Raw genomic sequence first — 72,089 nt, forward strand, 5'->3', positions numbered from 1 at the left:
CTTAACCCTAATATAAATATTAGAAACACTAAAATAAACATGGTTTATTTTCATGGTGAGACAATTCTTGTCACAATGCGACATTCAAACATGGTTGACCATAGTTGGCTATGATTGACAATGGTTGACCATGATTTATATGATAAACCTAAGGGAATAGTAAACCCAAGGGATTGATATTATAAACCCAAAGGATTAATACTAAAACTCGAAGGGATTATGAACCCAAGGGAATAATATTAAACCCAAGGGACTAATACTATAAACCCAACATATATAAACCCTAAGATAAATATTATAAAAACTAAAATAAACATGATTGACCATCATTGATTTTCATATTGAGACAATCCTTATCACAATTCCATGTTGGACCATGGTTGACCGCAAAATAATAAACCCAAGCGATTGATATTATAAACCCAAAGGAACAATAAACCCAAGGGATTAATACTAAAATCCCAAGGGATTATGAACCTAAGGGAATAATATTAAACCCTAGGGAATAATATTATAAACCCAAGGTATATAAGCCCTAAGTGGAGACAATTTTTTTCATAATGTGAGATCGGACCATGATTGACCAGAATTGACCATGGTTGGTTATGGTTGACCATGATTGGTATTATAAACCCAAGTTAATAATAAAGTTAAGGAATTGATATTATGAACCCAAGGGAAACATAAACCCAAGGGAATAATATTAAACCCAAGTGGCTAGTATTAAAAATCCAACATTGGTAAACCCAAATATAAATATTACAAACACTAAAATAAATATGGTTTATTTTCATAGTGAGACAATGTTTGTCACAATGGGACAGTGAACAATGGTTGACCATGGTTGGCCATGATTGACAATGGTTGACCATCATTTATATTATAAACCTAAGGGAATAATAAAAACCTAAAGGGAAAATAAAACCAAGGGATTAATACTAAACCCCGAAGGGATTATGAACCCAAGGGAATAATATAAAACCCAAGGAACTAATATTATAAACCCAAAATTGGTAAACTAAAATATAAATACTACAAACACTAAAATAAACATGGTTTATTTTCATGTTGAGTCAATCCTTGTCACAATGAGACATTCAAACATGGTTGAGCATGGTTGGCTACAATTGACAATGGTTTACCATGATTGATATTATAAACCTAAAGGAATAATAAACCCAAGGGATTGATATTATAAAACCAAAGGAATAATAATCCCAAGGGATAAATAATAAAACCCCAAGGGAATAATATTAAACCCAAGGGACTAATATTATAAGCCCAACATTAGTAAACCAAAATATAAGTATTACAAACACTAAAATAAACATGGTTTATTTTCATGGTGAGACAATCCTTGTCATAATGCAACATTTAACCATGTTTGACAATTGTTGGCTATGATTGACAATGGTTTACCATGGTTGATACTATAAACCTAAGGGATTAATAAACCCAAAGGATTGATATCAGAAACCTAAAGGAATCATAAACCCAAAAGATTAATACTAAAACCCCAAGGGATTATGAACCCAAGGGAATAATATTAAACCTAAGGGACTAGTATTATAAACCCAACATATATACACCCTAAGTCGAATATTATAAACGCTAAAATAAACATGATTGACCATCATTGATTTTCATATTGAGACAATCCTTATCATAATTCCATGTTGGAGCATGGTTGACATCATAATAAGCCATGGTTGACTCGAGAATAATAAACCCAAGCAATTGATATTATAAACCCAAAGTACAATAAAACCTAAGGGATTAATACTAAAAAACCAAGGGATTATGAACCTAAGGGTATAATATTAAACAAAAGAGACTAATATTATAAACCCAAGGTATACAAACCCTAGGAGAAATTTTAAGAATTATAAAATAAACATGGTTAAATTAATAAACCCTAATAATTAATAGTTCAAACTCAAGGGATTAATAAACCAAAGGGATTATCAATATTATAAACCCAAGGAACAATAAAGCCAAGGGATTAATAATATAACCCCAAGGGATTATGAACCTAAGGGAATAATATTAAAGCCAAGTGACTAATATTATAAACCCTAAGTGGAGACAATTGTTTTGATAATGAGAGATCTGATCATGCTTGACCACAGTTGACCATGGTTGGTTACCCTTGACCATGATTGATATTATAAGCCCGAGTTAATAATAAACAAAGGGATTGATATTATGAACAGAAGGGAAACATAAAACCGAGGGAATAATACTAAAACCGAAGGGACTATGAACCCTAGGGAATAATATTAAACCCAAGGGACTAATATTAAAAACCAAACATTGGTAAACCCAAATATAAATATTACAAACACTATAATAAACATGGTTTATTTTCATGGTGAGACATTCCTTGTCACAATGCAACATTCAACCATGGTTGATCATGGTAGGCTATGATTGACAATGGTTGACCACCATTGATATTATAAACCCAAGGTAATAATAAATCCAAGGGATTGATATTATAAACCCAAAGGAATAATAAATCCAAGGGATTAATACTAAAATTCTAAGGGATTATGAACCCAAGTGAATAATATTAAACCCAATGGCCTAATATTATAAACCCAACATTGGTAAACCAAAATATAAATACTACAAACACTAAAATAAACATGGTTTATTTTCATGGTGAGACAATCCTTGTCACAATGCAACATTCAACCGTGGTTGACCATGGTTGGCTATGATTGACAATGGTTGACCATCATTGATATTATAAACCTGAGGGAATAATAAACCCAAGGGATTGATATTATAAACCCAAAGGAATAATAAACCCAAGGGATTAATATTAAAACCCCAAGGGATTATGAACCCAAGGGAATAATATTAAACCCAAGGGACTAATATTATAAACATAATATTGGTAAACCCAAATATAAATATTACAAACACTAAAATAAACATGGTTTATTCTCATGGTGAGACAATCCTTGTCACAATGCGACATTCAACCATGGTTGACCATGGTAGCTTTTGATTTACAATGGTTGACCATCATTGATATTATAAACCTAAGGGAATAATAAACCCAAGGGATTGATATTATAAACCCAAAGGAATAATAAATCCAATGGATTAATACTAAAACGTTAAGGGATTATGAACCCAAGTGAATAATATTAAACCCAAGGGCCTAATATTATAAACCCAACATTGGTAAACCAAAATATAAGTACTACAGAGACTAAAATAATAACCCAAGGGCCTAATATTATGAACCCAAGTGAATAATATTAAACCCAAGGGCCTAATATTATAAACCCAACATTGGTCAACCAAAATATAAATACTACAAACACTAAAATAAACATGGTTTATTTTCATGGTGAGACAATCCTTGTCACAATGCGACATTCAACTGTGGTTGACCATGGTTGGCTATGATTGACAATGGATAATAAAGCCAAGGGATTGATATTATAAACCCAAATGAATAATAAATCCAAGGGATTAATATTAAAACCCCAAGGGATTATGAACCCAAGGGACTAATATTATAAACATAAGATTGGTAAACCCAAATATAAATATAACAAACACTAAAATAAACATGGTTTATTTTCATGGTTAGACAATCCTTGTCACAATGCGACATCCAACCATGGTTGACCATGGTTGGATATGATTGACAATGGTTGACCATAATTGATATAAACCTAAGGGAATAATAAACCCAAGGGATTGATATCAGAAACCCAAAGATATAATAAACCCAATAGAGTAATACTAAAACCTTAAGGGATTATGAACCGAAGGGAATAATATTAAACCCAAGGGAATAATATGATAAACCAAACATATATAAACCCTAAGATAAATATTATAAACACTAAAATAAACATGATTGGCCATTATTTATTTTCATATTGAGACATTCCTTATCACAATTCCATGCTCGACCATGGTTGACTCGGGAATAATAAACCCAAGTGATTGATATTATAAAGACAAAGAAACAATAAACCCAAGGGATTAATACTAAAAACCCAAGGGATTATGAACCTAAGGGAATAATATTAAATGGAAGGGACTAATATTATAAACCCAAGGTATACAAACCCTAAGATAAATATTAAAATTACTAAAATAAACATGCTTGAATTAATAAACCCTAAGAACTAATATTTTAAACTCAAGGGATTAATAAAACAAAGGGATTATTAATATTATAAACCCAAGGAACTAATAAACCCAACTGTTTAATATTAAAAACCCAACAAATTAGTGAAACCAAGGGATAAATATTAAAAACCTAAGGGATTAAGAAGCACAAGTGATCAATATTATACAAACACAAGAGATTAATAAAGCTGACCATGATTGATATTATAAACCCAACCTAATAATAAACCCAAGGGATTAATACTAAAACCCCAAGGGATTATGAACCCAAGGGAATAATATTAAACCCAAGAGACTAATATTATAAACCCAACATTGGTAAACCCTAATATAGATATTACAAACACTAAAATAAACATGGTTTATTTTCATGGTGAGATAATCCTTGTCACAATGCGACATTCAACCATGGTTGGCTATGATTGATAATGGTTGACCATGATTGATATTGTAAACCTAAGGGAATAATAAACCTAAGGAATTGATATTATAAACCCAAAAGGAATAATAAACCCAAGGGATTAACACTAAAATCCCAAGGGATTATGAACCAAACAGAATAATATTAAACCCAAGGGACTAATATTATAAACCCAATGTATATAAACCTTAAGACACATATTATTAACACTAAAATAAAAATTATTTAACATCATTATTTTTCATATTGAGACAATCCTTATCACAATTACATGTTGGACCATGCTTGACCATGGTTTTCATCATAATAAACCATCGTTAACCGGGGAATAATAAACCCAAGCGATTTATATTATAAACCCAAAGGAACAATAAACCAAAGGGATTAATATTAAAACCCTAAGGGGTTATGAATGTAAGGGAATAATATTAAGCCCAAGGGACTAATATTAAACCCAAGAGACTAATATTATAAACCCAAGCTATATAAACCCTAAGTGGAGACAATTTTTTTCATAATGTGAGATCAGACCATGATTGACCACACTTCACCATGGTTGGTAATGGTTGATCATGGTTGACCATGATTGATAGAATAAACCCAAGGGATTGATATTATGAACCTAATGAATTAGCGAACCCAAAGGATAAATATTAAAAGCCTAAGGGATCAAGAAGTGCAACAGATCAATATTACAAACACAAGAGATTAATAAAGCCTAAAAATTAATATTCTAAAAACAAAGGCTTGATAAAATTGCATGATTATTAATATTATAAACCCAATTGATCAATAATGTTTAGAGAATGTTAGTATTATAAAATCAATGAATAAATAAATTAAAGGGATAAACATTATAAACCTAACGGATTAAACCCTTAATATTGGGGTTTAATAAACCGAAGGGATTATTATTATTATTATAAATCCAAGGGATTATTAATATTATAAATACAAGGGATGAATAAACCCAATGCATTATTAATATTATAAACCAAAGCTTATGGTTGACCATGGTTGAACACGATTGATAGTATAACCCCAGGTTAATAATAAACCCAAGGGATTGATATTATGAAGACAAGGAATTAGTGAACCCAGAGGATAAATATTAAAAACCTAAGGGATCAAGAAGTGAAAGGGATCACTATTACAAACACAAGATATTAATAAATCCTAGTAATTAATATTCTAAAAACAAAGGTTTGATAAAATTGCATGATTAGTATTATAAACCCAAGCAAGTGATAATCCTTAGAGATTGTTAGTATTATAAACTCAAAGAATAAATAAACCAAAGGGCTAAACATTATACACCTAATGGATTAAACCCTTAATATTGCGATTTACTAAACCAAAGGGATTATTATTATTATAAATCTAAGGGATTATTAACATTATAAATGCAAGGGATGAATAAATCCAATGCATTATTAGTACTATAAACCCAAGGCTTTAATATTATAAAAGAAAATGATTAGTTAACCCAAGCAATCAATCAACCCACCGAATAAATAAACCCAACAAACTAATATTAAAAACCTAAACGATTAATAAAACCTAGCAATTAATATTTTGAAGTCAAGAGATTAATAAACCCAAGGGATAAAATGATAAACAAAAGGAATTATTAATATTGGAAACTCAAAGAGCAAATAAACCCAAGTGTTTAATATTATAAACCCAAGATAAAAATATTATAAACCTAAGGGATTAAAAAATACAAGCGATTAATATTAATAATGGAAAGGATTGATATTTTAACCCCAATGGATTAATATTATAAACCCAAGTTGTTTAAACCCCAAGATAAATATTATAAATTGAAAAATAAACAATGTGATGTTGGACAATCTTTGTTACAATGCAACGTTGGACCATGGTTGACCATCATTCACCATGGTTGATTATGGTTTTCATGTGAAGACAATCTTCGTTAAAAAGTAGTGTTCGACAAGGCTCACAATGATTGGTTTTGAATATGAGATAATATATCTCATATTAAATATTATAGACTTGTTAAGCCCTAAACAGTGGCATCAATATTATAAATGTAGACAATGCTACAATACAAAACAATAATAATAAACATAAACCACAATCAATATAAGAACCACATTGTAAACCATTAAGACATCAATACAAAAAATTAATATGAATACATTAATAATAATACACTATAAATCATTAAAACATGATAAATCATCAACACATTAATAATAACACATTTATATCACTACATTATAAATAAATAATAAATTGTAAAGCATAAATACATTAATATCAATACATGAATATACTAATAGCATAAATCTAAAGAATATTGATATAAATAGCAAGAAGACGAAGGCGCAACAATAATATTATAAACCTTAATAATAATTTAATTTAAGAAAGACATGAATAAAGAGAAGGGACCCATACAAAAGACAAAAAAAAATACTAATGCTAGAGAAAAAAATTGTAACACCGCCATTGGAGGTAAGGAACATAAATGCAAAAAACACATCTAAATTGTACACATTGGATTTAAAGAAGAACGACATGGTAAGACATTTTAAGACCAACGATATATGATTTTCTACATAACAAAAAGAACGAGAAAAAAATTCAATTTCACCAACATTGCAACCACAGAAAGAACATTGAAATTAACATATATTTTTTTTCTTTACATCAAATAATTCTACTACAAAACTGAACTTGAAACACTCCATCAAAATTCATCTATGGAATAGCCTCTTCCAAAACACAACTAGATCGATGACAAAAGCAACAACAATTCAAATCAAGAGGATAATTATCACGATACTTAACACTTTCCAACCAATTCCTTCTTGTTCTCCTCTCAGACTCCCTTTGGTGCACATGTAAGAAGTATTTTATAGTTGTTTTCATTTCATCTAGCACACAATGATGCTCATAATTAAAAGTAGGATGTAACACATTTTTTCTATCAAACTTGTTCCGAAGATACGAAAGAAAATTTATCACTCAAATAATATTGCACACTGTTCTGCCACAATAGATGACGTCATTATTGTCCATATCTTCATTTTAAATACAAAAAATAAAAAGAAAAATTAATATACACACACAAAAAAAACATACACATATATAGATATATATACATAAAACATAACACCCCATATTTATTTATGTAAAATACTTAATCTTATACACCTCATGCTATAAAATAATCTAATTTTCCATGAACCATATGATATAACAAATTGTACAAATATAAACCTCATTTCAAAATAAAATGGATAAAATCATGGAAATAGAATAAAACCGTGGCTAATATTCAAAAAATGAATATTGGCCACAGTGATGGCCAATATTCAAAACCTCCATTTTGCATTTCATGATGCAATATGGATCCACAATATTAATTGAATGAAATATGGACAATATTATTGTCTATATCTTCATTTGAAAGACAAAACAATAAAAGAAAAATTAGTACACACACGCACACATAAATAAACATATACATATACATATACATATATATATATATATATATATATATATATATATATATATATATATATATATATATATATATATATATATAGATATATACATAAAACATAACATCCCATTTTTATTTATGTTAAAAAACTTAATCTTATAAACCTCATGCTATAAAATAATATAATGTTACATGAACCAAATGATATAAACAATTCTACAAATATAAACCTCATTTCACAATAGAATGGATAAAACCGTGGCCAATGTTCAAAAAATGAATATTGGCCACAGTGATGGCCAATTTTTAAAAACTCCATTTTGCATTTCATAATGTAATATGAATCCATTTAAAAAAAAAGAAAAGTAAATATAACAAGATGAAAAATGATTGAAACAACTTTCTCAAATATTACTATGAATATGAGGAATGTATCAATCTCATAAAATATATGAAAATGATTATTATATTAAAAGTAAATTAAGAGGACAATAAAAAAAATTTAAAAAAAATCTATAAAAAGGTCATGATGTTATTAGTTGATGTCATAATGATATGGAATTCAATCACTCCTCTTATTTCTTCCTAATTGTAACATACACACTATATTTCATCTTGTCTTAGCACTAAAAAGAGAAAGGCAGTGCAATGCATAAACCATCTATTGATTTCACTCTTGATATGGCTGTGAAGGTTAGGCCTTGTTTCTCTTTATTCTCGATATCAACTGATGCCCATTCTAAAGTCAATCCCTATGACTTGTGGATTGTAAACTCCCATGCCATCTTCAAAGGAATTTGTTTTCAATTTCCTATTATCACTAGTGTAATAGGCGCAATGTTTGGATTGCTTACATCAAATGGAACACCAACATACTTATCAAAAGCAATAGTTGTAAACATTTGAAGCTAAGGTGGCTTAGAGGTAGGCGTAAAAAATATATCCTTAACATAACAAAGAGCACCATTCACCAAGCCAGCTTCAACCCATAAATTACATGTCAACATAACACGTTTACTATGACCCAACAAAACTTCACGGTCCAATTGATCATCATCAGGACCAATGATTTTTGTACACCTTGAATTCTCAACAATACATCGTGCAATTGGAGAATCTAATTATTTTAACATATGCTTGTTATGGAAGGATACCAAATTGTTTGTCGAAAACAGGTGAACTGATGCATTAAATAAATCCCTTTCTGTAGGATGAAACTTGATATCAGCCTGTGTCATAAGAAAATCCCAATCTTCAAGAACAAGTTCTGCATTTCTTAGGTTATTGAGGACCCTACGATGTTTTTCTTGTTTCTCATTATTCCCTTGCTGGCGAAAGATTGTGTGAAGAGTGACAACAATGTTGAATTTGTTCCACAAGAATTTCCTTTATGTATTACTTGCATACAAAGGATTATCTCTCATAGGAGGTAGCTGACCAAGGTCGCCCACAAGGATGATTGATCTGCCATCAAAAGGAAAATTATTTTTCTTTGTAAATTCTTCTCGTAATCGAGCATCTATTTGCATAAAGAAACTTGACCCTAGAAATTTCATTTCATCAATCAATATATATCTAATATGTCTCATTTATTCTTGGAATACTACTAGTGATTTCCCTTGTAATGGTTTCATATATTTAATTGGAATTTTTAGAGATGAGTCTATTGTTTTTGCATGTATATTAAAAGAAACTATTCCTATTGGGGCAAGAAGAAGCAAAGGGATTCTTCCAGTGCTTAACAAATTAGAAAGAGCTTAAAAAATACAATGGGTAAAGAAAGACTTCCCAGTGCCTGCAGTGCCCTGAAGAATCATAAGAAGAGCTTCACGAATATCATATTCAACAAAGTGTGTTAAAGCAATTTCAAAAGCAAGACATTGTTTCTCCGACAATGAATCTGGAGATGAAAATGTTTTATTTGAAAGGTCAAAAATATCACCCTTTGATTTTACATTCCTTATAAAATTAATAGCTTCTTCGACAACATCATAAAAAATAGTTGTACTTTCCTAGTTAAAGGATATATCAAAGTCCCTTCAACTAAGGGTGTGAAGATTAGAAACATTAGCATGATTTGGTGGAACCATGTGAGAGAAAATCTACCATTCTTGAAAATCATCTTCAAGATTCATTTCCTAGTTATCAAAATCACCATATTCTTCATCTTCAATATTGTTGACAATTGATGGATTTCGATGAACATTCCATGCTCGATAAAAAAAATTCCTCCAATTTTAAATAATAATTTTAACTAAAAGGCCAATTTCTATAGGAATGTCACAAAATGGTCTGTCCAAGAGAAATTTTGTCTAGCAAAAGGTTTCAAATTCATCTGAAGCCTCACTAGGAATATAATATAGCTGTGGCCAAACACTAACAATAGCATGACCATATCTAGGCTTCCACCGATCTTGTTTATGTTTTCTATCAAATGTCAAAGATATTGTGGTTTCTATCAAAGATAGATGTTCAAGGAAATAATATCTCTTCTGATAATGCTGAAAAAAAGTATTCTCAGATCAACATTGCAAGGCATCCTTTGAGATTTTCCTGAAAACCTTTCTTCCAACATTTAAGGAAACAAATTTCCGGCTACAAACAACAAGAGGTATCTTAAGCAACATATGGCATGTTTCCTGTGCTCCAATGTCATGATCAGCAATCGTTTCTGCAAGAAACCTTCTATATGCTCATAAAGCATGATCCTCAGAGTCAATAGAATTTGAAATTCTAGTTAACATATGATGATAAGTTTCAAACCTTTTTTAGATTTTGATGCATACTTTGCAATATATTTCAAGATAGCATAGCGAGAAAGAACTGGTTGACAATCAACATTTGTACGCCACATTGTTAGAAGGTCAATGTTATGTACATTGAGCTTGTCATCATTTCTTGTTGGCATCATCTATGAAGAATCTTGATTCATCACAAAGATCCCATAGAGCATTGTATTGACATGTCAGAATAGTGCCCTTTTTTTCTAAACCAGAATCTAAAGTAAAATTTGTGTGCCTTTGGACACGATTTAACAATAATTCATAATCATTATGAGGATTTTAAGAGAAAATTTGATCACTATTCAAGGCTTCATGGAACCATTATGTTGCGACGATGTATGTCATGTGGATTCATGTAATTACATATTTGTCAAAGAATCTCTTTGGAAGTTTTACATAAGAACCATTTTCAAACCATTCAATTCTTTCCATGTTAGGAACGCCTTCCAACCACATGAAACCATGAATATGTGCTGAACCTCTTTGCTACCACTCATATCTAAAGAAAATGAAGATATAGTTACTACAAACAATATAAATAGAATCATAATAAAAAATTTGACAAAGCATAGAAAATAAATTCAACCACACAAACTTGTACTAGATGTCTTTAGCTTTAAGATATTTTTAGATAACTTCCCCTCAAAAAAATATTGAATCTATGGTGCATAAATGTGGCAACAATATGAGGTTATTGGATAACATTCTGTATTTTCATATGATTCTCATTTAAAGGATGAGAATGTGAATGTATGGGCATGAGGTTATGCAACTCTGGCCACATTGTGTGAGCTACACTCAAAGTAAAAACTAAATATGGACATCCCAATTGAGTAATCATTGCAGTCAATTCAGCTTGACACTTAGTCCAGTATGCCCTTGTATGTCTCAAAGAAGAACAAAACCACATAATATGCTCAACCAACTTATTATCTGGTAAATAAGAAAGTTGGTGACGCAAATCTTCAATTTTTATAGGCGAGTTATCATGTAAATGTTTCTTTGCAAAAGCTACAGGAGGTGCTTGGCTCCAATGTCACATTATCATGTTCAATAGGTAATATCGAAAGCAAGGATGGCTTCCAAATATTGGATCATAGTACCTAAGAAGATGCAATGCATACTCATGAAGTTCAACACTACAAACATGTGGTTGCAACCAATTAGCATCACCAGTGGGAAACAATGTTGGGAATGCCATATCTAAGAACCGATATGTATTATATTCATTCACTGGAGAGGTTCCAATACTGGTCCAATCCATCTCTTAAACATGTGAAGATCCAACATTATCAAGAAATGTTGTAATTTCCTCGACTTCTCTTCGTTCATTTGGTAGGTGAGCAACAAAAGGAGGATGAGAGGGAAAACAATCAGCATACAACACTTAATTATTAGTTGCATTGATCTCAGATTCTTCAATATAACATTCAACAAATTTAAGCCTGGAGGAGACATCTGTTGATCTTTTGGGCAGAGAATTCACTGAATCATAGTCAATTACAACATCCCGATAATATTGATCATGTTGTATTTCAAAAATAAATGCAACCATCACTCGAGATCTTTTGACATAACATTCATAATATTTAGACTGAGCGGCATGTCTCCTCATAACTAGAAAGTAAATATCTTCAACATGTAGGGGAAGACTTTGAATAATTGTAGAAATATCTCAAGGGAAGCTAATTGTATGACAACTATACTTATATTTCTCACCTCAAGCATGTGTCACTTGTAAAATAGGATTAACATGTGCTATTAACATTTCTTCAACTTGAGTAAGAAATCTTAAAAAATGAGGTTTCTCACTAGGATCCATGTTATTATATCGACAAAAATGATGGGCACCTCTTTCACTCTTACATCTTTTGCAAGTAGGTCCTTCAAAATCTCTCAAAACCTTGATTCCCGGATATGATTCTTAGCGAATGTGGCACATTTGGACAACTAACAATCTATCTATATTTCCTCGAAATATTTTATGCATTGCAATTATGTGTTCATCAAAATGAATATGATCTCTATCGGCCGGACCATGTTGAGAATCATTTGGAAGAGTAAAATTTCTTCTAAACTGTACTTCATCTTCAGGAACATGAGATTCCCTTCCCAAATTTGAAGCATGTAGAATGGATTTATGACATGGACTTTCCAAATTTATGGTCTGCATTTCGTGAACTTGAGAGGATGTAAAGGTCTCTTTGTCATAAAAGATTTTAAAATTTAATTTCCAGCTAATTATAAATGAAAAAATGAAAAAGAAAAATCAAATGCATTCAAACTTTATATTTGTTTCTTGATGTGGATGAGGGTTATGAGCTGATTTCTCTTCACTTCTAACATCAATGGATGGAACATTTGCGGATTTAGTTTCTATTCCTCTATTCAAATGAGTTCTTTCCTATTTCAACAAAATAAAATACATTATAAAAATAAAGATTAAAAAATGGAAAACAAATCAAATACATGGAACATCTATATTAGTTTTACAATTTGATGTTTTGGATTCCAATTCTCCAACCTAATCAGATGAAATAATGCTTTTTCCATAAAAGGTTATAAAATACAATGTCCAACCAACTGTAAATGAAAAATGAGAAAAATATCAAATGAACCCAACATTTACTCTTGTTTGGTGATGTGGATGAATGCTATGAGATGGTTCCTCTTCACTTCTAACATTAGTAGATGGAACATCTATGAAGTTAATTTGTATGCCTCTATTAAAATGAGTTGTGTTCTATTCGAAGAAAATAAAATATGCCATAAAATTCAACATCCAACCAACCAGAAATTCAAAAAATGAAAAGAAAATAAAAAAAATTTGAAAATTTACATTAGTTTATCAATTTGATCGTTGAGGATAACACACAAGATGGTTATGACATGCTTCATCTTCATTTCTCATATTAGTAGATGGAACACTTTGGGAATTAATTTCTAGACCTCTATTAAAACGAGTTGTATCCTATTCCAAGTGAAGAAAATAATTTATAAGTTTAGTAAACAAAAGTTTGTAAATATAGGAATGTAATAAAACAACCACTGTTGTAGCAAAAATCAAAATATCATTGCGTGGGACCACTAGTTATCTTGGTGGGACCACATTACTTTGAGAAGCGAGATTGGAAGATCCAATGTTTCGAGCAACTGGTTCCAAATTATCAAACAAATTGGCAATTAAACTATCATCAAAATCATCACACACAATGTCATCACTACCTCCACCATGGATGTTTTGAAACCTTTGGCCTTGGTTGAAACATGCAATTGGACACACAGAAGGGTTAGGGTGGACATTTGCATCCATGTTATCGATATGATGTTCTTCCTGATTGCAAGACGTTTCTTGAATGTTGTGAACATTTTCAGTAGAGCATCAAACAACAAAATTATACTGATGAGGAGCATATTTTGATAATGAACTATCAACAGGAAATGTTCTTTCCATTATATCATCCATAGTACGATACTTACAAGGAATTATAAAATCATTTTCAAGAGTGGATTCACTCATTCTTCTATGATATGTAGCTCTCCTATGCTCATTTATGGCATCCTTATTTTGTTGATACCATAAATGATGACTTTCATTAGACTTGTCACGTGATGCTGGTGACAAATTTCATTTTCTTGTATGCTTTCTTGTGCCTTTAGATGACATGTCTACAATGAATAATAAAATATTCATTATGGAACCATAAACATGGAACATAGAAAATATCTAATATAAACAAACACAAAATAATGAAAAAGACACAAGTTTTTTTTTGGAAATTGTAAAAAAACATAAAAAAGTGTATATGTTATTCTTTCCAACCATATAAACTTGATTTTTCCAAATGGCTAAAAACAAAAATGAATTTTTCGAAATGGCTAAAAACAGAAATGAATTTTTCCAAATGGCTTAAACAAAAAATTCTAAATTTTCATGTATCATATTAGAATTAAAAAAAAACCAATACTATTGGGACACAATAATGTAAGATTATATGACTTGGAAATATATCTAAAAATTTTGAACTATATACTATCAAAATATAAATGCGAATATTAAAATGTACATAAAGATATAACATTGTTTGAGAATCAATGACAAAAACCAATACAAATAACATGTATAACATAACTCATAGAAATTATAATTATACAAACAAAGAAAAATGCATAGCATCGAGACACATTTACATATAATTAAGAAAACTTTAGGGGAAACGGTATGAAATATTTTACATCAAAAAGATTGATACAAGTATAATTTTAAAGTATTACGATAAAGACCCAAAGTGTGTATAGATCCGAAAATGGAAATATTTTCCACAACCATAGAGAGTTATAAAATGAAAATATTTATACGAACTCCTAAGAATACTAATATCCTAAGAATCCATATCCATATCCAATGGTGGAATTTCATCAACAAAATCCATACGGGGAGCAATTGTAAAAACATTTCCATACTCAGTCAAATAATCGTAACTAGAATTTTGTTCATTAGTTGAATTATTAATGTTTGTTGGAAAACAGATGTAAGTCATCATGTCATATAATAGGAAAGGAACTTCATTGCAATTGCACATAAGAACGACACCATGGACTATACTGAATAGAAGATAACCAAGACATTTTCTATTTATATCTATAGAAATTTCTTTCAACAACATCCATATGAAACTCCAATCATCCTCAAAATAGTCAATTCTTCAATCAACGCACAGTTGACCAAATTGGAAATGATCTTATTATTCAATTAACCATATAGAAGTGGAGCCATCATTGACATGGCATATCGACTGATCCATGTATATTTCTAATGACATACACTGTATGTCAGTGATTAGAACGAATTAAAACCCCATTCATTTTTTATTACACCAAACCAGTAGATTGTATACCCATATTGAGGATAATCTTCATAGTCCTTGTCTAGATAGAGCCAAAATAATTTACTTCTATAAAAAACTCAAACCTTAGGGGGTGAAGTGCCACCAAATGGAAGATCAACCGTTTACCATACCCTATCAATACTACTGCAAACATAAAATTTCAACTGCATTCTATCATACATATGTTTTAGAACAATCTAGTCAATTTTTTGCAGCTTACAGTTTCCATAAGAATCCCCAATCTCCAATTCGTATTGGCCCTACCTTTGTAAATTCATTCGTTACAAAATAGTCGTGTGTATGGGAGAATTCTATTCGTAAGGGTAAAACCACCAATGGTCCAACAATAGACTCTAGTCTATATCTTGAATCTATGAATCAGAAATGAAAATGAGATATGTTCCCATTCTGATTAAGGTATTCAACAACAAAATAATTGTCTTCACTATTGAGGAAAGGAACCCTAAATCCAAATTCATTCGTAGAGACATTCTTGCAACATAATAAGAAAGAAGGGTTTTGCAAAACATCCTTCCATTTCTTATAAACAATGTTAAAATTTACCCCAACCGATAAAGGGAGCCACATGAAGACAATTTCAAGAATTTCGAATGGAAGACAACTCCAAATAGTTAGATCCATGATCAAACAATGAAATCACCTAACATAAAAAAATGCATTTGATATCAATGTAGGAATTTATAGGGTAAGTTCGTTAGATAGAACACTAAAGGACACCACTCACAAACAGATCATAGATCTATACACCAGTATTCTTGACGTGGCTAAAACCCTCAAAGAAGGAAATAGTCCATGGCCTGAGCCAATGCGCCCACTTTAGGCAATTTATTAACAAAATAAAGAAAATTTACATAAGCTTCTCTCATGAACGACCACCTTAGAAATGACTCGCCATGCTCTTTAAATAGAGATCATGGACCAATCAGGTTTTAAGCTATGGATCAAGTGTCAGTAATACCGAGGAGAGAATGAAATGTCAGATCACTTCATGTCTAAAAACATATCATGACCGTCGGATTGTAAGTTATAAAAGTACATAATAAAGAAACACAATTTATCTAACTCTACACTAGACCAAGTTATACTTTACTATTTCCTACGTGTCGGAATATCCTAACGATCAACAAAACAATTTAATGTTGAATAAAATTAAAAGTAACATATACATAATTTACCACCTAGACATATAGAAAAACTTCACATATACACGTTATATAGAATCAAATGAGCAATCATAACATTATTACAACCCCGAACAAAGTTCCACAAATTTTTAAACCTAATCTCTATAATCCAAGATTATTAATGTTAGTAAACCTATAATTATGTTTATATTAAGGTTTATGTTTATTATTGATGTTATAATGTTTCTACTAATATATTTATAGTATCAATATCAATTTTTCATTTTCAATACAAATAGTAACATTAAACCATTTTATCCTTTGACGTGATCTGAAGAAGCAGAGAGCGAATGGAGGAAGATGAGCAGAGGAGCAACGTTTCGAGGCTAGCGTTAGCTGCAGACCTGCAGTGGCAGGCGGACTGCAGGGACAGTAGCCCACCCCAAGGCGGCATCGCTGCATACCACAGGTGCAGAACGTTGGCAGTAGAGAAAATGACCCCCCGCCAGGGGGCAGAAGGGGATTCCCCAGAAAATGTAAGGCAGCCCGAAAAACAGAACGACTCAGGGCAAGAATAGGGAACAAATGATAACGAAACCGAAGGAACGCCGGACAAGAAGACTGACCAGGCTCAACCAGAGGACCAGAGAGTGAGATCATCTACATGCAAGTCTGTTGCTAAGCATACGCCCACAGTAGAGTTCCCTAGTCACAGGATCAATGCAAGAATCCAATATATGAAGGATCACGCCCTCATTGGCAAATTTATAGGCATTTGGCCAAATGAGAGAGCCTTGAGGACCTGGATCAACGTCAAATGGCACCCGAAAGGACATATATCCCTGCATTTAGGCCCAAAAGGTTTCTTTACAGCAGTATTCAACTGCCTGGAGGATAGAAATAGAGTCTTTGAGAACGGACCATATTTCTATAACTCAGCGGGTCTGTTCCTTAGAGAATGGGTAGCAAAGTTTAACCCAGACAAGGAGGATCTGAGCTGGGCACCAGTATGGATAAGGTTGTACTCATTGCCATGGGAATATTGGGAAGAAGAATCGCTTAAGGAGATTGGGAAGGTGTTAGGAGACTTTGTCAAGGTCGCAGAGGAAACGAAACTGAAGAAGTATACCTCATATGCCCGGATCTGCGTCTACATGGACTTAAAGGAACCTCTGCCTGATAAGGTAAAACTTACTCATGAGGATGAAGAATGGATTCAGTTAATAGACTATGAACATGTGCCCTTTAGGTGTAGAAGATGCCATGCCTTAGGGCACCTGTTCCGAGATTGCCCGTTAAACAATAAGCCCACAGAACCAGATCAGGACAAGCAATCGACCGAGGGTTTCACCAGAGTAGCGAATCGTAGAAGAGGAAACAAGAAACAGCCGTCTCAGAACAGGCAGATCACGAAGGATCCTACAAAGCCTTCAACGAGTAATAGCTTTGTTGTTTTAGCCGAGGAAGAGCAACCAGTCCAAGATCCTCTGACATCCGAGCGTATCTCAAATCAGAACAAGACGGAGGACCCCAAAGAGTCATCAAAAGGAAAAAGCGAGGTACAGGACGGCAACATCCAAAGCAACACTATGAAAATCTGGAGCCAACCAGAGATGGAGATAGACACAACAGATTCAGGTTCAGTACAAGTACGGGAAGAAGAAGCAAGCCATCAAGAAGTCAAAAATATGGATGAGGATACAGAAACATTTGATATAGGAGAGCTGGACATTCTTGGTCTGGAGGCAGCTTGTAAAACTAAAAATTTCGACAAGATAACCGCAGCGCAAGTAGACAAATTGGCGGCGGTTTTGCATAAAGCCCAGAAGAAATATTCATTAGGAGTGCAAACAGGCAGCCAATGGGATGGGACGTTTATTTCAAAAGACAGTAAAAAGCGTGGAAGAAAATCTACTCTGGAGAGAACCATCAAGGTGGGAGAAGTCCTCGTCGATTCAGGCAAATACGCCCAGCTTACCAGGTATTTTAACATCCACCCCAAACATTCCCAATGAAATTGATATCATGGAACATTTGAGGGCTTAACGGCCAGAAGAAAGGTAGACTTCTCAAAAACATGATAATGGAGGAAAAACCTGCAATTCTTTTCCTTCAAGAAACAAAATGTAAACAAGTAGTTCTAGAAAAAGTAGCAGCTAAGGCTTGGCCGGCAGGGCAGGTCACAGCAGTGGAAGCACAGGGCGCTTCAGGAGGTCTGGCAATCCTTTGGGATGCAAGGGTGATTCAGCTGGAGAATATTCATGCAAATAGACACTTTATTCAAGCCAAGTTTCATATATTAGGCACGAATATAGATGGGCATATTACAAATGTCTACTTTCCACAAGAAACACAACAAAAAAGGGATATTTTGACTGCACTAACACAACTTAATGCAAATAGAATGCATCCGCTATGGATCGCGGGCGGAGATTATAACATGATTGCAAATCTGGAGGAAAAGAGAGGAGGTCGTTGCAGAATTAACAGAGATGGTACTCTTCTCAAAGATTTCATTCAGGACAACTGGATGATTGATTTGCCTACAGAAAATGGTATATATACCTGGGAAAACAAGAGGACGGAACCAATGCTAGTGGCTTCGCGACTGGACCGATTCCTAATCTCTGATAATGCAGTGCACATGGGCGGAGAATTCACAGCATCCATATTACCGTATTCAGGATCGGACCACTGGCCCATAGCGTTAAATTGGAGCAGACCAGGTCAGAGTTTAAGGAGGCCATTCAGATTTGAATCCTTCTGGTTAACACATCCAGGCTTCCATGAATTCATAAAGACAACCTGGGCAAACTTTAAGGCAATGGAGGGGACAAGAATGGCCTCATTTCAAAAGAAGCTGAAGTATCTCAAAGAGGAAATAAAGCGTTGGAATAAATCCACATTTGGTAATATTTTCAAATCAAAAGAATTACTACTTCAAAAAATGAAGGATACTCAACAAAGAATAATTTCTCATGGCCGATCCGAGGAATTGACACTACAAGAACAAGCAATTGAAAAACAAATTCTAGACAGAGAGATGCAGGAAGAGATATTGTGGAGGCAGAAGTCGAGGATTCGGTGGCTGAAGGAAGGTGAAAAGAACACAAAGTTCTTTCACAACACAACAGTCCAAAGGCGCATGATCAATCAAATATCCTCCGTAAATAATGAGCAAGGAATCAAGATCGAAAACCATGAAGGAATAGAGACGGAGTTCGTGAACTACTTTAAGCAGATGACTCGAGAACCAAATATCAACAGATCCGCAGCTATTGAGAACATCACCAGGCACATTCCAAGAATAATCACGGAAGATCAGAATACTCTGCTTCTTAAACCGATCAGTCTTCAAGAGGTAGAATCAGCGGTGAACCAATTAAAGGCAGGAAAAGCTCCCGGTCCAGATGGATTCACGTCGAACTTCTTTCAGCATTTCTGGGAACTAATAAAATGGGAAGTATGGCAGGTGGTGGAGGAATCAAGGACTCTTAGGTGGATGTATCCAGCCATGAATGCTACCTTTCTAGCTTTAATTCCAAAGTCTTCGGAATCAAGGACTCCAGATAAGTATCGACCCATTGCTTTATGTAATATCATTTATAAAATTGTCTCAAAGGTTATTGCCCTTAGGTTGAAGCCCTTGCTGCCCCTCATCATCTCTCCTGAACAATCCGGGTATGTTGAAGGGCGTCAAATAACTGATGGGATTATCCTTACCCATGAAGTATTGCATTCCCTCAAACAATTAAAGAAGCCGGGGATGATCCTAAAAATTGATCTTTCAAAAGCATTCGACTGTATTAGCTGGAATTACTTGCAAAAAACCCTTCTGGCTTTTGGATTCGCTCCCCCTTGGGTCAGATGGATAAGTAGTCTCATCTCTTCTTCATTCTTCTCTATCCTCATCAATGGGATTCCATCTTCCACCTTTCGTCCTTCTCGGGGCATTAGGCAGGGAGATCCCTTGTCCCCCTTTTTGTTTGTAATTCTGGCTGAAGGTTTGGGGCGAAGTATAAAAGCTGCCATTCAAGAGCATAAGCTCAAAGGAATAGCTGTCCACCATCTCCCTGCAGTCTCTCATCAACAATTTGTTGATGATAATATGTTATTCGGCCACTCCTCTGTTCAAGAAGCTCGCACCTTCAAATCCATTTTGGACTCTTTCTCAAAAGCTTCTGGAGCCCTCATAAATAATGCAAAATCCCAAGTTTTCTTCTTTAATACCCCTCCCTATACCCAACGAGCTATAGCGCGTATTCTTGGCTTCTCCAAGGCTTCTCTGCCCTCCTCTTATCTTGGCGCTCCTCTTATTGTTTCAGCCCTCAAGCATTCTTCGTGGACAATTCTCCTTGAAAAACTTGAAGCCAAATTGCTCCTCTGGACCTATAGAGCGCTTAACATGGCCAGTAGGATTGTGCTCATCAAGTCAGTTTTGCAATCTATGCCGCTGTATTTATTCTCCATTTTAGCAGCGCCAAAATGGGTTCTTAAGGCAATCAAAAAATTACAGAGGAATTTCCTATGGGGCAGTTCTGGTCCAAACAGAAAATGGGCTCTCCTTCGCTGGGAAAAGGTTTGTCTTCCTAGGCTGGCAGGAGGATTAGGACTCAGAGATCCAGAACAAAGCAACAAGACCATGGGGGCGAAAATATGGTGGCGGTGGCTTTCAAACTTCAACACCCCCTGGGCCTGTCTCTGGACAGCAAAATACTCAAGGAACTTACCCTTAGAAGAAAGGATAAGAATGTCAGAAACAAGTAAGGGATCACTAATATGGAACTCGGCTATTCAGCATAGAGATCTTATCCAAAAACATAGCTTTTGGGAGGTGAAGGATGGTCAAACTGCCAGGTTCTGGGAAGACTCCTGGCAGCAGCTACCAAATCTTAAGGACTGCATGCAAACAATTCAGGAGTGGGAGATAACCCAGCAAGAGAAAATAAACAATTGCTGGAAAGAACCGAGTAATCTAGAGCAGAGGGAGTGGAAAGAAACCAGCCTTATTCTTCCACGCAGCTCACATCAAAACCAACTCACTCTCAACACCGAGTTAAAAAAACGCAGGATATTAAAGCAAGCAGGTATGGACACATTGAGATGGGGTTATGAGGAAAAGGGTACTTTCACCACAAAGGAGGCCTACCGAATCATTATAAAAGACAGAATGGTCAAAGATCAGATATGGAGCAAAATATGGAAACCCCCAATATGGCCGAAGGTATCCACCTTCCTCTGGCTCCTTTCTTATAATAGAATTCTTACCTGGGATAATCTCAGAAGAAGGGGATTCTTTGGTCCATCCATATGCCTCATCTGTAATCAGGAAGAAGAAACCGCCCTACACCTAATGCAGACCTGCTCGCTGAGTAGAAAAATCTGGGAAAAGGTGGCATTTCGATGTCAAAAGGAAGGCAGAGTTATGGGGGATATCAAAAATACAATACGTCAATGGCCTCAGTCACCATACGAGAGTCAAATTCTAAATATCCTTTGGCAAACTATTCCGGGTTTCGTGATGTGGAATATCTAGAAGGAAAGGAACAGGAGGATCTTCAAAGGTCAAACAATGACACTGGAACAGGTATGGAAGGGAATTCATAATAATATCAGAGAAACTCTCACCACAAAGAAATGGTCCCAAGACGACTACCCAAAGCAACCTCAGGAACTGGCTATCTGGAACAACTGGCAGATAACGATACAAGATCAGATTCCTGTCAAGAATAGCTCAGCAAAACACCAAATAGATTCAGTAAAGTGGAGGCCACCTCCCATCAACGTGTTCCATCTGAATTTCGATGGAGCATCGAAAGGCAATCCGGGTCAGACTGGTTTTGGTGGCATTATCAGAGATCATAAGGGTAAATCTCATCTCATCTATTATGGAACCATTGGGTGGAACACTAATAATGCGGCGGAACTGGAGGCGCTATGGAAAGGTCTCACTCTAGCGCAGCAGGGAAATTATCTCCCACTGATTGTGGAAGGGGATTCCCAACTCCTAATAAACATGGCCTTAAAACTCCAACAGGGCTCCCAAGTTCATAAAATCAGCAGCAGCTGGCGGTTGGCGTCCAGACTGGAACAAATTCAACATTGGTTGCAAGAGAATAAAGCAGTTTCCTTCCAACATATAAAAAGGGATGGGAATAAGCCAGCTGATTTCCTTGCTAATCTGGGAGTGGAAAACGAAAAAGACCTCTCCGTTGGCTCTCTAGATGATATAATGTCGACAGATCATCTATCCACCTTCCAAGCACTGATAGAACGAGATCTGCAACTACAAGATGATACTCACCCGGATGCGGGTGGCAATTCGACTACCAGCAATGGGCAGCTGGCATGACAATGAAACTTGGCAGGACGGCCATACCAGGTGGCTCTGCCAAGAGTTAATGATATTAAAGGCCGAGGGAACGTCATGGCAGAGGGGCGATGGGTTCGCGCGAGGGAATGTAATTGTTCTGTACGCATTTTGGTTGGGTTTCGGAATGGAGGTTTCCAGAGAATGGCGCTCAGGGAATTACATTAATGTTTCTATGCTCCAGATTGGGTATATGAGCGGTATTATATTGCTCTGCTCTGAGCAAAGAGGAGAAGGTGCGAGTTCTGGAAATGTGAGAAGGGGCAGAGGCCATACCTTTGCTCAGTGGATGCTCCATCGTTTTAAGACGGAGAAATCTGCAGTGAGAATTCATTATCGGGTTCAGCCTTCCATTGGGGTGGTTCAGGGCGTTCAAGTGCGGTTTGGGCAATCTCGGCTTCATACTGTTCATAGCCCTCAAGCATCACAGCTCATGGCGCTGAGACAGCGTGGAGTCCCGCGAAGAGGAGGGGTCTGGGGTATTCGCAGAAGGGAGGAGGTCCAAGCACGGGAAGTTCAACCATTGGCTATGGTAGAGCCTCCGTCTTCTCCTTCTGAGGAATCGGACCCGCAAGATAGTCAAATGCACACTTCCAGCTTCACATTCAGATGTCGGAAAAATCGCTCTAAAGTGTCTCTGTTGATCATTGTCATTGCGATAGAGGAGGATGAGGAAGACTCTGACAGTCAGGAGGAAGATGTTGGGGAGCTGGCTCAGGCTGGGATGACACCAGAGAGGGCGGATTTTGGCAATGCTAATCCTCCTCCAGGCGTTGTCAATCCTGAGGAGCTTGCTCGTGTTCCGGGTCTGCTTCAACCGCCAGAATTCCTTCCGGGTTCCCGCCAGCCAGTGAACGAAGATGCAAATCTTCCAGATTCTGACAACAACGCATAAGGTGAGCCTTCGAAGGCTAAAACTACTGTTTTTGTTGCTGCACTATGATCAAATTTTGGAGTTTTGGAGGGGTCTCTTTCTTTCAGAGATGTCAAGTTTTGCTTTAGGGGTAGTGGAATGCCCAGATTTCGCAGGGTGTCCAGATCTCTGGAATCACCTGTCTTCCTACCCTCTAATGCCACAATGATATCAGCAGCAAGGTGCGAGAGACATGCACAGGCTCTTTGGTTTCATAATTATGCTGCGGTTGTTCTTTTTGGAGGAATTTCTCTTGTAAGTCAGAGGACTACAGGCTGCTGAGTTGTCCATGCTTATCTCTATTGTATCTATCTCTGTAATCAGGCAGCCTTATGCACCTGCAATGCTTTTCAGATGGAGGGTGTCTCTATACATCCTCAGAGGCCAGTTCCTCTATGTAAATATTTTCCTTTTTTCTTAATATATTAGCTTAGTCTTTACGTAGAAAAAAAAAAAACATTAAACCATTTTTTTAATGTTAAAAAACCTAAACCTCAAAACCTAATGTTATAAATTAACACAATGCTACATGAACCAAATGATATAAAATTATCAAATATTTTAATCCTAACATCAATGAACCTAAATAAACCTAAAGCTATTAAGTGCAATGTTTAATAAAAATATTTACATTAAAAATATTCACATCAATGTATAAATGCAAAATATATTTTTACATAGATTTCTATGTTTAACATTAATCCTATAATAATAATAATATAAATTAACATTAAAAGAGATATTGATGTTTAATATTAATATAAAATAGATATTAATATATTGATGTTTAATATATTCTAGAGATTTTATATTGAATACAATAAATTAAATTAATAAGAAATTAACATAATTTATTTTTAATACATATTTTACATGGATTCTCAATTTATTTATTTAAATCTAAATAAATAAAATTTTAATATATAAATATTTTATATCAAATCAAAGTGAACCAAATTTACTATATAAAATAGATTTTATATTGAAAACACAAAATTAAATTAATAAGAAATTTTAGATGTTTTATTATCGACACAATTTTGACATCCATTCTTAATATTTGTATTTAAATATAAATGAACTAAATTCTAAATGCTTTTCTATGCCTCTTTTTTTTTTTTTTTTTTATCTGATTTTCAGATTACATAAAATAAATCTATAGCATACATTTAACATAAATCTATGAAATAGATTTTATTATGTAAAATATATAAAAAATATTTAACATAAATCTTTAAAACAGATTTTATTATTTAAGATCTATAATTTTTTTTTACATCAATCTAGTACATATTATAGATGACACTTCTATTAAAATTTGGTGTATTGAATTCTTTAGTTAACAATAGGGTTTCATTATATGCATATTTACTCCCATCTAACCTCAAATTTGGTACCATAAATAAAATACTTCAATTTTTCACTTTAATTTGGAATCTACTTTGTGTATGTATATATATATATATATATATATATAGATATATATATATATATATATATATATAATTTATGACATATAACAATTTATAATGAAAAAGTATTGTCGTGAGTCATTAATAAAATATTTTAATCAGCATATTAAATAACATAAATTTATGTAAGTTTATATTAAAAAAACAAAACAACTTATTCATTTATTCTTTATATTTTCATTTTTTATTGTAAGAAATACATGTAATTTATTCCATCTTAGTATCAAGTTGATATATAACATTTCTGATATATTAATAATAAAAAAATGTTTAATATCGAATTTATCTATAGAGAATTTTTTTATTCCATTAATAGCTTAGATTTGTTATGTTCTTTTCTTAATATGGAGTTGATATGTAACATTTTAAATATTAATAACAATTTTTTTTATAAAAATGAAATATTGTATAAGGGGATATTCTTATTATATGAGATATATATGAGAGAATTCTTATTATATAAATATTTTTTAGGAACATTTGTAGTTGAGAGGTGCACTACAAGACCATAGATTTAAAAATAATAAAATAATGTTGATATTAAAAGCAAAAAAATATTGTTATCCATAAATAAAATATTCATTCTAGGTTTAGTGAACATGTAATATTTAAAATAAAAAACATGTTAATAAGATAAATATATGGCATCAATGAAATAAACTATTTCAATATCCATTTTAAACAATATCACAATGTTATATTTAAAAATAATAAAAAATTATTTTCAATAACGAATTAACATAAATTGTAATAACAAAAAAGTCAATGTAGATCATAAATAAAATACTTAGATTTCCATATTGATTTACAACCACTTTATATAGAGATAAGGCAATTGAAATTAAAGGGAGAAACTATTTTTTTCACTACCTTTTATGGAGTTGAAAAATACCATATAACAATAATATAATTGCTATTACATATGTAATTTATTCTATGTTTGTTTTTCATTTATTAGTTAAAATAAAAATATATTAATAACAAAAAACATTTTATTTTTAGTCATAATTAAAATATTTCAATTTCTATATTAAATAACAAAATTTTATATCAAATTTAAATAAAGAAAAGAAAAGAAATTTATTTAAAAAAAATATTTATATACCATATCGGTTTTAGTGGGTATTAGTCATTATGAGCATCATCATAGTGTAATTTATCGAATTAGAGAGAGAGCATATTAATAGTCCATTAATGGGTTCTTTAGTGATATTTGTAATTCAATCTTAGTAAACAATCAATTCTTCACTTTTGAGGTTAATTTTAAATGAACTTGATATAAAGAGATAATTTAGTTGAAAGTTAAAAGAAATAAAAAATTATTTTTTAGTATGAAGAAATATGTAATTCATTCACTACTCAAGACAGAGTTGAAGTATAACATATAAAATAGTATTAATGATTTACACAAATGTTCAATTCATTCTATGTTTAGTTTAGTTAACATGTAATATTTAAAACCAAAATATATTAATAACATAAAACTATTTTAAAAAAGCAATTAAAATATGTCAATATCCATATTAATTAACAATATTTTATATTTCAAATATGAATATCATTTATATTTCTTAAATAAAAAAATAATTCTCATCTATATAATATGATTTATAATATTTTAAATAACATTACAAAATATACACCTATTTACTAAATTAAAAATATTGCATACTTAAATATAATGAAATTATAATTAATTACTACAATATGTTTATTTATTTAATTTATTATTATAATTTTTTCCCAAACATAACTTTCATTCATAATTTAATCTTATTTGATTTAACTATAATTATTATAAAAAGTATATGTATTGATGTGTATATATATCCAATTTAACTATAGTAAATAAAAACATAGCTATTTTTATATTCTAATATATTATTATACCATATTCCAATATAGAATTTAAAATACTACCTAATTAATAGAATTAAATTGCAATTAGTTATTATAATATTTTATTTTTTTAATATTATTATCTTTCTTATAAATTTCATTTATCTTTTCATGAATTACATGTATATAATTTGGTTTATAATATACTATAATAATATGTTATATTATAAACCATATTGGGAAATAAAGACATATCCATATAAAGGGAAAAGATTCATCATTACTCCATATATTCAAACTTAATTAAAAATATTGCATACTTACATATAATGAAATTATAATTAATTACTAGAATATGTTTATTTATTTAATTTACTATTAAATTTTTTTCCCAAACATAACTTTCATTCATAATTTAATCTTATTTGATTTAACTATAGTTATTATAAAATGTATATGTATTGATGTGTATATATATCCAATTTAACTACAAGTGTAATAGTCCAATTGCTCTGAATATTTGTTTTACTACAAGTTACTTTTACTTTACAAGACTTAATAACTCATGATCTAGTGAAAGAGGCCTAGTAAAACTTTGTATCTAAAAGACAAATTTTGTTTGAAGGTAATGGTGACATGTTTATAAAGGTTAGGAATTGAACCAAAAATAAAGGTAAAATAAAAAATAAAAATATATTTTTAATCCTCAAGAAAGAAAACCCTATCTCATTTGGAAAATATCCACAAGTGGCAGATGATGGCTCGAGGATAGAGAGAAAATAAGATTTGGGATTATACCTTGCATAATGTAGTATACCTAGGGGGGATAATATGGGGTACAAAGGGAGGTACCCAAGGGAATAATGTAATAATGGGATGGGCCATACTAATGAATAAGGTGGTTAACCCGTATCATGTAAGGGACCATAAGTAGTTAGTAATAATGTAATGGGCCCATGGTATTAGATAGATGGTATTGAGGGAGCCATGGTAATGACCCATGGTATTGTATGTATGAGGCCTATATAGAGGCTAGAGAATCCCCATTGAGAGGTGTCAAGAAATATTGTATGAACAGGCATATGGCTTGTGGAGTGTTCTCCTTCCTTAAGGAGTGGATGTATGGTGTTGCCATACCTTAACGGTTTTGGATCAATAAAGAAGCATTTATCTATATTCAGATCTTGTTATTTTTGGTGATTATTTGCAGTTATTGGGTATATTGGTATTATTTTCATATATTTTCTGATCAGATATATAACAAGTTGAATCAGAGCACTTTCTTGGGCAAAGTGGAGAATTTAGGAACTTTCTGGGGTGGCGAGTTTGCAGATCAGATCTGTATGTTTTGGGGAAAAAACTACAAATCTAATTACAGATATGGATTCTTTGTGAAAAAATACCCAATATAAAAAAAAAATCGGCCAAATCGGAGTCCGGATGAAGGAGATATCGCTGATCTAAAAATCAATGGTGTTGTAGACATCTTTTGGGGCGGTGAATTTGCAGATCAGATTTGTATTATTTGGGGAAAAATATGCAAAATTTAATTTTCTATCTGGAGTCTTTGTGAAAAAATACCCAAGTTCAAAAAAAAATCGGCCAAATCGGAGTCCGAATGAAGGAGATATCGCTGATCTAAAAATCACTAGTGTTGCAAACATTTTTCGGGCGATGAATTTGCAGATCAGTTTTGTATGATTTGGGGAAAAATTTGCAAAATATAATTGCATATCTGGGTTGTTGATGAAAAAATACTCCATTTCAAAAAAAAAAATCAATCGAATCGAAGTCCGGATGAAGGAGATCTCGCTGATTTAAAAATCAGTGCTATTGTAGACATTTTTTGGGCGGTGAGTTTATGGAGTAGATTTGTATTTTCTAGTGCAAAATATGTAAAACCTAATCGCAGATCTAGATTTCCTGTGAAAAAATACCCAAATTAAAAAAAAAATCAGTTGAAATGGAGTCTAGATGAGGGAGATATCGCTGATTTAAAATCAGCTCTTTTTTTAAAATTTTTGGTGACGGCAGGAGAGTTGCAGCGCGAATAGGAAATTCTAGTGCCTAGATCGGGATTTCTACCACATGAGAAGATGCAGAATGGTTGTCACAATTCCGAAACAACTCATAATAGGGATTATAAGCAATATTGATGGAATTGTGACCATATCAATTTTTCGCCAAGTAAGTGAAATTGTTTCAAAACACTCTTCATGGAGGATCTTAATTTTACAGGGAAAGATGATAACCTTACTATTGAAGAATTCATACAGAGACAAAAGTTCACATATGGGACACTTTGGAAGAGTTCAGTGTCGCTTAGTTTCAAAGCTGAGGCTGCCAGATGGTGGTTCTCACTTGACCGCCAGTAGTTGTCCAAACTTTCAGATGAAGAATTTGAAAAAGTACTTTTAGACAAATGGTCTCATACTAGAAAACAGGAGAATGGGACATGTAAGGAGTTTTTGTCTATTGGTATTTCCTTATTGCAGGTTGATGTATTCATTCAGAAGGATAAAATCGTTGTGTCTATAAATCCTAGTTGTCAACATAATTTTATCAATGTTAATTTGGCAAAAAAATTGCAAGTTCTAGAAAAACAGATTGAAAACATACAGTTTGATAATGAGGATGTTCAAGTTTATAAAGATTTTAAGATTTCTATGGAAAAGTATGTATTGCATTCTAATTTTTATGCTTCATATATGGCTAATGAGGATGTTGTTTTAGGATACCCTTGGATGGAATCAGTGGGTAATATAAATATTAATGTGCAGAAGAAATTCCTGAAGCTCTGGTATAAAAAGAAGAAAATTACATTACAAGCTATTTCCATCATTAAACAGGTAGATTCCAAGAAAGTTGACACAGAAGATGTTCTAGCGACTGACATATCAGATGATGAGCCTTTGATGATCGAAAATCAAACACAAACATTAAACCAGGTACCAGAAAAATAGGTAGAGTCCAAGGAGGCTGAAGCAGAAAATGTTACATCGGATGAGGACTCAGTGGTTGAAGATAAGAAACAACACCAGGCACCACAACATGTACTAGATATCACTCAGGCTCCATTAGGTGGTGAATTAAAGAAAGATACATTGTTGGTTAAAACTTCAGCATATCACCACCCACATCACCCCGCAAGAAAACAACCAACAAGATGGCAACAAATTAGCCACAAGGAAAACAACCCCCACATGATAGATAGAGAGGAGAAGCTATCGACCTACTATACATCAACACAGAACAGCTACGAGGATCAACTTCCATCTCAAGTGAGCAAGACACCAACTAGATCGAGGGTTCACCTTTCTCTGGGATGGCTAGATGAACGTGCATGGTACCAGTGGACTACTCTTTTGAGTAGATCTTATTATTTGTGTTCTTCACATGTTTTGGGGATGAAACATGTTAAGGGGGGTAGAATGTAGTATACCCAAGGGGGATAATATGGGGTACAAAGGCAGGTACCCAAGGGAATAATGTAATAATGGAATGGGCCATAGTAATAACTAAGGTGGTTAACCCGTATCATGTAATGGACCACAAGTAGTTAGTAATAATGTAATGGGCCCATGGTATTAGATAGATGGTATTGAGGGAACCATGGTAATGACCCATGGTATTGTATGTATGAGGCCTATATAGAGGTTAGAGACTCCCCATTGAGAGGCGTCAAGGAATATTGTATGAACAGACGTATGGATTGTGGAGTGTTCTCCTTCCTTAAGGAGTGAATGTATGGTGTTGCCCTACCTTAAGGGTTTTGATCAATAAAGAAGCATTTATCTATATTCAGATCTTGTTATTTTTGGTGATTATTTGTAGTTATTGGGTATATTGGTATTATTTTCATATATTTTTTGATCAGATCTATAACACATAAGAAGTTCTAGAGGTTGGAAAGACTTTGCTAGGCTAAGGCTAAGGGGTTTTTGAGCTAGACATAGAGCCAGTGGAACCTTGGATACAGAGCGAGTGGAACCCTTGGAAAAACATCCTTGAGTATAAAGTTCTAGACTTGATTGATGTGGTCTTGAGGTTCATGAACACACTAAATCAAATATGTATTTCTAAACTGTCTAAATAGGAAAAATATTGGGGGAGAAATCTTGGGAGAAAATTGGATCTAATTTCCAGTCTCATGGTACTGTCCTTCCCCATTAATCTTCATGGAAGACACGATCGGAATGATAAGTACTTTTGTGATGTTTCACTCCTTTTTTGGTTTCATTATAGAAGAATTCTACATTATAATGAAAAGGGATTGTTATTATGTTAAAGTACATATTTTTGTTATAAGAAGAAATAGAATTTAATTCTTTACAAAAGTCTTTGTGCAATAATAGGGAATGGAAATTGTTGAGATAGTAACGTTGGTACAAAAAAAAAAAATCATTTAAGTTATATCAATGAGATAATGGAGTTTTTTTAACAGGAAAAGGAAAGAGTTAAACAATGTTTATTATGCTAGGAAATATATTGGATATTTTCTTCAAAATAAAAAAAATAACTTCCCTATTATGCGCGCGAGAGGAAAGATAGAGAACATGGTTAAATAGTTGATCTGGGTTTAATGTTGAAAGCTTAAACTATGCACAAAAGTATTGAAGGGTATGGTTTGTGTGCGCACTGGTTAAGCCTCAGACTAATAACTGATGTTGGTCAAAGAATAGTCCAGAAACTAGGAAAATGATGCCTAGCTAAACACCCTAGGGTGGAGGGCAAGTCTCAGGCAACCCTGATCTCGCCTATTGTTGGGCGGTGTCAAGGGGGAAAGAATAAGAGATCTTAACAAGTCATTTTTTTAAAATTGAAATACTCTAATGGCATACCAACAAACACAATCAATACATATATTCAAGAAATATTATGTGAAACTAATTTTATTTCTTGATGCTACCATTACCATTTTAACCCACAAGAATGGTAGGAAAAATAATCCTTTTCTTTCTAAGTAGTAGAATGATAAAGTGAAATAGTGATAGCCCACTTAAAAATTCTGTCTATTTCAAGATCATACAAATAACCCACTTGAAGAATATTGTAACCTATGAGATAACCTCAAGGTTTGAATAATTTAGGTGTATTTCAAGTTCACACAAGTAACCCTTTTGAGTGATATTGAAATTTATGAGATAAATCCCAAAGGTGATGAGAGGGATTTCAATATGTCCACCATTTAATTGGTAATCCTTATTATATAAACAATTAGATTCAAATTTCAAATTCCCAATGAATCGAACCATTGAAATTGGTTCTTAACCTACGTTGTCTATGTATAATTGAGAGAAGATGTAAGATGAATAATTATTTTATGGAAGAATAGGTGATGAAAAGTCATCTTATGGTTCAACACTAGTTTTTTAATTTATATTTCTATGTTATTATTTTTATTTTGAAAGAATGTTTAGTTGTTTTACAAAATGTACTGAAAATTTTGTCAAATGCAAAGTGTCAAATTGTTGGCTGATTTTGAATTGGAAATATCATGAGATTTCTACAACATGCGTAGCACGAGAGAAAGACTCTAAGTTTTGTAGTGGGATATTGATTTTTGTTGTGCCACAAAATTATTGTGGATAGTAAATGCTTTGTGGGAGTTTTGGAATTAATTTTGATGCCCCTTTTGGGAAAATATATTTTTTACGGAAATGTTTGATGTAAGTCAATTCGATAGAAAACATATTAAATGTCAATGGGTTTTGTAGTTTTGGTTTCATTGTGTTTGTCTTCTATCATTTTTCTTCCAACGAAAACCAAGATAAAAATCAACTATTAAGTTAATGCTGAACAATTCAAGCAATGCATTTTCTTGGTTTTTCTGATTAATCTCATAATATATACTATTTGTAAAATATATTTTACTATAAAAGCATTATTTTACAAGTGCACGACTTAACCCTTTGTTGGTAAAGGTATTTCCATTGATGTCATAACAGATCATGTGGTATGAGACATAGATTTTACAAATTGATGATAATTATACTTTGATTTAAAGTTTTAGTTCCATAATGATGCATTAATATATGGTATTTCCACATGAGATTTTAATATTCTATAAAACTAAGAATAAAAAATAGAATCTCACATTCAAAAGTATAAAACTAAGTCTAAAACTAACCATAACTTGAGGGAAAGTACATATCCTACCTGGAGCATATCAATATCGCATCCCTACTCTCTATAATTTAATTACATCTCCTATACAATACATATAATCATCGCATATTCCCTAAGACTAGACACAAAAGGGAAAACAATATTTTTTTTATTTCTATTTATTTATTTATTTTTATATATTTATTTATTATTTTTTTTTGGTTGAATAAATTGTACATAGAGCAGCTCTGAGTCTTACATAGTTCTGCCTAGGGAATGAAGAAAGTGAAATGATTATATAGATACTTTAGCCAAGTGAAGAGTTTTATTGCCTCCTCAATCCATTAAACATGTTGGGTTGTGTTATATTCTTTCCACGACTAGCCCATGCAGTTAACCGGGGGGTTAGAGGGGGGGTGGAGCGCCCCCTTTGTTGCTCCAAATGTGTAGCGGGGGGGGGGTCACAGGGGGTTTGAGGGGTGCAGGTAACCCCCCTCCGGAAAATTTTGTTTTTGGACCCTATATTAGGTTGGGCGGACCTACCTATGGTTTTGTGCATGATTTTTGCACATGGTTTTGGACGAGATGGTTTTCGGTCCATAGTTTTGGATGCGATGGTTTTCGGTCCATGGTATTGGATGCTTCAGCATGTATAAATATGTATTGTAACATTGAAAGGAACATAATGAAAAATCACGTTGGTAGTCCTGGTTTTGGGATTGAGGGAAAATCTCTTTATATATGTGTTTTATGTGTTATGCTCTCGCATTGTTTATTTTATATGTTTTAGAATTCATATGCAGGTAATTTCTGTATGGGGTTAAAACCTACATTTGGTATCATAGTTGTTTTTTCTTCAAGGGGATGCCTTTGTTGCTCAGGGGTTCCGCTCGGGGCTGTAGTAGACCTTGTTCAGTGGGAGATCTGCGAGATCGATTCTGGTGGTGAAAGAAGATGGCAAGCAGTGGAAAGATAGAGATCAAGAAATTTAATGGTGAGAGTTTTGAGTTGCGGAAACTCAAGATGGAGGATCTGTTGATGGATAAGGATCAGTGGATCATGGTAGATTCAGGTACTAAATCAATGAGAGTGTCCGATGAAGAATGGAAGAAGTTAGATCAGAAGGTAAAGAGCACAATATTATTGTGTGTCTCAGATTCCCTATTTCTAAATGTATCAGGGGAAGCTACGGCAAAGGCTTTGTGGGAAAAGTTAGGGAATTTGTACCAATCTAAGTCTCTGGTTAATAAACTGTTCCTACGGAAAAAGTTGTATAACTTGAGGATGAAAGATGGAGACTTGGTGACAGAGCATCTGAATGCATTTAATACTTTGGTAAGTCAGTTATTATCTGTTGATATTAAAATTTCAGATGAAGATAAGTGCATCAGTTTGTTGTGTTCTCTACCAGTTTCGTGGGATAGTCTGGTTATTGCAATAGGTAGCAATGCAACTGCCTTGCAGTTTGATGAAATAGTCTCATCCTTGCTAATAGAGGAAATGAGATAGAAAAATATGTAGAGCCAGAATGGTGATGCCTTATATGTACAAGGACGTTCCCAGAACAAGAAAAAAAATAAGTCATCGAATGGGAGGTCTCAATCTAGAGGGAGATCTAAATCTCCAGGAAAAACTGTAAAGGTGGTTTGTTGGAAATGTGGAAAGGAAGGGCACTACAAAAGGGATTGTAAATCTAAAGCTCCTGACAAAGGAAAGGGATCTGATGATGCTCCTTTTATAGAGGCAAGAAACACCTCAGATGAAGGTGGGGATGCGTACTTGGCTTCTTCAAGTACGCATGTAGATCATGAGGCATGGTTGATTGACTCAGGTGCATCCTTTCACTTCAGTCCCCATAGAGAGTGGTTCTGCGAGTATGAGAAATATGATGGTGGTGATGTCTTCCTGGGGGATGAAAAAAAGGCTAGAATCATTGGTCGCGGAAAAGTAAAGTTGAAGTTGCAAGGTGGAAGGGTTAGAACACTTCTAGGTGTTCTGCATATTCCTACATTGGCCAGAAATCTGATTTATGTAAGCAAGCTAGATGATGTCGGTGTAAAAACAGTGTTCGAGAAGGATACCTGTAAAATGGTTCAGGGGGCACTGGTATTGATGCAGGGAGTTCGAATTGGAAGTCTGTACAAGCTACAAGGTAGCACTATTATTGACGGGTGCAACAGTTCTATGGTTCCTGAAAGTGGAGGAGAAAATCTAGTGGTCTCTGGAGAGTATACCATGTTGTGGCATTGAAGGCTTGGACATATTGGAGAGAAGGGACTTCGAATACTTCATGGTAAAGGTATGATAGAAGGTATGATTAATATCTCTCTGGATTTTGATTTCTGCAAAAATTGTGTATATGGTAAGCAGAATCGGGTGAGTTTCCCCTCTGGTGGTAAAAGGGCGAAACATATATTATAACTTGTGCATAGTGATGTGTTTGGACCTGTGAAGGTTCCATTACTGGGTAAGTCTCTGTACTATGTATCATTTATATATGACTTCTCAAGGAATACATGGATATATTTCCTTAAGAAGAAATCTGAAGTCTTTGACAGGTTTAAAGAATTTAAGACTTTGGTGGAAAACCAAACAAAGAAGAAGATAAAGGTGTTGGTGATAGATAATGGTGGAGATTTTTGCAGCAAGGAATTTCAAGAATTCTGTAAGAAGTGTGGTATAGCACGACATAAGACTACTCCATACACACTCGAGAAAAATGAAGTTTCATAAAGAATGAACAAGACGTTGATGGAAAGGGAAACAAGCATGCTCAGTGGTGCCAAGTTAGGACAGGAATTCTCGACAGAGGCGGTGGAGACAACATGTTACCTGGTCAATAGATCACCTTCATCAACGTTGGAGGATAAGACTCCACAAGAGGTATGGACTGGTAAGAAACCCTCTCTTTCACATCTGAGGGTATTTGGATGTGATGCATATGTACATTTTCCAAAGGAGAAATGAACCAAGTTGGATAGTAAATCTGAAAAGTGCATCTTTATTGGGTATAAGGATGGTTTAAAGGGTTATAAGCTTTGGAACCTAGTAACAAGGAAGGTTGTGTACAACAGAGATGTGGTGTTCAGAGAGGTAAAAGATGTTATTAAACATGAATCCCAACCAAAGGAACCTGAGAAGATAGAGTTTAAGATTAAGGAGGAAGAATCAAACTCTACAACAGAGGAGGAATCAGAGGATGGAGAGCCACAAACTCCATGTATGAGAAGATTAGTTCAAGAAAGAAGGCAACCATAAAGGTATAGTCCATCTTCTTTCTATTCAAATTTTTTGTTATCTATTACTGACGATGATCCCAGAACTGTGAAGGAAGTAGTAGATTCAAAGGATGGCAAACTCTGGAAAGAGGCCATGGTTAACGAAATGGCATTTTTGCACAAAAATGAGGCTTTGGATTTGATGGAGTTGCCGGCTTGAAGGAAACCCATTGGCAGCAAATGGGTGTTCAAGAAGAAGACAAATGGAGAAGGAAAGGTGGAGAAATACAAAGCTCAGTTAGTAGCAAAAGGTTATTCCCAGGGGCTGGGAATTGATTTTGGTGATATTTTTTCTCTTGTTGCTAAGGTAACTTCTATTAGACTAATTTTATCTGTTGTTGTTGCTGCTGCTGCTTTTGATTTTGAGGTAGAACAGATGGATGTAAAGACAACATTTCTTCACGGGGATCTGAAAGAGGAAAGCTACATGAAGCAACCTAAAGGATTTGTGGTGAAGGGTAAGAAATAACTGGTATGCAAGTTAAATAAGTCTATGTATGGGTTAAAACTGTCACCAAGGATGTGGTATCAGAAATTTGATACATTTATATGGAGACTTGGCTTAACAAGAATCAAATCAAATCATTGTGTGTATTTTAAATTAATTGGTGACCGTGTTATTTATTTTGTCTTGTATGTGGATGATATGTTGCTGGTTGGAAATGACAAAGAAATTATCCAGGATTTGAAGACCCAATTGTCATCCAAATTTGACATGAAATATCTTGGTGCTGCAAACTATATTTTGGGCATGGAAATTAAAAGAGATTGGGCAAAGAGGAAGCTATGATTAAACTAGAGGAAGTATGTTGAGACAATACTGCAGAGGTTTAATATGCAGGATAGTAAACAAGTGAGGGTTCCTATTCTTGTAGGTGTGAAGTTATCTGCTGAACAGTGTCCTGGGACACAAGAAGAGGAAGAGGACATGTCCCGTGTTCCATATACAAGCGCAGTCGGTAGCCTGATGTATGCAATAGTCTGTACTAGACCAAACATTGCACATGTAGTGGGAGTATTAAGCATGTTGATGTCAAAACTAGGGAAGGAGAAATGGACATCAGTGAAGTGAGTTTTTAGGTATTTTCATGGCACTAGTGATTATGGTTTGTGCCACCAAGGAAGACCAAGATTGGACAGAGTGTTGGATATTCGTGGCTTTGTTGATGCAAACTGGGCTGGAGATCTAGATCAGATAAGATCTACAAGTGGGTATGTGTTTAACTTATTTGGAGGTGCAATCAGCTGGATGAGTAAGAAACAATCTGTAGTGGCACTATCAACTACAAAGGCAGAATACATGGCAGCCACTCATGCATGCAAGGAAGCAGTTTGGTTGTAGAGATTGTGTTCAAGTATGGGGTTAGTAGAGGGAGATATAAGGATAGACTATGACAGCCAAAGTGTAATTTTCTTGGCAAAGAACCCTGCATATCATTCAAATACAAAGAACCTTGATGTTCAGTATCACTTTGTGAGGGATATGATAGGAGACAAAAATGTGTTTCTGGTAAAGGTGGACACTTTGAAGAATACTGCAGATACATTGACAAAATCTGTGAGCTCTAAGAAGTTATCTTGGTGTAGAGAAAGAATGGGCATTGCAGGGCTAGATAAATGACTAAGCTCTCTTGTGGACCCTTGTGGAAAGGAAAAAACAAGTGGGAGAATGTTGGGTTGTGTTATATTCTTTCCACGACTAGCCCACGTAGTTAATCAGGGGGTTAGAGGGGGGCTAGAGCCCCCCTTTGTTGTGCCAAACATGTAGCGGGGGGGGGGGGGGGGGGTCACAGGGAGTTTGAGCGGTGCAGGTAACTCCCCTCTGAAAATTTTGTTTTTGGACCCTATATTAGGTTGGGCGGACCTACCTATGGTTTTGTGCATGATTTTTGCACATGGTTTTGGAAGCGATGGTTTTAGGTCCATAATATTAGATGTTCTGGCATGTATAAATATGTATTGTAACATTGAAAGGAACATAATGAAAAATCAAGCTGGTAGTCCTAGTTTTGGGATCCAGGAGAAAACCTCTGTGTATAGGTGTTTTATGTGTTATGCTATTGCATTGTTTATTTTCTGTGTTTTAGAATTCGTATGCAGGTAATTTCTGTATAGGGTTAAAACCTACAAAACACTGAGGAGTTATGCTTCCAAGTTCAGTTTGACATTTGATAGGATGACCTACCTATTAATTTATATGTGACCTAGATGTATGTTGGTTGTTAGATTCTAATGATTTTCCTTGCTTTGATTTCAGGAGTGTGAGGAAGTTGCACTTCCTCCCGTGGACAAAAAAATGGTTGTTTCTTCTTAGATTTTTAGAAGGTTTCAAATATGTCCATGCATCCACCGAAACCAAGATAGGTTACAATTGTTGAGGCGAAGTTGGTTCTAGATGACTTGAATTTGATAGATTGCAAATTTATGAATATTTATGAATATATGTGTATCATCTAAGCCTCAAGGTTATAACCGGTACGAAGGTATTTGACACTGTCCAACAAAGACTGCTAACTTAATTCAAGAAGAACCAACCCTATATGGGTTGTAGTGTAGAACCAAACTTAAATTTATAGTAACAAATAAATACTAACCAACACTAGAAATTGTATGTCGAACTACAAGACTTAAAACTATTGTATACAACCCTAGTCGGTCCACAGAAATCATGCAGTAGTTCATGACTACCTAGTAAAAACCATAGCCATACTAAAACTAAGAAAGTTTCAACCAACAGGGTTCCTCCAATGCATCTGGAAGGAAACCCCTGAAAACACCCTAGGTTGAGAAAAGGAAGACTCTGAAAGATTGTGCACCTTTCTTAGCAGATAGAAGTAGAGAGAAACCCCTTCAAATCGTTCCAGTAATCCTTCAAGCAAATCGTAATTACATATTTCTTGGCTTCAACAATTCCAACAACCCACACACTAAGAAATGCATACATCCACGAAGCACTGATTTTCTTATAATAGATGGAGTGGTGATGAATAATAAGTACAATAAATATTTAATGACAATTTTAAATTCTTAGCCAAGAAAGCTTGCTCTTATTTCTCCATGTTACAATTCTAGACGGAGTGGTAGAGTAATAAAACATAAAACATAATATTTAGCGACACGGTGATGAACAAAAGGTACAATAAATATTTAATGACAATTTGAAACGCTTAAACAAGAAACCTTGCTCTTATTTCCCCACGTTTTAGCATGCAAAAACTCGGCAAATGAACCATAACAGGTACAATAAAAGAACCACCTAGCCACTCAGAGCGTAACGATTTCATAAATTTAATTTCAAGAAATATGTATTACATCCATTTTTTTCTCTCAAAATGATCTAACTTTTATAAGTTTAAATATTTTCTCATTTAATTTGCACTAACAATTTATCACCAAAATTCTTTATATATTTTAGTTTACAAAATAATTTTATATAATTATTTGAACTAATCCCTAGATTTTTAAACTTTACACAATGAGAAAAGTATATATGTACCCTAGAACAAGCCCTGGGGTCCCAACCTTATAAAAAAAAGGCTCTGAGAGATCATATAGAACATATGCATAAAAAATTGATTAAAATATTAGTTGAGTCATCACAATTGTGATAATAATAAATCAAAAATAAAAAAACATATATACGGGTAAGTTAATGTAAATGATGATGTAAAAGATGATCCGATTAAGAAATTTTATTATTATATGAAAATATATGAAATATATAAGCTCTTATATCATATATGAAATTGATGGACATGTTAATGAAACTCACGGAGACCACTTATTTGGAATTAGAGACACGTTATAAATGTTGTGAAACAGATAATCATCTTATTCCGAAATATATCTTTCCACTACTATGACAAGTGTGTGTGTAGGTTTTGTAATCCTCCTATTCTTGTTATGGTATGTGTGTGTAAAATTTTGTGGTCTTCTCATTCTCGTTAATCCTGATACGTGAAGGGATTAATATTGTAAACTCTAGGCTTAATATTAAACCATAGCAATATAAACCCTATAATTAATATTATGAACCCAAAAAATTTATATTTCAAACCAAATGGATTATAAACCTAAGGGATTTATATTAAACCCTAGGATTGATATTATAAACCTTATGAATAATATTATACCCTAGGAATATGAACCCTTAAATTAATAAATCCATTGGATTAATATTAAAAACTGAAGGGATTATAAACCCAACCAAATAACATTAGACGTAGGATTAATATTAATCCCTACGAATATAAACCCTAAGATTAGTGTTATAAACCTTAGAATTAATATTATAAACCCAATTGATTAAGTCTATCAATCCAAAGAATTAATAAACCGAATGGATTAATATTATAAACTCAATGGATTATAAACTCGGGGGATAATTTTAAACCCAATGGATTAATATTATAAACCTAAGGGATTGATAAACCCAAAGGATTAATATTAAAACCCAAGGGATTGAAACCCAAGGGATTCATAAACCCAAAGGATTAATAGTAAACCCTGAATTATTAATATTAAATCGTGGGAACATAAACGCTGAGGTTAATAAATCCAAAGGATTAATACTATAAACCCAAAGAATTATAAAGTTAAGGGATTGATATTAACCCCTAAGATTAATATTATAAAACATAGGCTTAGTTTTAAAACTTATGAATATAAACCCTATGATTAATATTAAAAACTTTAGGATCAATATTATAAAACCAAGATATATTATAAGTTTAATATATGAATCTCAAGGATTATAACCCTAATATTAGTATTAGAAATCTAAGACGTTAATATTATAAACTCAATAGATTAATAAATTTAAGAGATTAATATTATAAACCTAAGGGATAAAACCCTTGGATTTATAATATCAATCCAATAAGAGAGATGTCTTTTGCTAATATTGAATATTAAAATATTGAGTATTAAAATATTAAATATTTATAATATCAAATATTAAAAACTATTAAATTGCCAAATTCCAAAATACGGACCTGTGTAATCAGTTGGAATTCCCTTTCTTTTTTTTAATTTTTTTTAACAAATACATCACATGTTTTTAGAACTTAATTATTTTTGTTGTGGTTGTTAAAATTCACCTTTTTGTTTTTATAAATTTTGATTAGAACATAGTGTTTACACTTCTTAAATAACCAATAAAACACCAAAGTCACTATTATTCACGAGATTTGTTTCCTTCATTCCTTCTGGTTCATAATTATTTGCAGCGTTCATAACATAATTGAAAATAACTTTTAAAAATTCTTCAAAATATTGTATATTAAAATTTTCCATTTCCATTCTCTAAAATTTTAGAGAGTAACTTATTATGTATACGCTCAAATTTTGTCCATACTGAACTTTTAATAAACAGCTTTTTCCTCTACATAATTGAATTCAAATTAGAATTTGAACTTATTAGCTATGTTCTTGATCAAACATGGAGTTTAATTAAGTTTTCTTATTCAAGATGTGCAGATCTCACCGTAACATGGTGAAGAAACTAGCAAAAAGTTGGAAAATTACCATCCGTCTTTTTCCGTACTTCGTCTCCATGAAAATCCAAGTCAAAATTCAATTTTAAATTTTTATTAAGATACCCATAAGTTTCGTAATAAAATAAATCCATTTTACTCCATTACTCGATGACGAGAGATTTTGTGGACGTTGAAAGCAAGCCTCGGTTTTTAATTTGTTGTGTTTGTCTTCTAAGTTTTACTTATTTTCGTGAGTGTCTTTTCTTCTTTCTCTTGTTTTTTTTTGTTCGAAGCAACCACCTTCCATATTTAATGTAACACGTGTATGATTTTGTAACAGGTTTGTGATTAAGTAAAAGTCTTTTTTTGTTTGTTTTGGAATTCGTGACATTTTCTTTATTTTAAAAATTCAGTCTTAACCTTGTAGTTACACTAAGACACTCTAATGTCCATGGAACATGGGGAGCTAATTAAATACAGTTCACACTAATGAAAAATCCAAATAAGTAGTAGAGTTTTGTCATTAATATTGAAGATATTTCTCTTGGGTTTTTTAATAGCAATTGAGAAGTAAGGTCTACAAACTTTTTACCATAACACGATAAGATGCTTATCTTAGCTTACTTGAGGAGACTTGACTTTCTTCTCTTTTTTTTCGAATGGAGATTTCACTCAAGATTGATTGAACGACTGATAGATGGGATATATTGATTCTGTCAAAGTTTAATATTCCTCTATGCGTAAAGATGTGGATCCAACTCAAGTTGAACGCCAAATCCATTATGATAGAAAAAAATGTCAAATTATTTTTTGTGCTAGAGAAAGTGCTAAATCTTGCTTTTTATGTTAGTGGCAAACTAATGGTCGGTCAATTAAATTTATGTAGGCCAACACATTTTAACAAAGGGTTTTTGGATTGATTTCTCAACCACCACCATACCTTCATGTTCCTCCTTCTCTTTGTTGTTTATTGAGTCCTTCTCTTCCATGATGACTAATGTGAAAATGAGAGAAATAGTCAATAAGTCATAAGAATGATAGTGTTGAGTTATAGGCATCTAAGATTTTAAAAACTAGGTCCAAGAAAAAGGAACATGGAAATGGTTCACTTGGTTATAACAATTTATTAGTCTCTGCCTCGCCATGGACTATAACACTTGCTTCACAGTCAAAGTGTGTTGAATCTCCATTATTTTGTCGAGTTTTTACAAATTTAACCAAAGTTTCGGGAAAATGTCGAATATTTCTATTTTCCCATAAATTCAAAAATAATTTTCTAATTTCTGGAAATTTTATTTCTAATTTTCTATTGGTTGAGCGAGCCTTGATGTGACATAATTCCCTTGGTGGAGGGCAATTTATTTTTAGTATTTGCCAATGCCTCACAAATCATTTTAAAATAAAACAAGGCTAATTTTTTGATTGGTTGTTTCGTCGGTGGGTGATTTGAAACTATTATGCCTGACACTGCTAGTACTCTGTTCAATGATGCCAAAAAGGATGGGGTTCCAGGTCGCTTACATAAGTGGCTGGGGCGATGGGGGGGGGGGGGGGGGGGGGTAGGGCGATGGGGTGGGCGCGATGCTGCTGAATAGATATGCAGAGGAAGGAGAAAGGGTGTGTGGGAAAATGATGTGCAAGGGAATTATTTAAAGAGAAAGGACTATATTGAGTCAAGATTTATTCTTCTGCACTTCGCTTAAGGCTAATTAACATGCAGAGTCAAGGCACGGAGAAAAAATGATAATTTTATGAGTGATCATTTCGTTGGTGACTTTTCTGAAACTGTTATTCCTTACACTGCTCTCGCTTTACCCAATGATGCCAAAACCGAGGGGGTGTGGATTAAAAAAATATGTGGAAGAAGCTTTGAAATATTAATTTAATATGAAACTACTACTATTTTGTTGTGTGGAGAAAGGTTGTGCAAGAAGTGCGGGAGGAAGAGTGTACAAAGAAATTGTGTGCGGGGGAATTTGTTAGAGAGGAGGGACTATATCGAGCCAATATTTTTTCCTCCGTCCTCTACACAATGTATATTTCAAAATTTAATAAATTTATATGCATATCAGATGGAAATTAACCTATCTTAGTGTTTAATAAGATTGTTCAAAAAAACTAATTGTTAGTTTCATTTACAAAATCTTCAAACATCGTCAAGTGTTTGAGGTTTTCGTTTTCTTGTCAAGGAACAAGAATTTCCCCTTTGCCACATAGTTCTACCATACACCTACCTCTTTGACTGTGCAGAGTGTGCAAGTGCAATATAAGGTCTGGAAGAAGCTTTCATTGTGCTCCTTCCTTATTTGTGCATAATTGCACCTCAACACTTAGATCCACTTAACATAATTTTGAGAACTAAATACCAAACCACCCACAAAGCAATTTCACTTACACTGTTTCACATCTCGATATCAAATAAATTGTTTCCACATTGACGTAGTAGTGCGCAATGTTGATTCACTCACCCTTGTTTGGAGGCTAGCAATCAAGAAATTATGGTCTCCGATTTCACATATTGTAAGTGTTTTTAAACCTTAGAGAATTCAATTTTCTATTTATAGTGTTTAATTGTTAAAGTTTGTTGGATACACTATCTCGAACTAACCTAATTCCTCGATGCATATATATTTTTTTCTTTTTGTAGGTGCCTTTATTGTGGTGAATACATTTATGTTTACAAATTGAGTATCAGGATTTTGACAAGTGCTTTATGCAACAAAGATTATTCTTTAGAACATGGCTCTGTATTCAATCCACTTTTGAATTCTGATTACTTTGGGTTCTAATTCTGAGTCTATTTACCAATTCTGAAAATAACTCTAGGACAATGTTTTGGATGAGATGCTGTACAGGTTTGAATTTTGTGATGTTATGTAAAAAGATTAATTGAACATATGTTTTTGAGAAATTCCTTTGAGCTTTGATATATTACCTAATTCTATATAGATTCCATATTATACTAAGTGTGAAGGACCCTTTCTAGAAGCATGCAGAGTGCAGAAAGTTTCTGGTACTTTCTTCTCACACCCGTTCTCTCACACAACATTGCTTCCTTGCATTATAAACACTTTTCATTTAATATTGTACGGTAAATATTTATTTGAAAAATATAAAATCACAAATGAATTTAGCATTTGGGAAGCTCAAATAAAATGAGCCCATGTAGATACACTAGTGGGGATTGTTAATCGCCTACCCTTATCTTGCAACTAATATACATGTAATCCAAACTTTTCATGCCTCAAAATTTTGTAGTTCATTTTACTATAAAATTAGAAAGATGTTATATGTTTTAATAATTTAAAGTTATGTAGAGTGCATAGGTGTGGAAGAATCTTTTATTTTATGTACCTTTTCACAAGCACATATGCATATTTAGAGCCACTAAACATATTTTTGAGAACCCCACATTAAATCACCCATAAAGCGATTTCGCTAGATCTCTTTTGCATCTCGTTATCAAATGAAAAATGTCATCATTGACATAGTAGTGCACATATTTAATCGTCCAACCTTATTTCAGAGGTACGAACATTGCAGATGAAGGTTTTTGTTATCTATCCATTTGAATTCTGAAATACAAGCGGTGTATTTATTTACTCTCATTTGTCACTCATGTGTGAATTATTGTTATTTTTACATATCTTTTATATGCATTAAGTAGTTGAATAACTATAGCCTAATGATTGTGTAACAACATAGTTCTTGGAATGGTCCCTTCATTAGTGAGATACTTATTTGTTTACTGTTACAATTCTTTTGTTTGTTTATTTAGTTGAATGGGTGTTTCAATAATTGTTGAGTGTTGAATGGTTTTCAGGAGTGTTGTTTTTTCTGAATAAGAATGATCAGGTGACCATTTGATTTATTATGTAACATGCGTATTTTATTTTTGAAAGTGTTAGAAAGGATTCAATGTCACAATAAGTGTGTTTTGAATGCTCAAAGTGGCATTACAATGATTGGTTTTTATATTTCATTGGCACTAGTTTCTGTTTAAGCCTTCATATATTTGCATGAAACAAAGAGCCTATCTAGATTGGCAATTTATGTGTGATTCAGATTGGCTGTTTTGATTTAATAGGGAAATTAATATGCCAAGAATTTTGACGTCATTATGAGGGAGGCTATTAGAGGTGCATATGAGAGACTAGCTTAACTGCATGCTTAAGTGAAAGTGTGATAGATGTGTTCCTAGATATGAGGCTTATAGGTGGTAAGATGAGAGGTAATAAATTATGCATCGCTTCAACATACTGAAGTGGGATCAACCTCGTGAGGAGTCAAGGCATATAGCATTTCATTTCATGAATAGTGAAGAAGAAAAATATGGTGGCCCCAAAGAAACTAATCAGGAAGGTAGAAGAGGACAAGGAAGAAAGAAGAAGAATCGGGTTTTGGGAAGAGTAACATACATACAAGAGATCATCTCAAAAGTGAATTAGGATCATCTACTTGGGGAGAAACATCCAAGATGAAAAGATTAGTTAATTGCACAACAGAGGCCAAAATCCCTTGAGTCATTTGTGTTGGGTGCACATATTATGGAGGTGGAATTTTGTGAACCTTTTGTCTTAGAAACAGGGCCCAAAGTTTCAGGTCCATTTGTATCAACAGAGAAAGTATACTAAGGCTTGATAGAAGGACAAAGGGATATAGATGAATGTGATTTAGAATCGATCCATGAATAACGACCATTCGATCAGTATATACCAATTATGATATTTAGGCAATGTTGTGAAACAACCCATCAGGCATTCTATTGCAAGGGCTAATGTGAAATCATTAGGACCACTTGGACAACCTATACAGTTTGAGTAACCTAAAATAATTCATCAACCTAAGCATCCTCCATCACCAAAATGAGACAATCTCCTCATTAAGGTAGCCAATTGTAATAGTTGTACAAAATCCTCAAGCTTTTAGGCATAACCCAATAGAAGGTAGCTCAGTTACCACCTTTGACTTCTCCATTGGAAATCTCTAAGGACAAGCCCTAATGAAGAATATCCATTTGTCTACACTTCCTACTTTTAAGGGTACAATTACTGAAGATTTAGATACATTTATTTTTGAATTCAATGTGCTCTACAACAATTATAATTACACCACAAATTAACATAAACTCAAGGAAGATGCACTAAGATGGTTTATGGGATTCGATGGGGCATCCATTATCTCTTGAGATGTGATGAAGAAAACCTTTTTAGAAAAGTATTAGGACTACTTTCGTTATAGAGATCTGAGGGAAAAGTTATCTAGGATCACACAAACACTAGATGAAGACTTGGAAGAGTATGTTGAGTGCCTTCAGTATAAGTTGTATGGATCTCAACATAGAAATATAGACAAGGAAATAATTAAGACAATTATTATTAAAGGAATGTGGGATGAATACCTTGACATGCTAAATATTCTTGGGAAAGGAGATATATCCATTGAATCTTATGATGAAATTGTTAAACTTTGTTGAAGGAGTTGCAAAGGATCAATAAGAAACAAGACCATGATACATGATGCTTCTACCAAGACTTTGACACCAGCCTGTAATAGGGAGACACAAGCAGAAATAGGAAACATGTTTGAGAAATTTAAAACTGACATTATGAGCATTATTTCCTCTCAGCTTGATGTGTTGCAAGAAAAGAAGAAATAGATTGAAGTAGAACAAGATTTAGCTATATTCTACTCTTGGTGTAGGAAGAAACATCCTTTGAGGGAATGCCCACTTATTAGTTGCAATATATGTGAGCGGGATCATTCTACAAAACAATTCCCCTCATTATCTGGACAAAAATAAGTTTATAGGGAGTAGGGGACGATAGTAAAGTAGTGTATTTCATTGGTACTAAGAACCCCTGATATCCTAGGTCATCTGGTATGCTACAAGAACCCTTCTCTTCTTTTAATTATTGGTTTTATATGTATATTCCTCAAAAATTCCCCAACAAATGAAATATTTATTAGCTCCATGGAAACCTCCTAATTCACCTTTGGTCCAATACGCTATGTCCTGGCCTAAGTGGCCTTCTCCTTCATGGCCTCAGTCAAGGAGGGGGCCTATTCTCCCTGAGAAAATGCCTATTTAGATCCTAATTCAACCAAAATAGGTAAAACTTCCCACCAATGTATCTATGAGTGATCCTCCATTACGTCCCTAGATACCTATACAACCTAACCCTAATCCCAATAATAAGGTAGTGCAACAAGTTGAAATTCCAATTCTCATACCTATTGTATCTCACATGTGGAATGCAATGAAATACAATTATGATCATGAAGGATAATAAACCCCATAGTTTCTCCCATTATTATAGAAAATGTGGAATAAAATTTATCAGGAAAAGAAAACATAATTCAAGGATTTCTAAAAAAATAGTAGGTTGTAGTAGCTGACGTTACCACAAGTATTGGAACAGTTTATAATACCCTTGAAACTGTAATAGTTTCTTCTACTATTACACCATTGTAACAACCAATGATACCTCCAATGTCGTTGTAACAACTGATATTACTTCAACTATGAGACCTGTAACAAATATTAGTAATGAGTCGTCTTTGCATCTCCTTTACCTTGAAAGACTAATGGAAGTCAAAACTACTCATACTGAATCTGAGTTTTTGAAAGAATTGAAAAACTTGCACGTTTAGGTTTCTTTACTTGAAACTATTTGAGATGTTTCAATATATGCTAAAATGGTTAATGAATTATGTGTCAAAAATCCAAATAGGAAACGTTATGATTCCCCTATTGTACATGTAATTGGAATATTATTAAAGTTGGTGTTAGGGGATATTACACCTACTAAATATGAATATCCTAGGAACCCAATAGCAGTTGTTCATATTGGAGGAAAAACTCTTCCAAATACCTTGAATGACTTAGGAGAATTGATTAACATAATAACCAGGCAAACTGTCAGCTACATGGGTTTACAAACTTGATACCAACACCTAATGTTTTAGAATTAACATATAGGTCTATGCATTGACATGAAGGAATATTGGAGGATGTTATTATTTTAGTAGATTCTTGGTAGTACCCAGTAGATTTTGTAGTGTTACAACCTAAGACACACCAAGGAGGTCATCCTATGATATTAGGTAGACCATGGCCGATCATTGCAAATGCCTTTATTATATGTATATTTGGGTGCATGGCCATATTTGATGCTAATACTACCAAGGATATTTTTATTTACCCTCTAGTTAAACTGAGTACAGAATATGAGAAACCTTTATGGTCTGAGTTTGAACCACAAGAAGCTAATACAAATCTGCATCTCACTGTAGGAAAACATTAAATTTTAGGCATGAGACTAAGGATGATATCATCAATAAATTCATTAGTGACCCCTATTGTTACACTATCAACATCTCAATTGTTAGATTCTGTGATAGACAAATCTAGTGAGGAAGAGACTCTTGACGATCCTATTAAATAAGAAATACCCATCACTCCTAATATTAAGGGTTTTCTAGTTGAGATAAATCATGTGAAGACATTAAATATTAATGCTAATTTACCCCCTATATAAAAAGAGAGACTAGTGAAGTTACTCAAAAAGAAAAAAGAAGCCTTTGCATGGGACAATAAGGACATGAAGGGTATCCATCCTATTTTGTGTACTCATCATGTATACTTAAATGAAGGATCTTGACCTATCCAACAACATAAATGTATAATGAATCCAACCTTGAATATTGTTTTCAAGAAGGAGCTTGAAATGCTCTTAAATTCAAAACTCATTTATCCAGTTTTTGACATTCAAGGGGTATCTACACTTTTATTGTCCCTAAAAAAATGTAAAGTGGAGAGTCTATGTTGACTATAGGGTGCTTAATAAAGCCACTCAAAAGGACCATTTCCCATTACCCTTTGTTGATTAGGTCCTAGATACTCAGTCTGGTAAAACGTTTTTCTATTTTTTGGATGGATTTCATGGCAATAGTCAAATTCAGACCACCATTAAGGACTAGGATAAGGCTACCTTTAATTTCACCTAGGGGAAATTTTCCTAAGGTATCCTACCTTTTGGACTTTTTAATGCACCTACAACATTCCAACGAGAAATGATAGGTCCGATATGCTTAATGAATGCTTGGAAATTTTAATGGATGACTTAAGACCCTATGGGGATGAGCTTGATGAAGCCTTGCATGACCTTGAAAATGTACTTGAAATTTTTATACAAACCCACCTTATCTTAGTAGTGAGAAGTGTCATATGATGATGAATGAAAGTATTTTTTTAGGTCATTATCTCTCTGCTATAGGTACACAGGTTGATCCAACAAAATTTGAGGTAATTTTGAAAATTTCAACTCCTAAGACACAAAAGGATGTACCTAGATTTTTAGGGTATGAAGGTTGTTATAGATGATATAGAGATATCTTTTCCAAGATTTCATTCCCATTATTTTCCCTGTTAACAACAGATACATATTTTTTGTGGAATCACAAGTGTAACAAAACTTTTGTAGACTTAAAAAGATGTGTAACAATAGCTCCCATTTTACAAGGACAAATTGGACTCTATCATTTGACATATCGACTCATGCTTATGATATAACCATTGGGGTTGTTCTAGGAAATAAAGAGGAAAATAATCCTTATGCAATCTACTATATCAATAAGAACTTAACCCCTATAGAGGTAAATTATATGGTGACAGAAAAATAGTTTCTTATTGTTATTCATGTTATCAACAAATTCAAGCATTACATTATTGGTTACCAAACTTTTGTGCATACTAACCACTCTACTATCTCACTTTTATTGAATAATCAAATTACTAATTCTAAGGTTACTAGGTGGTTGTTGTTACTCCAAGAATTTGATATTACTATTATAGATAAACTTGGGAAAGATAATGTTGTTGCATATTTTCTTCTATATTGACTAATGTTACTGATGATTTTCCCATTCAAGACTCTTTCCCATATGGATATATATTTGCAATATCCATTTATTCACCTTGGTATGTAGACATTATCAATTACCTTGGCGTATGAAAGCTTCCCCATCGCTTTTCTCCTAGGGAGAGAAAAATTGTCTAACAAAGTTTCGAGTATTTTTGGTTGAATGGATACCTCTTTTGTTAGGGTCCAAAACTAATCCCTTCATTTATGTAATAAGCCAAAGGGGCAAGTTAGAGTCATAGTTAGTTAAAGATTCAATAAAATATTCATTAATAATAATTGTAATTAGTTGACTGACCTTATAAAAAAGGGACCACAATTAGTTGTAAACGAGCCATAGTTAATAAATAAAGTGATTAACCTTTGTTATGCAAGGGACCACTAGTATTTAGGGTTTTGGATGTCATTAAGTTATAAATAGTCTTAGTTAGTAAGGTAAATATCATCAAGTCTTATTGTAATTGAGCTCTACTCTATTGGAGGTTTCCCCCTCGAAGAGGCAAGTGAACATTGTAATCTTCTTCTAAGTAATAAAATATCTTGTAGTTTGTCTCATTTCATGTGATAATTCTATGTTTTGGGTTATATTTCTTCTTATTTCTAGTATTATGGATTTCTCATAGGTCAAGAGTATAACAAGTGGTATCAAAGAAATTTCCAGGGCCAGCTATACCTCCAATTTTCACATAATTATTTCTAGGCTAGAGATGTGTTCTGACGTCTTTAAACCATGGGATATACCATTGAATGCATAAATCCAAAGATTTGAGAAGGCATGCATGCAAGAACTACAAGAGGTTTTCACACTTATTGGAATCCCTTGTAACCCCTGTGGGTACCCCTTTGAGTAGTATCACATTAGACATAACCACACACACACTGCACTTCCACATACTCTTAGGCATATCAGAAACACCCTAGGATAACTTGAAACCTAACCATAGATAAGTCATCAGGCATCTTGCTGCTACAGTACACTCAAAACAACAATCATGGAGATTACTCGCACATATAATAGGGTAGTTGGGTAGTACGGCTAAGGGTGTGGTCAATCATGTTTAGATAGCACCCTAAAAGATTAGTCCATGTACTATTGTTGGACCCTTGAATATATTGTAATATGTAGCACCTGACACTCCTTTGTGACCATAGTTCCCTCCGCTATCTAAAGATCGCCCTCTACCTTGTCTTCTAGATCAGATCCAGTTGTTTGGGTTTAACTACCACTGTCTAGATCAGATCTAGTAGTTGGGCTTTTACTTCCGCCATATAGACCAGATCCAATAGTTGGGGTTTTCATAGCACAAATCAGACTCTTTGTGCAGCGAGGGTTTTGACTGCCATAGTCTAGATCAAATTTTCGTAGCATATTTTATAACACCAAGCCCTTGGGGTTTCTTTTACTACAGTCGAGGCCCAACTTTCCCAATATATTTGGGAGTCTCAAGCTTTCTTGAGTTCGTCCACTCCAGTATTGATCAGTTTGGAGTAAAAATCCTTTTGTTGTTAAAAATAAATAAAAGATCTGAGGCCATCCTAGACCACTTGTAAGAGACTTAGCCCATAAACTTCAGGATGATGAGTTGGTCACAGTGGTACCATTCACTTGTAAGCCCCCAATTTTCCAGCAATCACAATTTTTCTCCCAATGTGGCTTAAACTGAACTACTCCACTAGACTCTCGAGCTTTCCCTATTTCCAAGCGTACTACTCTTAAGTAAGCTAAAAAATTTGACAGGGTTTGGTATATGCTCAATACCAGATATCAAGTTATGGCTGTGGAAAGGGTAGTTGAGAAGGTTGAAAATATTGAGAAAAGAATCGAGGAATTGGAGGAGAAAATTTCCACCCATATCTCACAAATAATAGACATTATAAATACATCTTGTAGGGAGGAGCCTAGCATTGATGCACACGTAGAAGGAGAATCTAGCCATCACATTCACTTCCATGGAAATAGCCATTCTTGGAGTTGGTATTTTCTAATGCTTCTTTCCCTATGATTTGTATTTGTCAATTTTTCATAGTTAGGCGAGCAACAAAAGAAGGAGGATGAGAGGGAAAATGATCAGCATACAATCCTTCATTATTAGTTGCATTGATCTCAGATTCTTCAATATAACATTCATCAAATTTAAGGCTGGAGGAGACATCTGTTGATCTTTCAGGTAGAGAATTCACTGAATCATAGTCCATTACAACATCTCAAAAATATTGATCATGTTGTATTTCGAAAATAAATGCAACCATCACTCAAGATCTTTTGACATAACATTCATAATATTTAGATTGAGCGGCATGTCTCCTCATAATTAGAAAGTCAATATCTTCAACATGTCAGGGAAGACTTTGAATAATTGTAGAAATATCTCAAGAGAAGCTAATTGTATGACCGTTATACTTATATTTCTCACCTCAAGCATGTGTCATTTGTAAAATAGGATTAACATGTGCTATTAACATTTCTTCAACTTGAGTAAGAAATCTTAAAAAATGAGGTTTCTCACTAGGATCCACGTTATTAAATTGACAAAAATGATGGGCACCTCTTTCAATCTTACATTTTTTGCAAGAAAGTCCTTCAAAATCTCTCAAAACCTTGATTCTTGGATATGATTCTTAGCGAATGTGGCACACTTGGACAACTGGCAATCTATCTATATTTCCTCGAAATATTTTATACATTGCAATTATGTTTTCATCAAAATGAATATGATCTCTAATGACCGGACCATGTTGAGAACCATTTGGAAGAGTAAAATTTCTTCTAAAATGTACTTCATCTTTAGGAACATGAGATTCCTTTCCCAAATTTGAAGCATGTGGAATGGATTTATGATAGGGACTTTCCAAATTTATGGTTTGCATTTCATGGACCTGAGAGGATGTAAAGGTCTCTTTGTCATAAAAGATTTTAAAATTTAATTTCCAGCTAACTATAAATGAAAAAAAGAAAAAAAAAATCAAATTCATTCAAAATTTACATTTGTTTCTTGATGTGGATGAGGGTTATGAGATGATTTCTCTTCGCTTCTAACATCAATGGATGGAACATTTGGGGATTTAGTTTCTATTCCTCTATTCAAATGAAATCTTTCCTATTTCAACAAAATAAAATACATTATAAAAATAAAGATTAAAAAATGGAAAATAAATCAAATACATGGAACATCTATATTAGTTTTACAGTTTGATGTTTTGGATTCCAATTCTCCAACCTGATCAGATGAAATCGTGTTTTTTCCATAAAAGGTTATAAAATACAATGTCCAACCAACTGTAAATGAAAAATGAGAAAAATATCAAATGAACCCAACATTTACATTTGTTTGGCGATGTGGATGAATGTTATGAGATGGTTCCTCTTCACTTCTAACATCAGTAGATGGAACATCTACGAAGTTAATTTTTATGCCTCTATTAAAATGAGTTGTGTCCTATTCGAAGAAAATAAAATATGCCATAAAATTCAATGTCCAACCAACTAGAAATTCAAAAAATGAAAAGAAAATTTGAAAATTTATATTAGTTTATCAATTTGATCGTCAACGATAACACACAAGATGGTTATGACATGCTTCATCTTCATTTCTCATATTAGTAGATGGAACACTTTCAGAATTAATTTCTAGACCTCTATTAAAACGAGTTGTATCCTATTCCAAGTGAAGAAAAAAATTTATAAGTTTAGTAAACAAAAGTTTGTAAATAGAGGAATGTAATAAAACAACCACTGTTGTAGAAAAAATCAAAATATCATTGCGTTACCTCCATTGTTCCACGCGAAATACTATTAGGGATGACTAGTTCTCTTGGTGGGACCACATTACTTTGAGAAGCGGGATTGGAAGATCCGATGTTTCGAGCAACTGTTCCAAATTATCAAACAAATGGGCAATTAAACTATCATCAAAATCATCACACACAATGTCATCATTACCTCCACCATGGATGTTTTGCAACCTTTGGCCTTGGTCGAAACATGCAATTGGAAACACAGAAGGGTTAGGGTGGACATTTGCATCCATGTTATCGATATGATGTTCTTCCTGATTGCAAGATGTTTCTTGAATGTTGTGAATATTTTCAGGAGAGCATCGAACAACAAAATTATACTGATGAGGAGCATATTTTGATAATGAATTATCAATAGGAAATGTTCTTTCCATTATATCATCCATAGTACGATACTTACAAGGAATTATAAAATCATTTTCAAGAGTGGATTCACTCATTCTTCTATGATATGTAGCTCTCCTATGCTCATTTATGGCATCCTTATTTTGTTGATACCGTAAATGATGACTTTCATTATACTTGTCACATGATGCTAGTGGAAAATTTCATTTTCTTGTATGCTTTCTTGTGCCTTCAGATGACATGTCTACAATGAATAATAAAATATTCATTATGGAACCATAAACATGGAACATAGAAAATATCTAATATAAACAAACACAAAATAATGAAAAAGGCACAAGTTTTTTTTTAGAAATTGTAAAAAAACATAAAAAATGTATATGTTATTTTTTCCAACCATATACACTTATCAAGATGTATAAGGATTTTTCCAAATGGCTAAAACAAAAATGAATTTTTTGAAATGGCTAAAAACATAAATGAATTCCAAATGGCTTAAACAAAAAATTCTAAATTTTCATGTATCATATTAGAAAAAAAAAAAAAAAACCCATACTATTGGGACTCAATAATGTAAGATTATATGACTTGGAAATATATCTAAAAATTTTGAACTATATACTATCAAAATATAAAAGCAAATATTAAAATGTACATAAAGATATAACATTGTTTAAGAATCAATGACAAAAACCAATACAAATAACATGTATAACATAACTCATAGCAATTATAATTATACAAACAAAGAAAAATGCATGGCATCGAGACACATTTACATATAATTAAGAAAACTTTAGGGGAAACGGTATGAAATATTTTACATCAAAAAGATCGATACAAGTATAATTTTAAAGTATTACGATAAAGACCCAAAGTGTGTATAGAGCCGAAAATGGAAATATTTTTCATAACCATAGAGAGTATATAAAATGAAAATATTTATACGAACTCCTAAGAATACTAATATCCTAAGAATCCATATCCATATCCAATGGTGGAATCTCATCAGCAAAATCCATACGAGGAGCAATTGCAAAAACATTTCCATAGTGAGTCACATAATCGTAATCCTCTAGCGTTGGGTACCAAAACCTAGAATTTTGTTCATTAGTTGAATTATTAACGTTTGTTGGAAAATAGATGTCAGTCATCATGTCATAGGAAAGGAAATTCATTGCAATTGCACATAAGAACGAGACCATGGACTATTCGAAATAGAAGATAACCAAGACATTTTCTATTTATATCTATAGAAATTTCTTCCAACAACATCCATATGAAACTCCAATCATCCTCAAAGTAGTCAATTCTTCAATCAATGCACAGTTGACCTAATTGGAAATGATCTTATTATTCAATTAACCATATAGAAGTGGAGCCATCATTGACATGGCATATCGACTGACCTATGTATATTTCTAACGACATACACCGTATGTCAGTGATTGGAACAAATGAAAAACCCCATTATTTTTTATTACACCAAACCAGTAGATTGTATATCCATATTGAGGATAATCTTCATACTCCTTGTCCAGATAGAGCCAAAATAATTTACTTTTATAAAAAACTCCATTCTTAGGTGGTGAAGTGCCACCAAATGGAAGATCAACCCTTTGCCATACCCTATCAATACTACTGCAAACATAAAATTTTGACAGCATTCTGTCATACATATGTTTTAGAACAATCCAGTCATATTTTCTACAGCTTACATTTTTCCAATAATGAAAAGAATCCCCAGTCTCCAATTTGTATTGGCCCTATGTTTTTAAACACCTTTGTAAATTCATTCATTACAAAATAGTCGTGTGTATGGGAGCATTCTATTCGTAAGGGTAAAACCACCAATGGTCCAACAATAGACTCTAGTCTATATCTTGAATCTATGAATCAGAAATGAAAATGAGATATGTTCCCATTCTGATTAAGGTATTCAACAACAAAATAATTGTCTTCACTATTGAGAAAAGGAACCCTAAATCCAAATTCGTTCGTAGAGACATGCTTGCAACATAATAAGAAAGAAGGGTTTTGCAAAACATTCTTCAATTTCTTATAAACAATGTTAGACTTTATCCCAATCGATAAAGGGAGCCATATGAAGACAATTTCAAGAATTTCGAATGGAATACAACTCCATAGTTGGATCCATGATCAAACAATGAAATCACCTAACATAAAAAAATGCATTTGATATCAATGTAGGAATTTACAGGGTAAGTTCATTAGATAGAACACCAAAGGACACCGCTCACAGACAGATCATAGATCAATACACCAGTATTCTTGACATGGTTAAAACCCTCAAAGAGGGAAATAGTCCACGACCTGAGCCAATGCGCCCACTTTAGGCAATTTATTAATAAAATAAAGAAAATTTACATAAGCTTCTCTCATGAACGGTCACCTTAGAAATGACTCGCCATGCTCTTTAAATAGAGATCATGGACCAATCAGGTGTTAAGCTATGGATCAAGTGTCGGTAATACCGAGGAGAGAATGAAATTTCAGATCACTTCATGTCTAAAAACATATCATGACCGTCGGATTGTAAGTTATAAAAGTACATAATAAAGAAACACAATTTATCTAACTCTACACTAGACCAAGTTATACTTTACTATTTCCTACGTGTCGGAATGTCCTAACAATCAACAAAACAATTTACTGTTGAATAAAATTAAAAGTAACATATACATAATTTACCATCTAGACATATAGAATAACTTCACATATACATGTTATATAGAATCAAATGAGCAACCATAACGTTATTACAACCCCGAACAAAGTTCCACAAATTTTTAAACCTAATCTCTATAATCCAAGATTATTAATGTTAGTAAACCTATAATTATGTTTATATTAAGGTCTATGTTTATTATTGATGTTATAATGTTTCTACTAATATATTTATAATATCAATATCAATTTTTCATTTTCAATACAAATAGTAACATTAAACCATTTTTTTAATGTTAAAAAACCTAAACTTCAAAACCTAATGTTATAAATTAACACAATGCTACATGAACCAAATGATATAAAATTACCAAATATTTTAATCCTAACATCAATGAACCTAAATAAACCTAAAATTATTAAGTGCAATGTTTAATAAAAATATTTACATAAAAAATATTCACATCAATGTATAGATGCAAAATATATTTTTACATAGATTTCTATGTTTATCATTAATCCTATAATAACAATAATAATAATAATAATATTATTATTATTATTATTATAAATTAACATTAAAAGAGATATTGATGTTTAATATTAATAGAAAATAGATATTAATATATTCTAGAGATTTTATATTGAATACAATAAATTAAATTAATGAGATTTTATATTGAATACAATAAATTAAATTAATAAGAAATTAACATAATTTATTTTTAATACATATTTTACATGGATTCTCAATTTATTTATTTAAATCTAAATAAATAAAATTTTAATATATAAATATTTTATATCAAATCAAAATGAACCAAATGTACTATATAAAATAGATTTTATATTGAAAACACAAAATTAAATTAATAAGAAATTTTAGATGTTTTATTATCAACACAATTTTGACATCCATTCTTAATATTTGTATTTAAATCTAAATAAACTAAATTCTAAATGCTTTTCTATGCCTCTTTTTTTTTTTTTTTTCTCAGATTACATAAAATAAATCTATAGCATACATTTAACATAAATCTATAAAATAGATTTTATTATGTAAAATATATAAAAAATATTTAACATAAATCTATAAAAAAGATTTTATTATTTAAGATCTATAATTTTTTTTTACATCAATCTAGTACATATTATAGATGACACTTCTATTAAAATTTGGTGTATTGAATGCTTTAGTTAACAATAGGGTTTCATTATATGCATATTTACTCCCATCTAACCTCAAACTTGGTACCATAAATAAAATACTTCAGTTTTTCACTTTAATTTGGAATCTACTTTGTGTGTGTATATATATATATATATATATATATATATATATATATATATATATATATATATATATATATATATATATATATATATATGACATATAACAATTTATAATGAAAAAGTATTGTCGTGAGTCATCAATAAAATATTTTAATGATCATATTAAATAACATAGTTTTATGTAAGTTTATATTAAAAAAACAAAACAATTTATTTATTTATTCTTTATATTTTCATTTGTTATTGTAAGAAATACATGTAATTTATTCATTCTTAGTATCAAGTTGATATATAACATTTATGATATATTGATAATAAAAAAAAATGTTTAATATCAAATTTATGCATAGAGAATTTTTTTATTCCTTTAATAACTTAGATTTGTTATGTTGTTTTCTTAATATGGAGTTGATATATAACATTTTAAATATTAATAACAATTTTTTTTTTTTTATATAAAAATGAAATATTGTATAAGAGGATATTCTTATTATATGAGATATATATGAGAGAATTATTATTATATAAATATATTTATGGACATTTGTAGTTGAGAGGTGCACTACAAGACCATAGATTTAAAAATTATAAAATAATGTTGATATTAAATGCAAAAAATATTGTTATCCATAAATAAAATATTCATTCTAGGTTTAGTGAACATGTAATATTTAAAATAAAAAACATGTTAATAAGATAAATATATGGTATCAATGAAATAAACTATTTCAATATCCAATTTAAACAATATCACAATGTTATATTTAAAAACAATAAAAAAATATTTTCGATAAAGAATTAACAAAAAAATTGTAATAACAAAAAAATCAATATAGATCATAAATAAAATACTTAGATTTCCATATTGATTTACAACCACTTTATATAGAGATAAGGCAATTGAAATTAAAGGGAGAAACTATTTTTTTCACTACTTTTTATGGAGTTGAAAATTGACATATAACAATAATATAATTGCTATTACATATGTAATTTATTCTATGTTTGTTTTCCATTTATTAACTAAAATAAAAATATATTAATAACAAACAACATTTTATTTTTAGTCATAATTAAAATATTTCCATTTCTATATTAAATAACAAAATTTTATATCAAATTTAAATAAAGAAAAGAAAAGAAATTTATTTAAAAAAAAATATTTATAGACCATATTGGTTTTAGTGGGTATTAGTCATTATGAGCATCATCATAGTGTAATTTATCGAATTAGAGAGAGAGCATATTAATAGTCCATTAATGGGTTCTTTACTGATATTTGTAATTCAATCTTAGTAAACAATCAATTCTTCACTTTTGAGGTTAATTTTAAATGAACTTGATATAAAGAGATACTTTAGTTGCAAGTTAGAAGAAATAAAAAATTATTTTTTTGTATGAAGAAATATGTAATTCATTCACCACTCAAGATAGAGTTGAAGTATAACATATAAAATAGTATTAATGATTTACACAAATGTTCAATTCATTCTATGTTTACTTTAGTTAACATGTAATATTTAAAACCAAAATATATTAATAACATAAAACTATTTTGAAAACCAATTAAAATATTTCAATATCCATATTAATTAACATAATTTTATATTTCAAGTATGAATATCATTTATATTTCTTAAATAAAAAACTAATTCTCATCTATATAATATGATTTATAATATTTTAAATAACATTACAAACAATACACCTATTTACTAAATTAAAAATATTGCATACTTACATATAATGAAATTATAATTAATTACTACAATATGTTTATAGTAAATAAAATATTATAATTAATTTACTATAGTTATTATAATTAATTAATACAATATGTTTATTTATTTAATTTACTATTATAAATAAACATATAGCTATTTTTATATTCTAATATATTATTAGACCATATTCCAATATAGAATTTAAAATACTGCCTAATTAATAGAATTAAATTGCAATTAGTTATTATAATATTTTATTTTATTTTATATTGTTTTTTTTTTTTTCTAGTTAAGACTAACCTAAGTACCCACGGGGGATTTGAACCGATGACCTATCGCAAGGAGTGCCTTAACAAAGCACCCATTCACCGTCAATCCAAAGCCCCGTGGGCATTTTATTTTATATTGTTATCTTTCTTATAAATTTCATTTATCTTTTCATGAATTACATGTATGTAATTTGGTTTATAATATACTATAATAATATGCTATATTATAAACCATATCAGAAATAAAGACATATCCATATAAAGGGGCAAAGATTCATCATTACTCCATATATTCAAACTTAATTAAAAATATTGCATACTTACATATAATGAAATTATAATTAATTACTACAATATGTTTATCTATTTAATTTTCTATTAAATTTTTTCCCAAACATAACTTTCATTCATAATTTAATCTTATTTGATTTAACTATAATTATTATAAAATGTATATGTATGGATGTGTATATATATCCAATTTAACTATAGTAAATAGAAATATAGCTCTTTTTATATTATAATATATTATTAGACCATATTCCAATATAGAATTTAAAATAATACCTAATTAATAGAATTAAATTGCAATTACTCATTATAATATTTTATATTTTATATTTATTTAATATTATTATTATTTTTTTTATAAATTTCATTTATCTTTTCATTTATTAATGGGAGAGAGGGATCAAATCTTTCAAAATAGAAGTGTAATAGTCCAATTGCTGTGAATATTTGTTTTACTACAAGTTACTTTTACTTTACAAGACTTAATAACTCATGATCTAGTGAAAGAGGCCTAGTAAAACTTTGTATCTAAAAGACAAATTTTATTTGAAGGTAATGGTGACATGTTTATAAAGGTTAGGAATGTGAACCAAAAATAAAAGTAAAATAAAAAATAAAAATATATTTTTAATCCTCAAGAAAGAAAACCCTATCTCATTTGGAAAATATCCGCAAGTGGCAGAACATGGTTTGAGGATAGAGAGAAAATAAGATTTGGGCTTATACCTTGCATAATGTAGTATACCTAGGGGGGAAAATATGGGGTACAAATGGAGGTACCCAAGGGAATAATGTAATAATAGGATGTGCCTTAGTAATAAATAAGGTGGTTAACCCGTATCATGTAAGGGACCACAAGTAGTTAGTAATAATGTAATGGGCCCATGGTATTAGATAGATGGTATTGAGGGAATCATGGTAATGACCCATGGTATTGTATGTATGAGGCCTATATAGAGGCTAGAGACACCCCATTGAGAGGTGTCAAGGAATATTGTATGAACATGCATATGGTTTGTGGAGTGTTCTCCTTCCTTAAGGAGTGAATGTATGGTGTTGCCCTACCTTAAGGGTTTTGATCAATAAAGTAGCATTTATCTATATTCAGATCTTGTTATTTTTGGTGATTATTTGCAGTTATTGGGTATATTGGTATTATTTTCATATATTTTCTAATCAGATCTATAACAAGTGGAATCAAAGCACTTTCTTGGGCAAAGTGGAGATTTTTTTTAAATTTTTTGTAGGAACTTTTTGAGGCAGAGAGTTTGCAGACCTGATATGTGTGTTTTTGGTAAAACTCTCCAAAATCTAATTGTAGATATGGATTCTTTGTGAAAAAATACCCAAGTTCAAAAAAAAATCGGCCAAATCGGAGTCCGGAATAAGGAGATATCGCTGATTTAAAAATCAGTGGTGTTGTAGACATTTTTCAGGGCAGCGAATTTGGAGATCAGATATGTATGATTTGGGGAAGAATCTTCAAAATCTAATTGTATATTTGGATTCTTTTTGAAAAAATACCCAAGTTCAAAGAAAACAATCGGCCAAATCGGAGTCCGGATGCAGGAGATATCGCCAATCTAAAAATGACTAGTGTTGCAGACATTTTTCGGGGCGGTGAATTTGTAGATCCGATCTGTATGATTTGGGGAAAATATGTAAAATATAATTGCATATCTGGGTTATTGATGAAAAAATACTCCATTTGAAAAAAAAAATCGGTTGAATCGGAGTCCGGATGAAGGAGATCTCGTTGATTTAAAAATCAGTGCTATTGTAGACATTTTTTGGGCGGTGAGTTTGCGGAGCAGGTCTGTATGTTCTAGTGAAAAATCTATAAAATCTAATTTCAGAACTGGATTTCCTGTGAAAAAATACCCAAATTAAAAAAATAAATCAGTTGAATCGGAGTTTGGATGAGGGACATATTGCTGATTTAAAATTAGCTCTTTTTTTAGAATTTTTGGTGACGGTGGGAGAGTTGTAGCGCGAATAGGAAATCCTAGTGCCTAGATAGGGATTTCTACCACATGAGAAGATGAAGAATGGTTGTCAAATTTCTGAAAATAGCTCATAATAGGGATTCTGAGCAATATTAACAGAGTTGTGGCCATTTCAAATTTTCACCAAGTAAGTGAAATTCTTTCAAAAAACTCTTCATGGCGGATCTTAATTTTACAGAGAAATATGATAGCCCTACTATTGAAGAATTCATACAGAGACAAAAGTTCACATATGGGACACTTTGGAAGAGTTCAGTGTTGCTTAGTTTCCAAGCTAAGGCTGCCAGATGGTGGTTCTCACTTAACCGCCAGTAGTTGTCCAAACTTTCAGATGAAGGAAAGAGTCCTTTTAGACAAATGGTCACATAATAGAAAACAGGAAAATGGGACATGTAAGGGGTTATTTTCTATTGGTATTTCCTTATTGCAGGTTGATGGATTCATTCAAAAGGAGAAAATCGTTGCATCTACAAATCCTAGTTGTCAGCGTGATTTTATCAATGTTAATTTGGAAAAAAAATTGCAAGTTCCAGGAAAACAGATTGAAAACATACATTTTGATAATGAGGATGTTCAAGTTTATAAAGATTTGAATATTTCTATGGACAAGTATGTATTGCATTCTAATTTTTATGTTTCAGATATGGTTAATGAGGATGTGGTTTTGGGATACCCTTGGATAGAATCGGTGGGTAATATAAATATTAATGTGCAGAAGAAATTCCTGAACCTCTCGTATAAAAAGAAGAAAATTACATTACAAGATATTTCCATCAATAAACAGGTAGAGTCCAAGGAGGCTGACGCAGAAGATGTTCCAGTGACTGACATATCAGATGATGAGCCTTTGATGATTGACAATCAAACACAAACATTAAACCAGGTACCAAAAAAATAGGTAGATTCCAAGGAGGCTGAAGCAGAAAATGTTACATCGGATGAGGACTCAGTGGTTGAAGATAAGAAACAACACCAGGCACCACAACATGTACCAGATACCACTCAGGCTCCATTAGGTGGTGAATTAAAGAAAGATAAACTGTTGGTTAAAACTTCAGCATATCACCACCCAAATTACCCCACAAGAAAACAATCAACAAGCTGGCAACGAATTAGCCACAAGGACAACAATCCCCACACGATAGATAGAGAGAAGTAGCAATCGACCTACTATACATCAACACAAAACAGCGACGAGGGTCAACTTCCATCTCAAGCGAGCGAGACACCAACTAGATCGAGGGTTCACCTTTCTCTAGGATGGCTAGATGCACGTGCATGGTACCAGTGGACTACTCTTTTGAGTAGATCTTATTATTTGTGTTCTTCCCATGTTTTGGGGACGAAACATGTTAAGGGGGGCAGAATGTAGTATACCTAGGGGGGATAGTATGGGGTACAAAGGGAGGTACCTAATGGAATAATGTAATAATGGAATGGGCCATAGTAATAAATAAGGTGGTTAACCTGTATCATGTAAGGGACCACAAGTAGTTTGTAATAATGTAATGGGCCCATGGTATTAGACAGATGGTATTGAGGGAACCATGGTAATGACCCATGGTATTGTATGTATGAGGCCTATATAGAGGCTAGAGACTCCCCATTGAGAGGTGTCAAGGAATATTGTATGAACAGGCATATGGCTTGTGGAGTGTTCTCCTTCCTTAGGGAGTGAATGTATGGTGTTGCCCTACCTTTAGGGTTTTGATCAATAAAGAAGCATTTATCTATATTCAGATCTTGTCATTTTTGGTGATTATTTGTAGTTATTGGGTATATTGGTATTATTTTCATACATTTTTTGATCAAATCTATAACACATACGAAGTTCTGAAGGTTGGAAAGACTTTGCTAGGCTAAGGCTAAGGGGCTTTTGAGCTAGACATAGAGCCAATGGAACCTTGGATATAGAGTGAGTGGAACCCTTGGAAAAACATCCTTGAGTATAGAGTTCTAGATTTGATTGATGTGGTCTTGAGGTTCATGAACACACTAAATCAAATATGTATTTCTAAACTCTCTAAATACGAAAAATATTGGGGGAGAAATCTTGGGAGAAAATTGGATCTGATTTCCAGTCTCATGGTACTATCCTTCCCCATTAATCTTCATGGAAGACTCGATAGGAATGATAAGTAGTTTTGTGATGTTTCACTCCTTTTTGGGTTTCATTATAGAAGAATTCTACATTATAATGAAAAAGGATTGTTATTATGTTAAAGTACATATTTTTGTCATAAGAAGAAATAGAATTTAATTCTTTACAAAAGTCTTTGTGCAATAATAGGGAATCGAAATTATTGAGATAGTAACATTGGTACAAAAAAAAAAATCATTTAAGTTATAGCAATGAGATAATGGAGTTTTTTTTAACAGGAAAAGGAAAGAGTTAAACAATGTTTATTATGATAGGAAATATATTGGATATTTTCTTCAAAAGTAAAAAAATTTCTTCCCTGTTATGCATGCGAGAGGAAAGATAGAGAACATGGTTAAATAGTTGATCTGGGTTTAATGTTGAAAGCTTAAAGTATGCACAAAAGTATTGAAGGGTATGGTTTGTGTGCACACTGGTTAAGCCTCAGACTAATAACTGATGTTGGTCAAAGAATAGTCCAGAAACCAGGCAAATGATGCCTAGCTAAACACCCTAGGGTGGAGGGCAAGTCTTAAGAAACCCTGATCTCACCTGTTATTGGGCGTTGTCAAGGGGGAAAGAATAAGAGATCTTAACAAGTCATTTTTTTAAGATTGAAATACTCTAATGGCTATACCAACAAACACAATCAATACATATATTCAAGAAATATTATGAGAAAGTAATTTTACTTCTTGATGCTACCATTACCATTTTAACCCACAAGAATGGTAGGAAAAATAATCCTTTTCTTTCTAAGTAGTATAATCATAAAGTGAAATAGTAATAACCCACTTCAAAATTATGTCTATTTCAAGATCATACAAATAACCCACTTGAAGAATATTGTAACTTATGAGATAACCTCTAGGCTTGAATAAATTAGGTGTATTTCAAGTTCACACAAGTAACCCTTTTGAGCGATATTGAAATTTATAAGATAACTCCCGAAGGTGATGAGAGGGGTTTCAATATGTCCACAATTTAATTGGTAATCCTTATTATATAAACAATTAGATTCAAATTTCAAATTCCCAATGAATCGAACCATTGAGATTGGTTCTTAACCTATGATGGCTATGTATATTTGAGAGAAGATGTAAGATGAATAATTATTTTATGGAAGAATACGTGATGAAAAGTCATCTTATGGTTCAACACTAGTTTTTTCATTTATATTTCGATGTTATTATTTTTATTTTGAAAGATTGTTTAGTTGTTTTACAAAATGTACCGAAAATTTTGTCAAATGCAAAGTGTCAAATTGTTGGCTGATTTTGAATTGGAAATATCATGAGAATTCTGCAACATGTCTAGCACGAGAGAAAGACTCTAAGTTTTGTAGTGGGATATTGAAATTTTTGTTGTGCCACTAAATTCTTGTGGATAGTAAATGCTTCATGGGAGTTTTAGAATTAATTTTGATGCCCCTGATTTTGGGAAAATATATTTTTTATGGAAATGTTTGATGTAAGTCAATTCGATAGAAAAAATATTAAATGTCAATGGGTTTTGTAGTTTTGGTTTTATTGTGTTTGTCTTCTATCATTTTTCTTCCAACGAAAACCAAGATAAAAATCAACTATTAAGTTAATGTTAAACAATTCAAGCAATACATTTTCTTGGTTTTTCTGATTAATCTCATAATATATACTATTTGTAAAATATATTTTACTATAAAAGCATTATTTTACAAGCGCACGACGACCTCAGTGATTTCACACAAATAAGCTTAAGATTGAAAGTCTTAAATCCTATGCCTTACTTAACCCTTTGTTGGTAAAGGTATTTCCATTGATGTCATAACAGATCATGTGGTATGAGACATAGATTTTAGAAATTGATGATAATTATACTTTGCTTTAAAGTTTTAGTTCCATAATGATGCATTAATATATGTTATTTCCACATGAGATTTTAAGATTGTATAAAACTAAGAATAAAAACTACAATCTCACATTCAAAAGTATAAAACTAAGTCTAAAACTAACCATAACTTTAGGGAAAGTACATATCCTCCCTGGAGCATATCAAATATCGCATCCCTACTCTCTGTAGTTTAATTACATCTCCTATACAATACATATAATCATCGCATATTCCCTAAGCCTAGACACAAAAGGGAAAACAATTATATATATATATATATATATATATATATATATATATATATATATTATATATATATATATATATATATATATATATATATATATATATATATATATATTATTTATTTTAGTTGAATAAATTGCACATAGAGCAGCTCTGAGGCTTACATAGTTCTGCCTAGGGAATGAAGAAAGTGAAATGATTATATAGATACTTTAGCCAAGTGAAGAGTTTTATTGCCTCCTCAATCCATTAAACATGTTGGGTTGTGTTATATTCTTTCCACAACTAGCCCACGTAGTTAACCAGGGGATTAGAGGGGGGTGGAGCCCCCCCTTTGTTGCTCCAAATGCGTACCGGGGGGGTCAAAGGGGGTTTGAGGGGTGCAGGTAACCCCCCTCCAGAAAATTTTGTTTTTGGACCCTATTTTAGGTTGGGCGGACCTACCTATGGTTTTGTGCATGATTTTCACACATGGTTTTGGATGCGATGGTTTTCGGTCCATGGTATTCGATGTTTCAGCATGTTTAAATATGTATTGTAACATTGAAAGGAACATAATGAAAAATCAAGCTGGTAGTCTTGGTATTGGGATCCAGGGGAAAATCTCTATGTATATGTGTTTTATGTGTTATGCTATTGCATTGTCTATTTTATGTGTTTTAGAATTCATATGCAGGTAATTTATGTATGGGGTTAAAACCTACATTTGGTATCATAGTTGTTTTGGCTTCAGGGGGATGCCTTTCTTGCTGAGGGGTTCCGCTCGGGGCTGTGGTAAACCTTGTTCAGTGGGAGATCTATGAGATTGATTCTGGTGCTGAAAGAAGACGACGAGCAGTGGAGAGATAGACATCAAGAAATTTAATGGTGAGAGTTTTGAGTTGTGGAAACTCAAGATGGAGGATCTGTTGGTGGATAAAGATCGTTGGATCACGATAGATTTATGTACTAAATCAACGAGAGTGTCCGATGAAGAATGGAAGAAGTTATTTCAGAAGGTAAAGAGCACAATATGATTGTGTGTCTTAGATTCCCTATTTCTGAATGTATCAGGGGAAGATACAGTGAAGGATTTGTGGGACAAGTTAGGGAATTTGTACCAATCTAAGTCTCTGGTTAATAAACTAATCCTATGGAAAAAGTCGTATAACCTGAGGATGAAAGATGAAGACTTGGTGACAGATCATCTAAATGCATTTAACACTGTGGTAAGTTAGTTATTATCTGTTGATCTTAAAATTTCAGATGAAGATAAGTGCATCAGTTTGTTGTGTTCTCTACTAGATTCGTGGGATAGTCTGGTTATTGCAATAGGTAGCAATGCAACTACCTTGCAGTTTGATGAAATTGTCTCATCCTTGCTAATAGAGGAAATGAGATGGAAAAATATGGAGAGCCAGAATGGTGATTCCTTATCTGTACAAGGACTGTCCCAAAACAAGAAAAAAAATAATTCATTGAGTGGGAGGTCTAAATCTAGAGGGAGATCTAAATCTCCAGGAAAAATTGTAAACGTGGTGTGTTGGAAATGTGGAAAGGAAGGGCACTACAAAAGGGACTGTAAATCTAAAGCTCCTGACAAAGGAAAGGGATCTGATGATGCTCCTTCTATAGAGGAAAAAACCACCTCAGATGAAGGTGGGGATGTGTACTTGGCTTCTTAAAGTACACATGTAGATAATGAGGCATGGTTGATTGACTCAGGTGCATCCTTTCACTTCACTCCCCATAGAGAGTGGTTCTTCGAGTATGAGAAATATGATAGTGGTGATGTCTTCCTGGGGGATGACAAAAAGGCTAGAATCATTGGTCATGGAAAAGTAAAGTTGAAGTTGCATGGTGGAAGGGTTAGAACACTTCTGGGTGTTCTGCATATTCCTGCATTAGCCAGAAATCTAATTTATGTAAGCAGGCTAGATGATGTAGGTGTAAAAACAGTGTTCGAGAAGGATACCTGCAAGATGGTTCAGGGGGCACTGGTATTGATGCGGGGAGTTAGAATTGGAAGTTTGTACAAGCTGCAAGGTAGTACTATTGTTGATGGGTGCAACAGTTCTATGGTTCCTGAAAGTGGAGGAGAAAATCTAGTGGTCTCTGGAGAGAATACCATGTTGTGGCATCAGAGACTTGGACATATTAGAAAGAAGGGACTTTGAATACTTCATGGTAAATGTATGATAGAAGGTATGAGTAATATCTCTCTGGATTTTGATTTCTGCAAAAATTGTGTATATGGTAAGCAGAATCGGGTGAGTCTCCCCTCTAGTGGTAAAAGGGCAAAACATATATTATAACTTGTGCAGAGTGATGTGTTTGGACCTCTGAAGGTTCCATTACTGGGTAAGTCTATGTACTATGTATCATTTATATATGACTTCTCAAGGAATACATGGATATATTTCCTTAAGAAGAAATCTGAAGTCTTTGAGAGGTTTAAAGAATTTAAGGCTCTAGTGGAAAACCAAACAAAGAAAAAGATAAAGGTGTTGGTGACAGATAACGGTGGAGAGTTTTGCAGTAAGGAATTTCAAGAATTCTGTAAGAAGTGTGGTATAGAACGACATAAGACTACTCCATACACACTCGAGAAAAATGGAGTTACAGAAAGAATGAACAAGACGTTGATGGTAAGGGCAACAAGCATGCTCAGTGGTGCTGTGTTAGGATAGGAATTCTCGATAGAGGCAGTGGAGACAACATGTTACCCGCTCAATAGATCACCTTCATCAACGTTGGAGGATAAGACTCCACAAGAGGTATGGACTGGTAAGAAACCCTCTCTTTCACATTTGAGGGTATTTGGATGTGATGCATATGTACATGTTCCAAAGGAGAAATGAACCAAGTTGGATAGTAAATCTAAAAAGTGCATCTTTATTCGGTATAAGGATGGTTTAAAGGGTTATAAGCTTTGTAACCTAGTAACAAGGAAGGTTGTGTACAGCCGAGATGTGGTGTTCAGAGTCGTAAAATATGTTATTAAACATGAATCCCAACCAAAGGAACCTGAGAAGATAGAGTTTAAGATTAAGGAGGAAGAATCAAACTCTACAACAGAGGAGGAATTAGAGGATGAAGAGCCACAAACTCCGGGTGTGAGAAGATCAATTCAAGAAAGAAGGCAGCCATAAAGGTATAGTCCATCTGCTTTCTATTAAAATTTTGCTTTATCTATTACTGACGATGATCCCAGAACTATGAAGGAAGTAGTAGATTCAAAGGATGGCAAACTCTGGAAAGAGGCCATGGTTGATGAAATTACATATTTGCACAAAAATGAGGCTTGGGATTTGGTGGAGTTTCCGGCTTGAAGGAAACCCATTGGTAGCAAATTGGTGTTCAAGAAGAAGACAAACGGAGAAGGAAAGGTGGAGAAATACAAAGCTCGGTTAGTAGCAAAAGGTTATTCCCAGGTGCCGGGAATTGATTTTGGTGATATTTTTTCTCATGTTGCTAAGGTAACTTCTATTAGATTAATTTTATCTGCTGCTATTGCTGTTGCTTTTGATTTTGAGGTATAACAGATGGATGTAAAGATAACATTTCTTCACGGGGATCTGGAAGAGGAAATCTACATGAAGCAACGTGAAGGATTTGTGGTGAAGGGTAAGAAACAACTAGTATGCAAGTTAAATAAGTCTCTGTATGGGTTAAAACAGTCACCAAGGATGTGGTATCAGAAATTTGATACATTTATACGAGGACTTGGCTTCACAAGACGCAAATCAGATCATTGTGTGTATTTTAAATTAATTGGTGACCATGTTATTTAATTGGTCTTGTATGTGGATGATATGTTGCTGGTTGGAAATGACGAAGAAATTATCCAGGATTTGAAGACCCAATTGTCCTGCAAATTCGACATGAAATATCTTGGTGCTGCAAACTATATTTTCGGCATGGAAATTAAAAGAGATCGGGCAAAGAGGAAGCTCTGATTAAACCAGAGGGTGTATGTTGAGACAATATTGCAAAGGTTTAATATGCAAGATAGTAAACTAGTGAGGGTTCCTATTCTTGTAGGTGTGAAGTTATCTGCTGAATAGTGTCCCAAGACACAAGAAGAGGAAGAGGACATGTCCCGTGTTCCATATGCAAGTGCAGTCGGTAGCCTGATGTATGCAATAGCCTATACTAGACCAAACATTGCACATGTAGTGGGAGT

This window comes from Pinus tabuliformis, chromosome 5_1, assembly GCF_031772625.1.
Source record: "Pinus tabuliformis cultivar Carrire ecotype Pingquan chromosome 5_1, CPIR1, whole genome shotgun sequence".
NCBI classification, from domain to species: Eukaryota; Viridiplantae; Streptophyta; class Pinopsida; order Pinales; family Pinaceae; genus Pinus; species Pinus tabuliformis.